The 72089-nt window shown below is 43.5% G+C and overlaps 1 protein-coding gene across 2 annotated transcripts; it reads right to left on the reverse strand.

Annotated features, from left to right (window-relative positions):
- Nucleotides 1-11649: 11649 nt before the first annotated feature.
- Nucleotides 11650-32925, reverse strand: LOC311595095 (histone-lysine N-methyltransferase PRDM9-like). 2 transcript variants are annotated; one of them, XM_084777465.1, is made up of 11 exons: nt 32807-32925; nt 32380-32478; nt 31958-32081; nt 31477-31584; nt 28269-28318; nt 26167-26317; nt 24742-24843; nt 24263-24534; nt 23881-23948; nt 22292-22485; nt 11650-13078 (listed from the first exon to the last, which is right to left on the reverse strand). In XM_084777465.1, the coding sequence occupies exons 2-11, from the start codon at nt 32446-32448 to the stop codon at nt 11676-11678; spliced, it is 2541 nt and encodes an 846-aa protein (XP_084633591.1). In that variant the 5' UTR covers nt 32449-32478; nt 32807-32925; the 3' UTR covers nt 11650-11675. The 2 variants fall into 2 exon arrangements, with proteins under 2 accessions (XP_084633591.1, XP_084633592.1); XM_084777466.1 differs by lacking the exon at nt 11650-13078 and adding an exon at nt 21335-21818.
- Nucleotides 32926-72089: the final 39164 nt, after the last annotated feature.

The raw sequence follows: 72089 nt of genomic DNA on the forward strand, positions 1-72089 counted from the left end.
TTTTAGGAATGCTTTCAGTGTGCCCCAGAAGTTGTGTTGTGTTGTGTTTGACTCTTAATTTAGTTCCAAGAAGTTTATTTTTCTTAATTTCTTCTTTGAACCATTAATCATTCATTAATGAGTTGTTTAATCTCGATAAGATTTTATATTTACTAGAGATGTTTTTGCTGTCAATTTTGTTAGGTTACATGTGGTCAGATAGGGTATAATATTGAAGATGAGTTTTCCTTCTGACCCCAAGCTCCCAGAGTAATCATGCATCAGTCTTAAATATATTTACAAAGATCAAGGCCGTATACCAAGGCTCTTCTCTGATTAGCTCATAATTTTAAATTACCCATTTATGGGGCTAGAGAGATGGCGCAGTGGTTAGGAACACTGGCTGTTCTTCCAGAGGTCCTGAGTTCAATTCCCAGCAACCACATGGTGGCTCACAACCATCTATAATGAGATCTGATGCCCTCTTCTGGCGTGCAGTCAGAGCACTGTATACATAATAAATAAATAAATAAATAAATCTTTTTTTTTTTAATTACCCATTTGTTCTAAAATAAATCCTCCCACGTGGCTGGTTACTGAGTGTGGAGGAATGCTGAGTGGATGTATTAACTGTCAATAAAGTGCTGTTTAGCCAATCAGCTGGGCAGACAGTAAGTGGAAGGCGGGACTTCCTGAAAGGAGGCAAAAGGTTGATGGTTGGCAGAAGAGAGGAGACCATTGACAGAGGTGGACTAAGGGGAGTTAATGGCCTGTTGATCATTATAGTGATAAGTGCTTGGGGTATAAGTATTATATATCAGTTTAGAGTAGTTTGTTTACCATAGTTTAGGAATAAATTTGTATTAGTATAGTTTCTGCCCGGAGCATTGTGCTGACAGCTTTAAAGTATGCTTCAGACTCTGTGTCTTTATTTAGCATCTAAGGCTGAACCGATACTTTTTGTTGTTGTTGTTTTGTTTTGTTTTTTGAGACAGGGTTTCTCTGTGTAGCCTTGGCTGTCCTGGACTCACTTTGTAGACCAGGCTGGCCTCAAACTCACAGCAATCCACCTGCCTCTGCCTCTCCAGTGCTAGGATTAAAGGGGTGTGCCACCACCACCTGGCTTCGATACATTTTTAATGTATCACCTGAGCTCAAGTCCAATGTCTCTGTCTTCTTCACTTGTAGCCAGCAAATCTTCCACCTGGCTCTCTCCCAGAATCCTTTCTTCTACCGGATGTCCCACAGGATGTCTGCCTTTTCCTATAAGCCATTTTCATTGGCAGGCAATGCATTCATACAGCACACAAGACACTCTCTCTACAATATAAGCAATGATTTCCATCTTTTTGAACTTTTAACGATTTGCTTTATATCCCAAGATGTGTTCTGTTTTAGGAAAGCATCTGTGTGCCTCTGAGTAAAAGGCATATTCTTTGGTGTTTAGATAGAATGTTCTGTTGATCTGTGGATCTGTTCAGTCCATTTGGCGTTATGATGTCAATTAATTCTGGTGTTTTCCTCTTTGTCTTTGTCCAGACAGCATGTAAAAAAGTGGGGTTTTGAAATCATTTACTATTAGTTGATTGATATTAATCTGTATTTTAAATTCAGTAGTAAACGTCTTATGAAATTAAGTACCTCTGATTTTGAGATATATATATATATATATATATATATATATATATATATATATATATATATATATTAGAAATGCTTTCTTAGTTAGCTGTTCCCTTTAATCCCAGCACTCGGGAGGCAGAGGCAGGTGGATCACTGAGAGTTGGAGGCCAGCCTGGTCTACAAAGCGAGTCCAAGACAGCCAAGGCTACACAGAGAAACCCTGTCTGGAAAAAAACAAAAAACAAACAAACAAAAAGAATGAAGTGTCTCTGCTTTGATTAGTTTTAGTTTTAAATCTATTTTGTCAGATATTCAGATAGTGGCACCTGCTTACTTCCTGGTCCTATTGGATGGGAACACGTTTGTTTATGTTTTACTCTAAGGCAGTGCCTATCTTTAAAACTAGTATGTGTTTCTGGTAGGCAGTGGATAGATGGGTTGTTTATTGCTCCATTCAGTATCTTTTGATTGGAGAATCCAGGCCATTGATAGTTAAAGTTATTATTAAAATATATGTGGGGATGGAGAGATAGCATAGTCATTAAAAAGGCAAAGCTCACAACCTACAATATAAGAGATAGTGTGTTTTCATCATTGTTTCGTGTATTTTTTGTTTGTTTTTTTCTCAAATTTGATTTTTTTTTTTTTGGTTTTTCGAGACAGGTTTCTCTGTGTAGCCTTGCCTGTCCTAGGCTCACTTTGTAGACCAGGCTGGCCTCAAACTCACAGCGATCCACCTGCCTCTGCCTCCCAAGTGCTGGGAATAAAGGTGTGCGCCAGCACACCCAGCAGCTATTTGGATTTTTCAATCTCGTTTTCATTTCCACTTGTCTCCTCTTCAATATTTTGTTTTTTCTTTTTGGTTTTTCGAGACAGGTGTCTCTGTGTAGCCTTGGCTGTCCTGCACTCCCTTTGTAGACCACACTGGTCTCGAACTCACAGGGATCCGGCTGGCTCTGCCTCCCAAGTGCTGGGATTAAAGGCGTGCGCCACCATGTCCGGCCACTTCAATATTTTGATCTCTTGATTGCATCCACCCTCAGGTCTTGGATTGTCTTTGTCATTTCTTTCCATCAGCCTTGTGTTTGTGTTTTTTTGGGCATCACTCAGGCATTCATTCTCCTTAGCACTTTCTCCTTTGTTTTTTTGAGTTGATTCTTTGTGCCTTAAACAAACAAACAAACAAACAAACAAAAACTCCTTGAATTCTTTGAGGAGGTTTATGTTTGTTCTTTTAACTTCTGTGTCTTGGAATTCATCCAGGTAATTTTCATTGGCAAACATTTTTATAGAACTGGTAAGATTTAGAGAGAAGATGCTGGCTTGGTTTTTCATATTGTTGGTGTTTCTATGGTGATATGTGGGCATGTGGACTTCCTTTGTTAGTTCTAAGTTTGCTGTGGATGGATCAGGCTGGTGGAGACGATGTGAGGGTGGGTTGGGTCAAGGATTATAAATGTTTTGAGTGGAATGCAGTCAGGTGGGCAAAGGGAACATGGCTGGTGCACAGGATGTTCCAATCTGGGAAGTATGGGGCTAGACAGGTCTGAGTGGAAAGGTTGGATATGACATGGAAGAATTCTATGCTTGGTGAATAGATAGGGGGGATCCTGGCCCAAACCTAGGGCTCCTCTGTAATCAAGGCAGGAACGGCTAGACTAGGCTGGTACACTGGTTGTGGAACCCAGGCTAAAACGGATAGATTGTGGGAAGTGGGTGTATGAGGTGATCAGGGGTTCTCACTGGGTTATAGCCTGGAGAATGATGTGGGGTGTTTGGGTATGGAGTCGGACGGTGGAGGCAGGGCACACTGCCTGGTGGCTGGATGCAGCTAAGGTTTGACCTGGAGGATGCCTGGCATTTGGCTGTGGCTCGGAAGGAGATGGTAGGACTGGTGGGACTAGGTCTAGGCTCCGTATGTGGGACTTTGGGGAAACCTAGAGGCCAGCTGCTGCAGACTAGCCTGGAGCCCTGGCTGTGGGACTCAGGCTAGATCTGGTGGGTTGCAGGTGTTGGGGTGGGGATAGGATGATAAGTATGGGGTGGTGGTGGATGGTCACCAGGCTAACCCTGGAGGAGGATGTGGGAAGTCTAGGTATGAAGTTGGTAGATGGAAGCAGCACCTCAATAGTGTTTGTTTGTTTGTTTGTTTGAGTTTTTTGAGACAAGGTTTCTCTGTGTAGCCTTGGCTGTCCTAGACTCACTTTGTAGACCAGGCTGGCCTCGAACTCACAGCAATCTGCCTGCCTCTGCCTCCTGAGTGCTGGGATTAAAGGCGTGCGCCACCACAGCCCAGCCCTAATAGTCTTTTTTAAAGGTGACATTTTTCTACATTTTAATTTGTGTGTATTAATTGTACAAAGTAGTGAGTTTGATTGTGACATTTTCTCATGTGTATGTAAGGTATTTATCTTCCCTTTTACCCACACTTGTCCCTTCTCAGCGATTCCTGGCCTGTTCCATAATAAATCCTTCTTCTACATTCATGCCTTCTGTTTACTTAGATTTGCACACATGACAGGTAACCTACAATACTTGTATTTCTGAGTCGGGATTACTGTGCTAAACATGACACCTAATTGCATCCATTTTCTTGAAAAGGACATGATTCTGTTCTTTTTTTTTTTTTAAGTTTATTTATTTATTAAGTATACAGTGTTCTGCCTGCATGTGTGCCTACACTCCAAAAGAGGGCAGCAGATCTCATTATAGATGGCTGTGAGCCACCATGTGGTTTCTGGGAATTCAACTCAGGACCTCAGAAGGAGCAGTCAGTGCTCTTAACCTCTGAGCCATCTCTCCAGCCCCAAGATTCTGTTCTTAATGGCTAAATAATTCTCTACTATTATCTATCTATCTATTTATCTATCTACCTACCTATCCATCCATCCATCTATCTATCATCTATAACACACACATACACACACACCACACACACACCATACACACACACCACACACACACCATACACACACATACACACACCACACACATACATACATACCACACACACACACCATACACACACACCACACACATACATACATACCACACACCATACACACACATTGCCTCTCAGACTTTCCATGTTATTTTTCTCTCCCTCCTCCAACTCTCATGGGACCAAGCCTTTCATCTTCTGTTTCTAGAAAACCCCCCTAATTACCCTGACCTCCAGTCCTGCCCTAGAGCCTATAACTCTTCTCTGTATCTGATGCTAATTTAATAATCCCACCTCAGTCCTGCCCAGAGCCTGCGGAGGCTCTATGTCCACCTCAGCTCAGTCTTCTAAACCTACTCCTCACAGATCCCCCAATTTGTCCTCTTTGTGGATGGGAGCTCTCTCATAGACAGACCAGGAAGCCAGCAGGCAGCCTATACTATAGTCACCGCCACTGAAACAGTTGCGGCAAACCTCCTCCCAGTAGGGATCTCTTCTCAGAAGGCTGAGCTATCCGGCTTAACTATCGCACTCCAAATAGCCAGAGCTGGATGGGCTAACATCTACACTGATTCTAAGCATGCCTTCTTTTTATAGCTGTTGGCTCTGTTTCTTAACAATTAAACTTTATTATACAACCCAACTAGCTTACACAAGAAGGAAAAAAGGTTAAAGGGACAAAAGAGTGAACCTTCCGGTATCCATTCCACAGGACGGGTCCTTATGTGTTTCTCTGGCCCACGAGCTGGTCTGGACTGGTCGCTGCTCCCCACGTGCTCCCGCCCGGGCTGAACTTGTTGTTCTCTCCTCTCCACCTGCCTGAGTCACATGGAAAGGGTGGTCTCCTTCTCCCGTTGAGGGTCAATTAGGAAAACAATAGCCAAGGTGGGGTTCCCAGGTCGGCTTCCTGAATTCCAAGCCCAAGAAGGCTCCACTCAGTCTATCACAAGGTATTCATGGGGTGCCCCAAGGGTAAAGCCCACCAAGACTGCTTCCACCTGTGACAAACCTTAATCTTTCCCACACATCCCCCTTCTCTTTTGAAAAAAATTAAGAACTATATGCACACATATACATATATACATAATCATCAGGTATCAAGTACATAACAAAGTCCTTTTATACTTGTTAACCTGAGAGAAAATATTCCACTATCCTACCAAAGAAAGTCCTTTTCTTTTATGAGAAATTGCAATTATCAATCTATAAATGTGTTTTTAATTTTTAAACTAAAGCTTCTAGTAACACTGTGGCTATCTAGTCTTCAATCCCATCAGAGACTCAAGAAGGAAAATCTATCTAATAAAAGAAGTGCTGGCAGGCAACTTCCAAGTTGCATAGGACAGGGAGAGCAGTCTGCCTGGATAGTCACCGGATTCTCTCCTTCATTGGGGCAATCAGTCTTTAGCCTTATTGGCCCAAAACATCTAATAAACAGCTTTTTGAAGCAGGAAATCTGACGGTCTGGTCCATCTAGTCTCTTTAAAGCTGGACAGTCAACTTTTTAGCATCACTGTTGATCATTGTAGACAGTCAGCCTGTCATTAGCAGTAGAGATAAGAGCAATTTCTCCTCTGTCCAGTGACCATTCTGTCACCCGCGTCTCTTGAAGCCCCCATCTTCAATGATGCAAAGGAGAAGCGGCCAGGAGCGGATATATCTCTCTGTCAGGAAAGCCCTCATCGTTAAATGTCATATTTTGTGGATCTCTGAAGAGTTTGAAGACCAACTCTATCTATTCTTACAGTTATTAATCTATTCCTTTGAAGATATATACAAGGAATTAAACAAACCTGCTCTATGACAAAGTAAGTTAGTATCTAGTAGGATTTCTACGTAACTAAATACCAACTCTTATCCCTGATTTTCCTGAACAGTTTTTTATAAGACATTAGTGGTACATGAATAATACATTAAATAAACATTGACCAAAATGAACTTAAGTTTCTAACATACAATATACAATATTTTGTCAACATATAACATATAATACATAAGGCAAAAATGAATGGCAATATACAATTTAAGTTCATATCAGTGTGAAGCAAAAGTTGAAGTCTTAAATTTCCATCAATCAAAAGTCTTAAATTTTCATCAATCTACAATACCAATGTAGGATTTTTGAAGTTAGTAGAGTCAATAATCTACCTTTTATTCTACAAATCTGTATCCTCCTTCCTTTCCCCTTTTCCTTAATATTAAAAGGGATAGAAAGTAAGAGAGAAAGAAAGATAGAAGAAAGAAATCCTCAATTGAACTTTATTAATTGTAACTAACCCCGTTAGGCAAAGATGAGCATTGGTAAACCACCAAAAACACACATCCCACCTACTGGGAATGGGGGCGTCATGTTTTCAAAATTACTTTATGCTGTTTAGGAGAAAAATCTTTTTTGGGTACCCTAGAAAAATAATATATTGGCCAAGCGCTGGAAAAGCTAGCTGTTTTTGTCCAGTCTTTTTGGGATCGATCCCTTTGGCTAGCCAATTTATTGTTAATATGTATGCAACTTCTGGAAGAAGCAGTATTGCCAGAGGCAGAAGCTTGATCTTCATAATTGTTCTGTTTTTTGCTCTGAAAGTAAGCAGACTTTTGAAATCATTAATACAGGTATGTTAATACATATATAAATTTTCAAGGAAACATCAGTTGAGGCATCTTGCCCGAGGTGCCAGAGGCATGCTTTTGGGGTTAAATCACCCATGCTGCCTGCTATCTTCAGCATTGACCTGCTTTTTGCAAATACAGGGCTCTACCTGCATATACACCAACAGAACAGAAGAGGGCATTAGTTCTCCAAGCTGTAAGGAACAATGTCAAGTTGTTAAGAACCAGGTAGCTCTTAAGATCCACTTGTTATATGGTCAGATCTAATCTTTATAAGTTTAGTTGGTAGCCATACAGTTTCACTCCCTGTGGAAACATACGCATACCCACGACCCCATCTCAAAACTACTGCAGGTTTCCATTTCATACTTGACAAGTCCTTGTAGAATATTGGTTGTCCCAACTCCTCAGTTTTTTCTATCACCCAATGTCTCTCCGCAGCTGACGTTCCTTCATCATTCACATTAAGAAAATTTAGAGTCAACAAAGCATTATTTAATCAGTCCCTGAGTGTCTTTACCCTTCCCTTTTGTTTAATAAGCATTTCTTTTAAGCTAACATCTACACTGATTCTAAGTATGCCTTCTTTTTATAGCTAATTTTGTTTGTTTGTTTTTTTGAGACAGGGTTTCTCTGTGTAGCCATGGCTGTCCTGGACTCACTTTGTAGACAAGGCTGGCCTTGAGCTCACAAAGATCTGCCTGCCTCTGCTGGGCATGCCTGGCCTTAAGTATCCTTTCTTAATAGCTCATACCCACTCTGCCCTTTGAAGGAAAGTGGCTTTCTCACTACCAAGAGCACACCCATTGGCAATAGACCCCTTATAGCCAAACTTGGAGGCTCTCCAACTCCCAGCAGAGGTTGCTGTAATTCACAGCCAGGGGCAGCAGACCTCCACTGGCCCAGTGGACCTGGGTAGTGCCAGAGCTGACGCAGTAGCCTGGGTTTTGGCTTCCTCAGGACCCACAGGGCACATCCCCTTCCTGACATCCTCCTACAGACCTCAGTACCAGCTGGAGGAAAAAAATAATTTCCATCTGGGCATGGTGGTGCAAGCCTTTAATCCCAAGATTCAGGAGGCAAAGGCAGAGGCAGGTGGATTGCTGTAAGTTTGAGGCTAGCCTGATCTACAAAGGCCTACAAACAGGACAACTATGGCTGTTACACAGAGAAACCTTGTCTTGAAAAAGCAAAAAGCAAAACAACCCATCCACCAAATAATTTCCTTGGCAAAAGGGCCACATAATCTTCTCCAGAATCAGGTACCATCTATCATCCCTGACATCCACCAGAGCCTACACATCAGCCTGAAGGCTCTATTCCAGTTCCTTACCCCCCACCCCAAGACAGGGTTTCTTTGTGAAACCTTAGCTATTCTGAACTCACTTCATAGATCAGGCTGGCCTTGAACTCAGTGATCCGCCTGCCTCTGCGTGCTGGGATTACAGGCGTGCGCCACCATGCCTAGCTATCCTATTCCAATTCTTAGAGTCCCTTTTTGATTCTACTGACCTCTGAGCCCACATTTCACAGGCCCACACTTCCTGCCAGATGTGTGCCAGGACCCACCTGCAGGGGCCTCTCCAGATCCGTCAGCCCCTGCACCAGCTCTGAGGACACCAACTGGCTGAGGACTGGCAGATTGACTTCAGCCACATGCCTGCTCAACAAAAGCTCCGATATCTTGTTGTGGCTTTATTTAAACTACTTCATTTAGGGTTTCTTATGCCTCTACCTCCCTTCCAACCCTCCGATCCTAGGTAGACGAGAAAGGAGGTTAGAAGGGACAGGGAATGTAGACTCTTTAGATTTAGTCCCTCAGGGCAATTCTAATCTTCATAGTCAGGATACCCAGCAGTCCAGCTAACCAGCAAACAGCCAATGCAGCAGCCTTCTTTCTTCTTGGGGCATCTCCTCAAAGTGTCCTTTTCTTTGTCAGATCATCCTTTCCTCTCTCTGGGCTCTGGAATTTATACCCTCTCCAAGTCCTCAGAATTAAACTAACTGCAGCTGGCAAATACCATACCCCTCCCTGAGCTGCACAATACAATTGTCAGCTGTGGACAAACTAAAGACAGCTCCATATCCCATGCTTAGGATTAAAACAAAAACATATTTACATAGCAGAACGGAGTTTTTTTGTTTTTTGTTTTTTGTTTTTTTTAAGGAAACCAAAACTTCCACTACAGTCCCCCCTCACCCATGTTGGCACTTCTACAGGTTGGATCGAGGCATTTCCCACCTCCAGGGAAACGGTGGCCGTAGTGGCTCAGGCGCTCCTTGAACACATAATCAGTTTGGCATGCCGCAGACAGCCAAACAAAGTTCATCGAGATCATGTCAGAAGTTCTCAGTTTCTCCTGGAAACTCCATATCCCCTGCCGCCAACAATTCTCCAGGAAGACAGAGCAAACACACTCACTAAACAGCAGCTCACCAAGCTCTCTCTCACACTTGCTTTATCTTGGCCCTCCCTCCTCCGCATTGCGCTTACCCGCTTCTGAGCCATCCCGTGCTCTCCTACATGTTAAGTCTTTCTGAGCTCCTCCTATATGGGAGGCCGGTCTCCCTCGGTCACCACCTCTCAGCCCAGCCCCCACTGCTGGCCCGGCATCTACCTACATCTCCTTTCCCAGTCCCTTCTCCACTAGAACACTGACAGCTACCTGTCTGCCCCCACACCAGAGTCGGCCCCGTTCTGGGGGTGGGGGCGGGGAGTACCCCTCAAGCAGTTATCCCCCAGGTCTCTAGAGCCTTGCTGGAAAGGGCCCTACACTGTGATTCTTACCACCCCTTCAGCTGCCAGACTGCTGGGATGTCAGTGCTTGAGTCTCCAGGCTCAAGAGGGCACTTACCCAACATGCCTGGACTGGGACGTTCTACTCTCTGCTTCTCCAGGAAACCCGAATGAGGGGCTGGGATGGCCAAACCAGGGTACCTCCCCTCACCAATTGGTGGTAGTCTCCCCTCTTCCAGTGCCTTGCCCTGATAATAGGACCTCTCATTCTCATTTGTCTATTTTTCCTTTATAATTAATGAGCTCTTGACACAGCTCTCTTGGGTTCCACAGCTCTTCTATCTACCTTGTGTGGTCTTGCATTCATAGCTGCAGCCACTTCCTCCACAGTGGTGCACGTGACACACTCAAAGCCCTTGGATCTCTTGGTGTTTGGATGCCTCATTACCACACAGCCAGTGAGTGTCCCCCATTGCTCAAAATGGCTCCTCGGGCTCTGGTCGGTTGTTTCGTAGCTCAGCCCACTGATGAAGAGCTTCCGCAGCTGTTCCATCTCCTTGGGAGACTCTGACTCAGACGTGACAGCAGGGCGATGGGACCCCTCAGCGATGCTACCTTGGACTCGTCAGTCAACCAGTAGAAAGCCTAACTTGGCTTTTTTGTTTGTTTGCTTTGTTTTTTCAAAACAGGGTTTCTCTGTGTAGCCTTGGCTGTCCTGGACTCGATTTGTAGACCAGGCTGGCCTTGAACTCTCAGTTATCCACCTGCCTTGCCTCCCATAGTGCTGATTAAAGGTGTGTGCCACCATGCCCAACCAGACACTTGAATCTAATTTGAATTGGCTTATTTATTGGGGAAGAAGACATATCAGTCATTGGACTTCAGATTTGTATGGAGACAAAATTTATTAGACCAGGAAGTTAAATAAATAAATAAAGTAAAAACTGTCTTTTTGTTTGTTTTCTAGCTCATCTCATGTCATGAAAATGGAATATTTATTTATTTATTTATTTTTGGTTTTTTGAGATAAGGTTTCTCTGTGTAGCCTTGGCTCTCCTAGACTCACTTCATAGACCAACCTGGCCTCAAACTCACAGAGATCTACCTGCCTCTGCCTCTCGCGTGCTGGGATTAAAGGTGTGAGCCACCATGAGCTCCCTGAAAAAAAGTTTTAAAAGGTTTTATTTATTTATTATTTATACAGTACTCTGCCCTCATGTACACCTGCAGGCCAGACCTCATTATAGATGGTTGTGAGCCACCATGTGGTTGCTGGGAATTGATCTCAGGACCTTTGGAAGAGCAGTTAGTGCTCTTAATCTGAGTCATCTCTCCAGCTCCCTCCCTGAAAAATTTTAATGGGACTGTCAGCACACACCTTTCATTTCAGTGCTCAGGAGACAGAAGCAGGCAGATCTGATTTTGAGACCAACCTGGTCAACACAAGTTTCAGGATAGACAGGACTACACAGAATAGTCTTTTTTCATTAAACTGAAAAGAAAAAGTGGGAATTTAATTAATTTTCTGATAATTTTTTGTTGTTTTGTTTTTTGTTTTTTGAGTTTTTCGAGACAGGGTCTCTCTGTGTAGCCTTGGCTGTCCTGGACTCACTTTGTAGACCAGGTTGGCCTCGAACTCACAATGATCCACCTGTCTCTGCCTCCCAAGTGCTGGGATTAAAGGCGTGTACCACCACTGCCCGGCTAATTTTCTGATCATTTTATACTCTTGAATTTAGAAAATCAGCAGACTCCTCAGAAGTTTTAGTAGAACAGGTAGAAAGATGTTTACTGGCTACATTTGTCTTCCTGTGATGGTTGAGGTGTAGTTTTATTGCTATTGGCTTTCTTATCTTTCTTCAAAAGATAGTATTTCTCCCGTGTGTGTATGTGTGTGTGTGTCCTCTGGTGACGGATGAGATTTGGCTTCTGTGTAAAGCCCCGCCCACACTCCCTGCAGACATAGGGCTTCTCCCCTGTGTGTGTCCTCTGGTGACGGATGAGGTGTGGCTTCTGTGTAAAGCCCCGCCCACACTCCCTGCAGACATAGGGCTTCTCCCCTGTGTGTGTCCTCTGGTGAAGGATGAGGTGTGGCTTCTGTGTAAAGCCCCGCCCACACTCCCTGCAGACATAGGGCTTCTCCCCTGTGTGTGTCCCCTGGTGACGGATGAGGTTTGGCTTCATTGTAAAGCCCCGCCCACACTCCCTGCAGACATAGGGCTTCTCCCCTGTGTGTGTCCTCTGGTGAAGGATGAGGCTTGGCTTCACTGTAAAGCCCCGCCCACACTCCCTGCAGACATAGGGCTTCTCCCCTGTGTGTGTCCTCTGGTGAAGGATGAGGTGTGGCTTCCGTGTAAAGCCCCGCCCACACTCCCTGCAGACATAGGGCTTCTCCCCTGTGTGTGTCCTCTGGTGAAGGATGAGGCTTGGCTTCACTGTAAAGCCCCGCCCACACTCCCTGCAGACATAGGGCTTCTCCCCTGTGTGTGTCCTCTGGTGACGGATGAGGTGTGGCTTCCGTGTAAAGCCCCGCCCACATTCCGTGCAGACATAGGGTTTCTCCCCTGTGTGTGTCCTCTGGTGAAGGATGAGGCTTGGCTTCACTGTAAAGCCCCGCCCACACTCCCTGCAGACATAGGGCTTCTCCCCTGTGTGTGTCCTCTGGTGACGGATGAGGTGTGGCTTCCGTGTAAAGCCCCGCCCACATTCCGTGCAGACATAGGGTTTCTCCCCTGTGTGTCTCTTCTGGTGCTTATTGACACTTGACTTATCACTGAAACATTGCCCACATTCTCCTTCAATTCTTGAGATTTCTGATCTAATAAGTGATTTGACTGTGTCTTCTGTGTTTGTTTTCTGGCCTGTTCTGAGCTCTTCCACAGTTCTCTTACTTTCCTCAGATCTCATTTGTCCTTTGAGTGTCCTGGGGAAAGCTGTTGTCCACTTATGCATGGGTTTGGACTTTCCTTTGACTTCTTGATTTCTGGCCTTATCATTTTTGTTGCATGGATCAAAATGTTGCTGTTCCTGAAGCTGATCTGGACAGAGGTGTCCTGGTTTGGGGTTTATCCTTGCAGGCGCTCCTGGTAAGATTTGAGTGGGATGATTCCATTTCACATGTTGACTGAGGAATTTCTGACTTGAGAAGGCCAAAGAGCACAGAAGACAAAGATGGATCTCTGTCCTTAGTTCTGTGAAAAGATGAAGTTTTTGGTTAGAGAGACTATAATAAACTGCCATCTTGGGGGTGGTAGATTACGCCTTTTAATCCCAGCACTCAGCATGTGGGAGGCAGAGGCACATGTTAGTTCAAGGCTAACCAAGACTACACAGAGAAACCCTGTCTTGAAAACAAAAACAAACAACAAACAGAATTGAAACACTGTTTGGGGATTTAACTCAAACACAAGACCCTGGATTCTGTCCTCAGCTCTGAAGGGAGAGGGGAAAGGAAAGGGGGAAGATGGGAAGGGGAGGAGACTGTGGAAGGAGAGGGAAGAACTCACTGCCAGGCATGCACCCAGCAGAGGCAGGAGGACCTCTGTGAGTTCTAGGGTAGCAAGTCCAGGACAGCCAAGGCTACACAGAGAAATCCTTTCTCGAAAAACCAAAAACCAAATCCAAAAATTGTAATAAGGCATCTTGAGGGCTCAGAAACTCCATGCATCCAATCCTGCGGTGACCAGCAGGGTGTCCTGCTGTCTGAGCTCTGCTGAGCTGCTGCCAGCTAGAGTCTGCTTCAGGAGAAAGCCTCCTCCTGTGGTGTAGGCCATAGAGCCAGCAGTCTTGAGGTCCTAGAATCCACTTAAGAGGTTTACTAGGGAGCAGCACTCAGGAGGCAGAGGCAGGTGGATTGCTGTGAGTTCGAGGCCCGCCTGGTCTACAAAGCAGGTTCAGGACAGCCAAGGCTACACAGAGAAACCCTGTTTTGAAAAACCAAAGCAAAACAAACAAACAAACAAACCCACCACCAACAACAACAACAAAAAAAAACAAAACAAAACAAAAAACAAAAAGAGGTTTAAAGGGAGATACAGGAACCGTCTCTGGAGGCACACATGGAGTGAACGAGGAAGAGAAGGAGGGAGGGAGGGAGAGAAATGGGAGGAGTTCCCTTTATAAACTATCTAGCGCATGTGCAGAAAGTGCACAGGTGGCTTAAGGGGCTGAGTCCTGCTGGCGAGGGGGGTGATGTGTAGCCTGTTTTCCCGCCGTCATCAGGACCTTAAGGGGTGACTGTATTATTGCCTGATTACTAACACTAGGTCCTCAACTGAGCGCTAGCTCTCCTGGAGAAGCTGCTGTGTGGTTGGTCCTGCTGCTCCACCATTCTGAAGCAGTCCTTGCGTTCTGGAGGGTGTGAACACATCTTCTGTAGTGATTGTACAAGTGACTGTGTTGGATCAGAGTGTCCGGTGTGTTACACTCCAGCTTGGATCCTAGATAAATACACCAATCCTGTTTATCCTCAAGATAAGCAGACAATTGAGCAGCATGATCCAGCTTTATAGTAAGCTTCAAAATGTGCTACATGATAGCAAACTTTTAGATCCAATAGATGACACATCTAGGACACTATAATTTGGTGATGAAGAAAGGAAGAGTAGCAGGGCATGGTGGCGCACACCTTTAATCCCAGCACTCAGGAGGCAGAAGCAGGCAGATTTCTTGCTGTAAGCTGGAGGCCAGCTTGGTCTACAAAGTGAGTCTAGGAAAGCCAAGGCTACACAGAGAAACCCTGTCTCGAAAAACAAAAAAAGAAAAGAAAGAAAATTTCAATAAAAATGTGGATTAGCCCTGGAAGTAAGAAAGTCAGATATGCTGTGAGTAAAGTGTCAGTACAAACCCAGCCACAAAAGGTAAAGGATGACAAAGCCCAGCAAGCATCAGTGTATACAAGTTTGTTGCTACAGGTACTCATGTTGTTTCTAAGAGGGCTAAAGCAGATTCCAAAACATTGGCATAAAAGCAGCAGAAGAAATCTTTAGCTGAGATCAACCAGGAGTGGAATTTAAGGCCAGGGAAGAAGCTGGTAGATTTGATTCCCAAGAGGAATTGGAGGATCTCCTTCTGCAGCCTTCCACCAGTGAATGGTGAAACAGACTTATTAGCCAGTGGCTCTGCTGTAGAAGATTGACTGAGGTCCCTTTACCATTGGTCAAGCATATAGTATCTCCAGACACTGTGAGTAAGGAGACTCCTGAGAGGAAAGTCTGTGGAAAAGATCTTCAGGTAGTAGGGTTCAATGGAAGGTTGTAGCAGATGTGGGAGCAACATTCTGACAGAGATTTTGTTAGGCCAACATTGCTTGTGTAAGAGTCCAGGTGGCCTGAACTCAGTCATCATAACAGTAACATTGCTAGCTAAGCAATGTAAGATTCCAGGTGGCTAGGACTTAGACATCAATGATAGCGCTGTTAGCTGAGCAAAGCAAGTTAAAAATCTCAGGCTGATAACAAGGACAAGCAAAGCAACAGTAGACTGAGAATGACAAGTTATAATTTCTCCACTAGCCTCCATCTCAACCCTGCCCTCGGAATTTACTGCTTCCATCTCACTCTACTTAAAATTTACTACCTCAGGCCCCCATTCACCTAAAAGGTCACGTATCACTAAAAGGTTAGCCTATCACTTGTTAACTAACCACTGTGTGCTGAGTTCTGCTTCTGTAAAGGGTATTTAAAGCCTCAGTGTTTGCAGGACGAGGTCCTCCATCTCCTCGGAGCTTGGTAGACCCCGATGCATCGGCTCAATAAAATTCCTTTGCTTTTGCATCGACTCTGGACTCTGACTCTCAACTGGGCTTCCAGCAATAGACTCTGACGATCTGAGTCTAGCAATTGCAGAAAACATAATGGTGACTGTTCTTCCCTACCTTCAGACAGACTTGTCACATTCAGGAGAAATAATGACATATCAGATGTCTCTCTTAGCCTTTCACCAGGCACACTCCCATCTCTGCTGAATAATTTAGGTCACAGACAAATGTCAAACCCCTCCACAGTGAAGCTGTCACCCAATATTATGGGTGGGGGTCAGGGGTGGGGGTGTCACAGAGGAGACTGCTTCATATTGCTTCTATTAAGGGCAATATACCCTCTGTTGAGTATTTCTTGCAAAATGCTAATGACCCCAACACCATCATATGAAGTCTGTGGTCCTGGGCACCAGAAGATAGTGGAATTGCTGTCCCAGCGAATGCTTTGGTGAACACCACTGGCTATTGGAAAAATTCACAATTCCATGATGAAAAAGAATATGGGCACGGATATAGCCAGGGTGTTACTGTCCTGTGGTGCCTACAGGAATGCTGTTACCATGTTTTGTGTCTGACCCACGCATTATACAGACTGTCTTAGTCATTATTCTATTGCTGGAAGAAACACCATGACCAAGGTAACTTTGTTGTTGTTTTGGTTTGGTTTTGCTTTGCTTTTTGAGACAGGGTTTCTCTGTGTAGCCTTGGCTGTCTTGGACTTGATTTGTAGACCAGGCTGGCCTTAAACTCACAGCGATCCACCTAGTGCTGAGTGGGATTAAAGGTGTGTGCTACCATGCCTGGCTAACCAAGGCAACTCTTATAAAAGAAAGCATTTAATTGGGGGCTTGCTTACAGTTTCAGAGGTCAGTATATTATCATCATGGCAGGGAGCATGGCAGCAGGCACTGGAGAAGTAGTTGAGAGCTACATCTTGATCAGTAGGCAGAATGAGAGGTACTGGGCCTCACATGGGCTATTGAAACATCAAAGTCCACCCCCCAGTGGCACACTTTCTCTACAAGGCCATACCCCTTGTTACTAAGCATTCAGATAAGAGCCTATGAGGGCCATTCTTAGTCAAAGCACCACATTGACAATTTATGATTATTATTGTTGCTACCAGGAAATGTGTCATTCTCAACTATCAAATGCTTGGTCATGAATGCTGGGCAATGAAAGAATGGGCTGCTGATGCTTACAGACAGTGAACTTTCTTCAGAACAGAACATGCTCAGTAAACTTGAGATAGTTCTTGAATGAGCTTTTTGTTTTGTTTTGTTTTCTGTTCGTTTGTTTTGTTTGTTGTTTTTTTTTTTCCGAGACAAAGTTTCTCTGTGTAGCCTTGGTTATCCTGGACTAACTTTATAGACCAGGCTGGCCTCAAACTCACAGAGATCCACCTGCCTCTGCATCCCAGAGTGCTGGGATTAAAGGTGTGCACTACCACGACCCTGCAAGATAGTTCTTAAGGATAAAAAATGTGCTGTTTGACAGTACAAGAACCCTTGTTATTGTTCCTGATGATGAAGTTCAAGGTACTTAGATGTGTGTCCTTGGGATTCTCAAATGGATGCTGGCTTGTAAAGTTTGTTTGAGTGAAAGTCTAGCTGCAAGGCAAAATTACACAAACAGGAAGAAAAGTACAAAGGTCCTGAAGGTCCACAGAAAAGCAGACTCAACACAGAACAACTTTGGCCAAAGCTGTTTGATGGATACTACTTCTTTGGGGTGGGAGAACTTCAAACATCAAAAGGACCATATCCTTAAGCTCTGCTGCAGCAGGGGCAAGATCCTTGTAGAAAGCCCAAGCCAGACTGACATGACTCAGGACGTCAACACAGTTGAGTGTGGGGGCCAAACCAGATTCTGAACAGCACTTTTGATTTGTTTTGGTTTTTTGAGACAGGGTTTCTCTGTGTAGCCATGGCTGTCCTAGACTTGCTTTGTAGACCAGGCTGGCCTCAAACTCACAATGATCCACTTGCCTCTGCCTCCCGCCGAGTGTTGGGATTAAAGGCATGCGCCACCATGCCCAGCCGGAACAGCACTTTTGTACATAACCCATCATCTATGAAGATGTTTCATTGTTGTCCAAAAAGGGTTCAGCTGGGCAAAGTCTAGATGGCTCCTTCCACCTGACTTACTGGCTGGGATATCAACCTTTGAATTGCTTCCTCTTTCTTGACAATTGTGTGTCATACCACATGAGTATTTTAAGCTGAGCATGCATGGTTTGTTGAATACCCAGCCATTGGAAGATGTTTGACCATTCACAACTGATGCTAGATTAGGAATTCACTTAGGTGCCTAAACTACTTTTAAGATTTGTTGTTCTTGTTCTCTTGAGGGAGGATGGGGCTCAGTGGTAGAGCCTTCATAAATCATACATGAGACACAGGATACCACAGTAGGAACTACAAAGAAGTTTCCATTTCACAAGGGGCCTGTGGTTCTTGATTGGTCATGTGTTTTAGTTAGGGTTACTGTTGCTGTGGTGAAATACCATAACCAAAGCAACTTGGAGGGGAAAGGGTTTATTTCACCTTACACTTCCAGGTAATGTTCCATCACTGAGGGAAGTCAGTGTAGAAACCTAGAGGCAGAGCTGATAGAGGGAGACCATCAGGAGGAGTGCTTGCTGGGGGGCACAGTCTGGTGCTGCTGTGTATTCAAATGCTAAATTCTGTACACTAAGAACTGGTGGCCCCACACGAACTCTGGTGCCCCATATTTAACCACATCTCCTGGATGAGGAGGCCTGGTGGCACTCAGAGGAAGGACAGCAGGCTACCAAGAAGAGACTTGATACCCTATGAGCATATACAGGGGAAGGACGTCCCCCTCAGTCACAGTCATAGGGGAGGGGAGTAAGGGGAAAATGGGAGAGAGGGAGGAATGGGAGGATACAAGGGATGGGATAACCATTGAGATGTAACAAGAATAAATTAATAAAAAATATATATAAAGAACTGGTGGCCCCAAGGCAAGTACACCAGCTTTGGTTGTTCAAACCTTGCTTCTCAATTTAAAACTATTGGTTAAATAAAAATGGCTACCGCCAATTACTGGAGGGAATAGAGGTAGGCGGGTTTTCAGATACAAGCCTGGAGGTCACAGGGTGGGGAAAAGAAGAGAGAAAAGAGAAGGATCTGGAGTGTGGAGGAGGAGAACAGGAGGTCATCATCAGTCTTGAACCAGCAACATGTGCCCGAGTGAAATGCTCCCCCAGGACACTAGACCGCTGGAGTAGAAAAGACACAGGAAGATTCAAACAGCAAGTATTTGGGAAACATAGCTGGGGAAGTAGCCAGTCCAGCTATTAATAAATTGATAAAAACCAAATAAAATAGCCATAGTCTGAGTCTCATTCATTTGTAAGCTAGACAGGGATAAGCTTAATTAATGCCATTTTACAAGTACTCCTTACTGGCTTGCTATCCCTGGCTTTCTCAGCCTGCTTTCTTATAGAACCCAGGACCACTGCTCAGGGGTAGTCCCATTCACAAAGAAGTGGGTCTTCCCACATTAATCACTATTTAAGAAAGGGCCCTATGGGGCTGGAGAGGTGGCTCAGAGGTTAAGAGCACTGCCTGCTCTTCCAGAGATCCTGAGTTCAATTCCCAGCAACCACATGGTGGCTCACAGCCATCTATATAATAAGATCTGGTGCCCTCTTCTGGCGTGCAGGCTCACACGCAGGCAGAACACTGTATTTATAATAAATAAATCTTTAAAAACAAACAAAACAAACAAAAAACAAACTAGCCAGCACATAATATCTTTCAGTTTTATCATCATCTAACAAAGATAATAACTGAGATGTTATCAGAACTACATGTTAAACCTGTAAATGGTCTATCATTAATTTAGCATGGTTTAGTAAACAGATATCATTATATGATTTTCCTCCTTTGTTATAATGATAACATAGCATCTATCTAAATGTGCTACTGTAGGTGAAAGTTCTAGCTGCAGTAATCTACTTCTTACATTATATTTTAGTTTCTTATGTCTTCTTGGCCTTCCTTCATGCTTATTCATTTTTAAAAATTTTGTGTATGCATTAGGAAATCATGATTTGAGCCACTTTTAGTGGCTGAGTCAGCAGTAGGCTCGTGGCACATCCTTTTATTTAGTTCATTTTCTACCCATCTACTATGTATTTCTGTAACTTATTTTAGTGCACCATTTCTTACAAGGTCTTAACAGTTTAGACATTTGTCAAATATCAATTCATTAGATTAGAATCAATTTGTGTGGCCATACACTAAATATAGAGGTGTGAGTGAAAAAAAGCTTCTCTTTGTAATGGGCATTTTGGCTTCTTTGTAAACTCAGTTGTGTTATATAAATATTTTTTATAAATGTATTTGTTTGTAATGTATACAGTGCTCTGCCTGCATGCCAGAGCCAGAAGGGGACGCCAGATCTCACTAAAGATGGTTGGGAGCCACCTTGTGGTTGCTGGGAATTGAACTCAGAACCTTTGGAAGAGCAGCCAGTGCTCTTAACCTCTTAGCCATCTCTCCAGTCCCTATATATTGTTGTTGTTGTTGTTTTGGTTTTGGTTTTTGGAGACAGAGCTTCACTGTGTAGCTTGGCTGTCCTGGACTCACTTGATAGACCAGGCTGGCCTTCGACACACAGGGGTCCGGTTGCCTGCCTCTGCCTCCTGAGTGCTGGGATTAAAGGCATGCGCCACCACCTTTGTGGTGTGATGTAAATGTTTTTGTTCTATTCCCAAGTGTGGAATTTAGTTTGAGCTTTAGCTTGTCCACACCTGTTAATTGCCTCTTGAGGGGCATGACTTTTGCCAGCTGGTAATGCTTTGGGGGTTCAGTGGCTCGGAGGAGACTGCTGGCTGCTTGTGCTGTTGACCGTATAGCCCAAAAGAACTCAATTGACCCTAAACAGCTGGGAGAAGTAAAGGGGCCCTCTCTTCCCACTAAACTTCTTTCTCCTACATAGGGTTGGGAGAGTGGAAGGGAGGTTGAGGCATAAACACCCCAAATAAAGAAGAGTTAAAAGAAAGAGTGCTACACTTCTCAATACTGAATTAGTCATGGCAGAGTAGGGAGGTCACCACATGAGCATGCACAGGCTGGCAGCTCACCCTGTCCGTCCTGCGTATTCTATGGACAGGGTCTCTACTTTTAAATGGTTTTTAGAAAGAGGAGTCGTCAATGAATCTTCTCAAAGGTGTTTATAGCACTATGAATTGTAAAAAGAGGTGCTGAGAAAATCACCAGTTCTGTTGTCAGGAGCAGAACAGGACAGCTTGACAACCACGGGGTAGACAGAATCCCCCAAGTCAGAACACCAGGAGGCTGTGACGCCAGTCATTTTAAGCCATCTCCTCCTCCTCCTCCTCCTCCTCCTCCTCCTCCTCCTCTTCTTTTTTCTTCATTTCCTGAGACAGAGTTTCCCTGTGTAGCCTTGACTGTCCTGGGACTCACTCTGTAGACCAGGCTGGCCTTGAACTCATAGAGATCCGCCTGCCTCTGCCTCCCGAGTGCTGAGACTAAAGGTGTGCGCCACCACACCCAGCTAAAATTTCCTTCTTCTATGTCCTTATATAGACTTCTATCAGAAGATATGGTCCATATTAAAGCTATGTCTTCTCTCAAGATCCAAATTAAAGGCCTGTGTCTTCCAACTTTAAGATCTAGAGTAAAGGTTTGTGACTTTTCAGATCAAAAGCCTGAACTAGAAGTGAATTTACCCACTTCAAACCAAGCAGAAAATCCCATAGGTATGCCATTTATTTCTAGACTATAGTTTGTTCCAGATTTAGTCAAATTAACCAAAACCAGCCATCACAACAGCTCTTGTCTGTGTTTTGTTTTTTGTTTGTTTGTTTTGTTTTTTGAGACAGGGTTTCTCTGTGTAGCCTTGGCTGTCCTGGACTTGCACTGTAGACAAGGCTGGCCTCAAACTCACGGAGATCCACTTGCCTCTGCCTCCCAAGTGCTGGGATTGAAGGTGTACGCCACCACTGCCTGGCTCTTGTTTGTGTTTAACCCACATTTCATTCGGAATCTGAGCTGGAGTGGGTAAGATCTGGAGTTCTGGGGGCTTTTTTTGTTATTTCTTCTACCTCCGAGTTACTGTCTGCTGCACCCAGGGTTTCACTCGTGGTCAGGGTTGTGTCTGTTCCTTGCTGTGAATTCCTGTGAATGCCTTTGAGGTAGCCTGTTTCATATCCTTGCTTCACCACCCCCCTCTCGTTTTCTTCCTTTTCCCTAGTAATATTATGATTTCTGGGTGTTCTAGATGCTAACTTTTATTCAGTTGGTTTATGGTAGGCTTTCCCCTGCCCTTTGGCTTTTCGAGACAAAGTTTCTCTGTGTAGCCTTGGCTGTCCTAGACTCCCTTAGTGGGCCAGCCTGGCCTTGAACACACAGAGACTCGCCTGCCTCTGCTGGGATTACTGGTGTGCACCACCATGCCTGGCTATGGTAGGCTTTTAACACTTGGGGTTGTACTTCCTATAGAAGTGCTTGTAATTTTAATTTTTCCTTAATGGATTTAAACTTCACTTTCATTTACCATAAATCATTAAAATAAAAAAGGCGGTTGAAAATGAAAATTCTCAAGAATTCCCTCTTTTCCTTCTTTTTAAATGAAGCATAGCAGTGCCCACCTCTTCCTGCTGTGAATCCTTTCTTCGCCTTGCTTCGCCACTTAATGCCAAGCTCCTGGCCATACTCATCCCCATACCAGACCAGAAGCTCACAACCTGGCCTGATGACCCGGCAGGTTCGGTAGAAGATCTGCCTTTGATACTGAAAGGCCACCAGGTTCTGCTCATCGTCATCCCGGGCACAGTTCACGTACCTAGAGTGGAGGCAGAAGGAAGGGGCTGTCAGGCCGGCAGCTCCATGTCTGCATCTCGCCCCTTAGTGGTGCCCAGGGCCTGCATGCTCTGATGTCTTCACCTGCCCTCCCACTTTTTGAAGACCCTTCTGTTCTCATCTGCCTCTTTGATAATGTTATGTATCTCCTAGCTCCAAGGCCTGCTCATGTCTCAGAGACCTACCTTCCACCAAGAGCCCAGTTCTCAAAACTCTGCTTCTCTAAACTCTAAATCTTCCCATTTGTACCTCAGAGCTTGGCACTATTCATACAGTCTGCTCCTGGATTAGCACATTTCTTCCTACACCAATCCCAACTTCGTTTGTTTGCTTCTTTGAAAGCTCTCCCCACTACCTGCCCAGGTTACCATAAAAGCTTAGCAAGACAACACAGAAAACAGGGCTGAAGACATAGCTCAGTTGTAAGAGTACCTGTCTGCATACCTGGCCCCAGCACCACATAAAGTTGGGTATGGTGGGTGCATGCCTATAATCAGGAAATGGGGCCAGGAGGATAAGGAATTTAAGTTTTTTTGCTACCTAGTGTGTCTGAGGAGAACCTGTGCTACCTTGTCTTTAAAAAAACACACACAGAAAAAACAGCAATCTATTTATATTTTTTTGTCTTCTAATCAAATAAGACTCCCCCATAGAAAAGGGCTAGAGTGCACAACATCCAAACCCAATATGGATGTCTCTGAAGCTAAGGAGATTTCCTGCATCACAGACTAAAGGTCCTCTGATGTAGGTTATTTGAGTGCTGGGTTATGTCTTTAAAAATAGGAGACTTAGCTGGGCGGTGGTGGCGCACACCTTTAATCCCAGCACTCGGGAGGCAGAGGTGGGCGAATCTCTGTGAGTTCGAGGCCAGCCTGGTCTACAGAAAGAGTCCAGGACAGCCAAGGCTACACAGAGAAATCCTGTCTCAAAAAACCCAAAACTAAAACCAAAACAACAACAACAAAAAAGGAGACTTATAGTGAAACTTTCTTTTAAGATCTGTAACATGCCTTTTATAAGGACACAAGTTGTATGACCTGACCAAGTAATGAAATCTATTTTCTGAACTGGAACACAAAATAAATGCTTCATAAATGTTGAATAATTTGTAAGCTCAGTGTTTTCAATGAGTGAAGGCTCCTTATGGTTTACCTCGGTGTTCTAATCTTGCTGAGCTGATTTGTGCTTTGATAAAAGTTAATGATAACATTAGTAAGTGTTTTCCCTTACTGTTCACAATATTTAAAAAAATGTACTGTGCAGAGAAAAAGAGGAGCAGAGCATTCAGGAACCATTGAAGGAGTCATGATGCGAAAGAAAGGAACAAGTCTTGTGAGTGACAGTCTTTCTGGGAACCCAGAGACCTAATGGCCTTTACCTCATCCAGTTGGCTTGGGACGCATCCTGTCCATCCACATACTCATAGCAGTTTCTCCCCTTGGTGATCTGAGTTTCAGAACAAAGTATGTTAAGGCTCTAGGATGACAATAGTGAGAACGTGTCATTCCGGTCTCCTCAGTGTCCCCTGAGCTCAGGGCTCAGCCACTCTCAGTGACCCTGCATGACTCTCAAGTCATGACGTACACACGCTTTCTTAGTCTCTGTACCACTCTGGTCCTACTCACCTTCAGATCTTGAAGCAGGACCATTCAGCACACAAAATTAGTCATGTTGTCCCATTCCCATATCCTAGTTTGTCACACAAGAAGCACAGAAAGGATGTGGGGAGGCAGGATGAAGGGAAAGGAAGTGTTCCTCACCAGCCAGGAATATCCGCTGTTGGCTGCCTCTTCATCCTCTGTGATCTGGCCTTCATAGGGGCCAAAATGCAGATCCACTGGCAGATCGGACGCTGCATTCCATACTCCAAGTCCAGCCTCAGGGATGCCAGATGGACCGATTCTCAGCCCAGGGGGCAGACTGAGGACTGAGCGGTTAGGATGCCCCCTGTCCACCACACTATCTTTTACAAATACAGGAGGCCCATGTTTGGGACAGCTGTTGATGAAGAAATTCTGGCACTTCTCACAATCTAAGGTAAAAACAGCAAGCATGGGGAAGATATGTAACCACACCCAGAGCTGAAGGTCTGCAGAAGGAGCGCAGCACTCCTGTCAACCCCTCAAAGTCTGCACCCAAAGTCACCGGAGTAGACATAATCTGGGCTCCAGGTGGCCAGATGAGTCATTATACTTAGACAAAGTGGCCTTCTGCATGAGAAGGGCCTGATGACACTTACAGAGATAGTCATCATCCTGGGGCTCGCTGACCTCTTCGTACGCAAGACCCTTTCTCTCTCGCAGACTGTACATCTTCACTTCAGCATTCTTTCTCCTGAGTTCTGGGTTGGAGAACAGAGGTGAGTTGATGTGTGTGAATCTGGAGCACTTATCCTTGTTTACTGGGAAAATCTAAAATTTGGGCTTGGAGAGATGGCCCAGCAGCTAAAGCCCCTGCTGTTCTCCTAGAGGGCCCAGGTTTGGTCCCCAGCGCTCACATGGTGCCTCACAACCATCTCTGACTCCAGTTCTAGGTAATCACACACTCCCTCCCCGTCTCTGCAGTCGTCAGGCATGCACATGGTACACATATGTACACAGAGGCAGACACTCATGTACATATGAAAAGAAATCACTAGAAAGCTAAAATTTACTTAAAGAAAATGTGAAATTTACTGTCATCAGATTATCTTATAAAATTCTTTATACTCTGCTCTTCCCTTAACTTTTTTAGAGAAGCTAAGATTCCGTATTCAATTGATGACAGATGCCCAATCCAGTTTTGTTTTGTTTTTTCAAGACAGGGTTTCTCTGTGTAGCCTTGACTGTCCTGGACCTGCTTTGTAGACCAGGCTGGCCTCGAACTCAGAGGTCTGCCTGCTTCTGCCTCCCAGAGTGCTGGGATTACAGGTGTGCACCACCAAACCCTGCTCCGATTTTAATTTTGGGCTTTTCAGGTTTAATTTCTATTTGCCCACATTTTCTATTTAAAATGGCTCATTTGCATATTGATTCATTTAGAAAATATTTGTTGAGGGCTCATTGCAGTTAGGCATTGAGCAAAGGCCTGTGTAAACAGCACTGGGGGTATTTGGTTCCTATTGCCACAGAGATTTGTTTGGATTGGTTGTTTTATGCTTCACTAGTTCTTTTTTTGCTTGTTTGCTTGCTTGGTTTTTGTTGTTATTTTGGGGTTTTTTGTTTTTGTTTTTTGTTTTTTGAGACAGGGTTTCTCTGTGTAGTCTTGGCTGTCCTGGACTCGTGTTGTAGACCAGGCTGGCTTTGAATTCACAGTGATCCTCCTGTCTCTGCCTCCCAAGTGCTGGGATTAAAGGCGTGTGCCACCATGCTCAGCTTTACTTGCTGTTTTAAAGCAACATAAGGCTACCATATCCTCATTTCCACATACTGACTAATGCTCAGACGCTCACAGAGTTATAAGACTTTCTGAGCCCCAGTACCTTCACGTGAATAACAGCCCAAGCCTATGCCTTTAAAGGCAACGTCTGACAGGCACCTAAGAGCATGCCCATTACCCATGAATGCCACAGCTTAGACAAGACCAAGTTCTGAACTTTGTGAAGTTTACTACACCGACTGTTCTGGACCATTCTTATCAACCTTCTTGGGTAGCCTAGGAGGATTAAAGTTCTCAAATTACTTACTCTTACTCAATTTGTGTCCAGAGGTGTTTCCTTCTTGAGGAGAGGACATTGGTTTCTGGGCATGTTCTGAGCCACTTGTATTCAGCAACTTTTCTATTCCAGACACTTCCTTCACATTAGATTCATTACTTAATGGCAGTCTAGGCATTTCCTTTAATTAGAATCACATATAAAAACATAACAGGCATTTCTATAGTTCTTTAAGGTGGTATTCCATATGTGACTTTAGCTGCTGTGTAAAATCCTTGTGTGGAGTGTCTGAATAAGGAAGAACCTAAGTGGGCTGTGAACGTGGGACAAGAAGCCATATCCTAGCCTCTCTCCCTTTGGGCTTCTTTCAGGCTGGAAGGATGACTATTTGGGGAGGATGGCTGGAAAGTCAACAAAGTTTGCAATGATGAAGGTAAGGCTTACAGAGAGAAGGGGGGCATATCTATAAAGTAGGGAATATTTGGTGAGATGAGAAATATAGAGAACAGTAAAGACACAACACACCTGTAAAAGGAACTAACAGAGCAGAACAGTACCTTTGGGAAGAGAATGAAGAGATGGTGGCAGAAATGTACCTCTACAGCTAACAAAGTGGTACCAAAATTGCAAGTTGGCGTGTTGGGAATTAGGTTGTTTGTTTGAGCCAGGCTCTCATCATGTAGGCTGGCCTCAAACTCACAGAAATCCGCCTGCCTCTGCCTCCCAAGTGCTGGGATTAAAGTCATGTGCCACCATGCCAGACACTAATTGTTCTTAAAAATTTTTTTTTAAATTTAAGTTGTTCAGTTTTTAAAGACTTATTTTCATCTCTCTCTCTCTTTCTCTTGTGTGTGTGTATGTGTGTGTGTGTGTATGTGTGTGTGTGTGTGTGTGTGTATGTGTGTGTGTGTGTGTGTGTGTGTATGTGTGTGTGTATGTGTGTGTGTGTGAGAGAGAGAAGGGGAGGGATGGTGCACAGGGTGTTGTCATAGCCAGACAAGGGCCTTCAATCTCTTAGAATCAGAGTTAAAGGCAGTTTTAAATTGTACAGCTAAAAATCAAATTTAGGACCTCTGGAAGAACAAGAAGTGCTATTAACCACTGATCCCTCTCTCCAGCCTCCCATATAGGCTAATTCTTTTTGTGATACTGAATAGGATATGTACAATTGAATATAATGTTAATGTGACATTCAGAGCTTCTCTCATACTCTTCCCCACAGATGACATTTCAGTGGAATAGCGTGTGCCTACATGAAGTCTTGTATGCTGTTCTCTTCCCAACTCCAGGACTCCCTATAGCACCATGTACCCACGGCTGGCTGGGACTCCTTACAGTTTTCCCTGGGACCCTGCTTCCCCTGGAATCACAGGCAAGCATGGCCATGCCCAATTAAGTCATTTTCTTATATGTGAACCTCTTGCTATAAACCTTGAATCTTGGGGATGAGAGCTACTCTTTCTTACCAGAATGAGATAGAGGGGTCACATCTCCTTTATCTGTGCCACCCAAAGTAAAAAAGCCTGTGTTTGTAAACTATTCTTAGAGTATATATTGGTGTATCTTTCACTTTGACACAGCAAGGAAAAAAAACTGAGATAGGAATGCCCAATGAGTAACGTAAAATGGTTCATGTTATGACTTTACAAATGCCAAGTTTTGCCAGGCAGTGGTGGCATGCGCCTTTAATCCCAGCACTCGGGAGGCAGAGGCAGGCGGATCACTGTAAGTTTGAGGCCAGCCTGGTCTACAAAGCAAGTCTAGGACAGCCAAGGGTACACAGAGAAACCCTGTCTCAAAAAAAAAAAAGCCAAGTTTTAAAGAGCTTATAACTGCTTTAGAGAAATAACATTGGAATTGACTGCACCATTAGTTGCTAGGCTCTTAGGCACTATTGCTGGCTACTTCTATACCCAGTGTCCTTATATACAAAGTGGTTATAATTTACTACCCACCTCATAGGGTTTATTAATATAAGAGTCTTACAGTCTGGAGGCAAGGATGCGAAGTCACTGTGTGAAAGAGACCAGGGAGGTAGTAGTTCCAGGGCACTCCAAGCCTTTTCCTTCTCTTACCTGTGCTTGGATCCTTCAGGAAAGTTCTCTTGCCTGTAGGCTTTGGAAAGCACTTACCTTCTGTTGTTTGCTGTGCTTCACCCGGAAAGGCACCCGAGGAGGACTAACTGAAAAGTGATGGGAAATCAGGGTCTTGGTTGGTACATGCTTTTTACATTGGAATTCTCATCAGGAACAGAGAATTCTGAACAATTTAGTGAAGACTTCAAGGATGGCTCAAGGGTGATTTGAAAATTATTTCTGAAATATTATTAACTCTATTTTCCTGTTGGGGGCATTGGTGGTTTTATTTAAGCTTATTCAAAAATTGACAAAACACATCTCTTTATCTTATGTTCAAAAGATATATATTGGATTTCTTTTCTTTTTTTGATAAATTTTTTTTTTGTTTTTTTTGAGACAAGGTCTCTCTGTGTTAGCCTTGGCTGTCCTAGAGTCACTTTGTAGACCAGGCTGGCCTCGAACTCACAGCGATCCGCCTGCCTCTGCCTCCCAAGTGCTGGGATTACAGGCGTGCTTTTTTGATAAATTTTATTTACTTTATGTGTATGAATACTCTATATGCATGTACACCTACATGCCAGAAGAGGGCACCAGATCTCATTGTAGATGGTTGTGAGCCACCATGTGGTTGCTGAGAATTGAACTCAGGACCGCTAGAAAAGCACTCAGTTCTCTTAACTGCTCAGTCATTTCTCCAGCCTCCAATTGAATTTGTTTTCAAATAAGTAAGTCAATCAGCCTGTGATGAGGGACAAAAAACTGAATAAACCAGGAGCAAGGAGAGATTATGTACACACAAAAAGGTCATTTGTAGCCAGGTGTGGTGATGCATGCCTTTAATCCCAGCACTTGGGAGGCAGAGGCAGGTGGATCTCCGTGAGATCGAGGCCAGCCTGGTCTACAAAGCGAGTCCAGGACAGGAAGACAGCTCCACAGAGAAACCCTGTCTCAAAAAACTTAAAAAAAAAAGGAGTCATTTGTAAAAAAGTAATTTACAGTGTCTTGTTTTTGTTTTTTTCAAGACAGGGCTTCTCTGTGTAGTCCTGGCTGTCCTTGGGCTTGCTTTGTAGACCAGGCTGGCCTCAAACTCACAGCAATCCACCAAAGGCATGTGCCACCATGCCCAGCTCAGTGTTATTCTTTTTTTTTTTTTTTTTTTTTTTTTTTTGGTTTTTTCAGACAAGGTTTCTCTGTGTAGCCTTGACTGTCCTAGACTCACTTTGTAGACCAGGCTGGCCTCGAAGTCACAGTGATCTGCCTGCCTCTGCCTCCCAAGTGCTGGGATTAAAGGCGTGCACCACCACGCCCAGCTCTCAGTGTCATTCTTAATAGTGAAAAATTGGAATTCTTTCCTTTAGGGTCACAACAGGCACGCCAGAATTCCAGTCTTGCTATTTCTGCTTGACATAATAAATATTTGGACACCAAAAATGAAAAACATTACTGAAAGAAATAAAGACTCAAAAAAAAAAAAAGGAAAAAAATGGTCTATGTTCATGGTTATAAGACAATATTATAAAAGTTTATATTACCTCAAATGACACACAGATTAAATGTATTCCCTATCAAAATGTCAATGCCATGTTTTGCTGAATTAAAAAATATCAAGTGTGGTGGTGCACGCCTTTAATTCCAGCACTCGGGAGGCAGAGGCAGGCAGACCACTGTGAGTTTGAGGCCAGCCTGGTCTGCAAAGCAAGTCAAGCATAATCAAGCTACACAGAGAAACCCTGTCTCAAAAACAAAACAAAAACAAAAATATCAAAATTAATATAGGATCTTAAGGGAGTCACAATGGCCAAGACAATTGTGAAAAAGAACAAAGCCGAAGATAACATGTTTAAAGAACTACACCTAAGGCATGGAACTATAAAACCATTAGAAGAAAACTAGACAAAAAAAACTTCATAACATTGGAAACATAATTGATTTCTTTGATATAACACCAAAAACTTAAGGAAAACCACAGAAGTAAAACTGCATTAATCTTAAAATAGCAAAAGAAACAACAGAATGAAAGGAAACCTAGTGAGTGGAAGGAAGGAAGCATCTGCAAAGTGTGTATCTAATAAGGGTTAATATCTAGAACACGTAAAGCATTCCTACAGCTCAACAACCACAGCATCAACACAAACAAAATAAGTAAAACAGGTGATGCCTGGAGAATGTGGCCTCTGCTGTGATTGGTTCTTTCATAAGTAGATTTTTCTCACTTCTACCCATCTCCTCTCTACAGCCATAAACACACAGAGGTTATGTGAATACACAACAAAGAAAGCCACTGTTGACACCTGACCAGGGCAGCACTCCATTTTGGATTTCTAGCCTCCAGAACTATAAGAAATAGACGTCTGCATAAAATAATAAAATATTTTGTTATGACAACTTCAGCTACCTAATTAATACAATGAGCAAAGGACTTGAACACACATTTCTATAAATATTTAAATGGCCAACAAGCACAGGGACGCTGCTCAACACGATTAATCATCAGGGAAATGAAAATTAAAATCCCAGGGACACATCTTTATTCTTTAGGTTGCCTACTTATAAACAAAAAAAAACCCAGCTGTGCAGTGATGGTGCACACCTTTAATCCCAGCACTCGGGAGGCAGAGGCAGGCAGATCGCTGTTTGAGCCCAGCCTGATCTACAAAGGGAGTCCAGGACAGCCAAGGCTACACAGAGAAACTCTGTCTCAAAAAACCAGAACCAAAACCAAAACCAAAACCAAACCAAACAAACAAACAAACAAAAAACTCTCAAGTAATGGCAAGGATAAGACAAACTGGATTGCTTGAATGATCTCCTTTGGTGGGAATATAAGATAGTAAGTCCCTCAAAAATTAAAACACAATTACTTTATGATCTGATTTCTTTATGTACATATAAAAATGAAAAGAAGATCTTGAAGAGATATTTTCACATCCTTGGTCATATTAACATTCATAATAAGTAAGTAGACTGGCGACTAGGTAAGGTGCTTATGCTAACTGTTCCTGGGTGTGATTTCCTCAAGCTCAGATCTGTATACATTTCATACTTATTGTATATAATAAATTTCATATAGTTTTCACATTTCTAAACATACAGAAATAGCTTCTCACTGTATTTTGCCTTGCATCTTGTTTGTTTGCTGACTTTTGAGTCTTAAGGGGGGCGGGATCCAAAATTAAGTTTTCAAATGTTAGTTGAGACATTTCTGAAACCTAAATCTGGCTTGGTTTCAAATGGGTACTTCTAAATCCTCCTAGCCTCTCACCTCGCTGACTAGGTGTCCATTCCTCATCAGAATCGTCACTGTCATCCATCTGGGGCTTGATTGCTTGCCTTTGGTGACACATGAAAGCTGGTCTAGGGGCTTTGAGACCTGAAAAGCAACAAAAAGTTCCTCTTAAAAAGGAAGCAGTGTCACAAGGCCAGGTGTGCTCTGGGAGTAGAGATGGGATCTCTTCAAGGTCAGTGCCTGGCAGTCAGCACTGGACTCTGATATTCTCTCTCTCTCTCTCTCTCTCTCTCTCTCTCTCTCTCTCTCTCTCTCTCTCTCTCTCTGTTTCTCTCCTTGCCTCCCTCCCCTCTTACACACACACACACACACACACACACACACACACACACACACACACACACACATTCTTCTAACCTTGTCTCCATAGGGAACTCTAGAGACCCCTGGGAACAGCATAACATGAGTTGGATACTTGTTTGTTCCTAGGCTGGTGTGACCCAAGACTTGTGGTTACCTATAGAAATCAGCATTTTATAGTTCCTTTTCACATTTCTATAGCGAATTTTCTCCCACTCTCCCATCTCTGCCCATTCTTCTTTGGAGAAGTATATGGAAATGTCTTTAAACTCATCTTTGACCTGGAAAGGGGTTAAAAAAAAATCAAGAAGGAAACAGAACATGCAGGGCCTGTTCAGAATACGGGACCCTGGAGTGGTCTCAGCGACCAAGATTTCCCTCTCATTCCCAGAAGAAGCCTCTTTAAGCAAACACTGGATGTTCATGCCAACAGAACAGTTGCTGATGAGCACTTCCTCTCTCACAGATCAGGCGCCACCATCTTGTCACAGGAAGATCAATAGGGTGGTGTAGGCCAGGAGTCTGTGGTCTTCCAGGCCACCTCACCATGCCCCTGACCCTAGGCCAACCCTGTTATACCTTGGGCTTCCCTGCGTCTCCCTCAGGGCTGTTCTCTTCCAGTTTGTTGGTGTTTATCGTGCAGGACATTTCCCTGGAGAGGCCCCGGGTCCTATGGTCCTGGGGGGAGCAGTAACACAGGAGGGTCATGGGCGAGCAGGGAGGCCCGCCAGCGCATGGGAAGGAGCTGGAGGCTGGGAACCCATGCCGCCAACACCCCAGCCTCTGTGATGCAGTTCGCTCAGGGGTTCTGGACTGATCCCCAAAGCTAGGTGCCCACCCTCCATCTTGGTCAGCGAGGGAAGGAGGAATCTTCCCGCCAAATGGGGTGTTAACACCCACCGCCCACTTGCTTTTCAGTCACGCTGAGGGGATTCGAATCTAATTCAGTGGCTGTGGGGTCACATGGGCTGAGGGGACCTGGGAGGGGGCGTCTCACGGGCTGAACCTAGAAAGTCTCGCTGGCTCTTGAAGGGGGGCGGTAGGCGCTTCGCCTGTCCTCCAAGTCCGCAATCCTGTCACCCTCCACGCGCCACGGCTGCCATCCTCCTCAGAGGAACGCCCGAGGCTGACTGACAGGGAAGGCAGAGGGCGGGGCCCTGCCTGTCAGTCACAGGGTAACCCCGCCCCGGGATTGGGCACCCGTGCACCAATCAGATAGCGCCCAGCGCGCAGGCGCAGTCTCGCCCTCTGGCGGCGTCCGTGTTTTGGCGGGCTAGCTTGCCTGGGCCGCGTGCAGTTAGCAAAAGGCTGTAAAAGCCGTGGAGCGGCAGCGCTTTTGGCGCCGAGGTCGGCTGCGGAGGGGGGAAGGGGGGCTCGGGACGTGGGGAAACCACTGGGACCGGAAGTCCAGCTTTGGCTGGTGCAAAGTGAGCTCAGGTCCAGCCTGGGATAAGTAGCTAGATGTCGGCTCAAATATACAAGCAGAATCAGAACAAATGGGCGTCTCCAGGAATCAGGCTCAAAAAATCTGCCAGGCTATGAGAGGTTTTTGTTTTGTTTGTTTGATAAGCCTCTAATTTAGCAACCACTTAGCAAACCACCGGGCACATAGGTTTACTGAAACGTTCGCGATGTGCTGAGAGAGGGTCTTGACTAATAGAGGTCGTTATTAGTAGAAATTAGTTTATGAGCGGTGGGGGGGATGATGGCTCCGTGGTTAAGAGCACTCGCTGCCCTTGCGGGGCACACATTCTGTCCCGCCCTCACGTAGGGCACCTCACAACCCTCACCTCTACCTCATTAGTTCCAGAGGATCTGATGCCTTTTTCTTGACTTTATAGGTACCCACACTTACGCGGTGCACATACATACACCCAGAACTACCCAACTGCACACAAAATGAATAGAGCTTTTGGTTTTTGGGGGTTTTGTTTTTGTTTTTCGAGACAGGGTTTCTCTGTGTAGCCTTGGCTGTCCTGGACTTGCTTTGTAGACCAGGCTGGCCTCGAACTTACAGAGATCTGCCTCCCTTTGTGTGGGCCACAAAAGAAACTAATTAAAAATTTCTAATGCTAAAACAAAGTATGCCTTGTAATGAGATCTGGTTCCCCCTTCTGGTGTCCAGAAACACATACAGGCAGGACACTGTATACATAATAAATAAATAAAATAAATATTTTTTAAAAGCTGGGTGTGGTAGCACATGCCTTTAAAGAAAAACAAAGATTTATTTATTTATTATTATGTATACAGTGCTCTATCTGCATGTACACCTGCAGGCCAGAAGAGGGCACCAGATCACATTATAGAGGTTGTGAGCCACCATGTGGTTGCTGGGAATTGAACTCAGGACCTCTGGAAGAGCAGTCAGTGCCCTTAACATCTCTGAGCCATCTTTCCAGGCCCCCAAACTGTGCCTTTAATCCCAGCACTTGGGGAGGCAGAGGCAGTGGCAGATGGATCTTAGTGAATTTGAGGCCAGGCTGGTCTACAAATAGAGTTCCAGGACAGCCAAGGCTACACAGAGAAACCTTGTCTCCAAAAACAAAACTACAAACTACCTAATTCTGCTACCTAAGCAACATTAGACATTTTGGGGGGGCATATATATATGAAATTTCATGAAAAGATTTTAAAATATTTGATAGTACTGTGAATGGACCATTTATCTGCTGTCAGGAGTTTGAAATACATAGAGACACTCAGCTTAACTCTATGACTGAATTCCAAGTTTGTGTCTCACCACTTTGTCCGTCTAAAACTTGCAGAGATTGTCTGGGCTAAATCTATTTAAAGAACTGTAACTTTAGATGCAAAATCTAACAAATTAGGAGGCTGGCCACCCACATAATGATGGAGGGAGAAAGTTGATGCCACACAGTTGACCTTTGACCCCCATATAAGCACTGTGGCACGCAGAAGAACACACACACACAGCCACTGACTCTCTAGCAAAACATAGCAGCTCAATCTTGTGCACTGAGAAAAGCAATGGAAGGAAGCAGATTAACAGCTTGTACATGTCTGTTAAACAGCTCAGATATGTAAGAAAACAGTAACTACAATTACAAGGGAATTAGGCAATTTTTTTTTTTTTTGAGACAGGGTTTCTTTGTGTAACAGTCCTGGCTGTCTTGGCCTCACTTTTGTAGACCGGGCTGGCCTCGAACTCACGGCGATCCGCCTGCCTCCCGAGTGCCAGGATTAAAGGCATGTGCCATCACGCCCGGTGGCAAAAATTTTTTAAAAGTTTTATTCATTTATTTATTTTATGTATGGATGCTCTATCTGTATGTATACCCACCTGACAGAGGAGGGCATCAGATTCCAGTATAGATGGCCATGAGCCACCATGTGGTTGCTGGGAATTGAACTGGAGACTTCTGGAAGAGCAGATAGCACTCTAATCCACTGAGCCATCTCTCCAGCCCAGAATTAGTCAATTCTTAAAACACAAGCTCCACAAACCACAAAAGACAGAAATTTGAGGTGGATTTATTGTTAATAAAAGCAAAATTGGGGAACTCTGACTTCCTGCTCTGAGGAGACAAATCTACAGACAAGGCTGTGAAATTCATCTTAAGGGCAGGTAAGCTCAGCTGGTGGCATAAGCCTGTACTACTATTTTGGCAAACTTTTAAAGGCTACTTTATTGGGGTTCTTATACTTCTACAATCCCTTTTCCTCCACAACCCCTTCCAACACCCCAAAGATAAGAAATACTACTCAGGCATGTTAGAGATAAGCCAGACTAACAGTGCTGGAATGTGGGTGTTTGTTTGCCAGGATTGCCAGCCACTGGGCCCACCCCCAAAGAGCATGCTCCAACAGGCAGCTCAAGATTAACAGCCATCATTAAGTTCTGGTCTGCCATTAAGTCCCTTGCACTTTCTCAAGAAAAACAATTCTTCCATGTGGACAAGATGACCCAGGGTAACAACTATTTGAAAAAGTTTAACACTGGTGCACTTAAGAAATAATACAGGCTGGGCATGGTGGCACACGCCTTTAATCCCAGCACTCGGGAGGCAGAGGCGGGTGGATCGCTGTGAGTTCGAGGCCAGCCTGGTCTACAAAGTGAGTCCAGGACAGCCAAGGCTAACACAGAGAGACCCTGTCTCAAAAATAAATAAATAAATAAATAAATAAATAAATAAATATAAATAATACAGGCGATATCTTTGCTGTGTAAAGCTTCCATCTGCCCGAATGGCCTGATTTGAGGTCTCCTGTCTCTGTTCAAACTGCTCAAAGTGTAATCAAGATTTAAGGATGGCAGCATGTGTAAAATGCCTAAGCCTAAGATGGTTTTATGCTAGTGAAACCTTCTGTTCAAGGCCAGATATTCCTTGAGCACTAGGCGCAAGCTGGACAAATGCCATGAAAGAGCTTCCCCTTCATCTCTGAGTGTGCAAAGGCGTTAGAATAGGTGGAGCCATGCTGCGTGACTTGGAATGATGTGGTGTTTCCAAGATGTGCTGAGGAGCCAGTCACAAGGTGGACCCTATATGAGCCCAGCCTATGGCAGGCTGTGATGTGTGACTGGACCAAGCCTAGGCTGTGAGTCTTGATAGTGCAGTGCTAATAATACAAAAACTTCAACGTTGGTGGGGCCCAGGACCTCACTGTTGTGCTCCCAAAACATTCCATCTCAAACACTTGGCTTATTTCCGTTGGCAAAGGAACTCTGCCTGTGGGCATTTTTGTGACTCTAGCTCCCGTGACCCTTGACTTCCTGGCACCACTGCTGAGTTCACACCTGCCTGCCTTGGCACCGCTTGCCAGTGGCTGACACTCTCACGTATCTTCAGGAACCTCTGACACTCCCGTCCTCCTAACCTGCCACAGCTGAAGGACCCCCCCTGAGGATGTGGGTCGAGGTTGCCCCGGAAGTACCCTCACTGCAAAGGGTTTCCCACTGGCAGCCTGTAGCATTTCCTGCCAAACTTTCCCCCACTCTGTGAGGAGGCTGTTTACTTATTATAAACACTGTAATGTTTATAATAGCACAGCATTATAAGGAATGTTTGTGTGAATAAACCGAGCATAAATGAAAGGCAAATCTCAAGGGACATATTGTAATTCTGGATGCCTCACACCAGCTTAGCTCACTACAGGAGTGATCTCTCACTGGAAGGCATATTATTTCTATTACAATACTATGTGTAAAAACTATGCAAATCTATTTTTAAAAACCATTGTGTAAAATAGACCTTGGCCAATTTGAAGTTAAAGTTATCTCTGGGGAGGAAAAGACAGGACATGGATTAGGAAGACCACAGAGAGTCTTCCTGCATTTTCTTATCTCTGACATGCTGTTTGTTTGTTTGTTGTGTGTTTTTAGAGACAGGGTTTCTCTGTGTAGCCCTGGCTGTCCTAGACTCACTTTGTAGACTGGGTTGGCCTGGAACTCACAGAGATCTACCTGCTTCTGCCTCCCAAGTGCTGGGATTACAGGAGTGGGCCACCATGCCCAGCGATTCTGTTTAGTTTTAAATGAGACAAAAGAAGAAAAAAATTATAGGGAAGAGAAGGAGGAAGAAATGGGAAAGAGGAGAAAACAAAAAGGAAAAAGAGCAGAGCGTGGTGGCACATGCCTTTAATCCCAGCACTCAGGAGGCAGAGGCAGGCGGATCCCTGTGAGTTTGAGGACAACCTGGTTTACAAAGCAAGTCCAGGACAGCCAAGGCTACACAGAAAGACCCTGTCTTGAAAAACAAAAAACAAAACAAAACAAAACCAACAAAAAAAAGGAAGTACTGCAAAATGTTCACTGGCCACTCTGAATAGTGACTGTTAAATATAAGAGAGGCAAAATGGGAACAGTTCGTGCTCAAGGAAAGGTAATTAGGTTCTGGTCAACAGGGTTTATCAAAATGAAAGGCTCTAGACCATGCTGGGGTCTCTACGTGGAAAGGATAGCATTAGACAGGAACAATACAACCTATGGAAACATCCAAACAGTGCCATGGTGAAAAGACAAGGCTTCCTTTTAAAGCACATAGCACAGCTTCATTAACAGTGAGGATGAGAGAAATAAAGAAAGTGAGAGAGAGAGAGAGAGAGCTGCTGAGAAGGACGTGGTGTGGGAAAACAAGAGAGCCTTTTCAGAGAACAGCCCTCATGATGGGACCATATCTCCAGAAGTCTCACAGAGGCGTCTCAGGGCCATCTACCCAGCAAAGCAAAGGTCTGACGTTTTATTACCATTGAGGAGTGCTAGGAAGTTTCACCTCAGGTAATTTAGTTCAATCTAGAGTATGTGACAGAGAGCAAGAGTATAGAGGAATGTTAATTCAGAACATGGATTTTTCTGGCAGGAGATCACATCTAAAGATCTTCTAGGTCTGTGTGATCCAGCTGAAATACAAACACGCCTTTAACCCAGGAGACAGAGGTGAGCAGATCTGAGTCCAAGGCCAGCCGGGTGATATAGAGCAAGTTTCAGGTAAAGAAAAGCTTAGGTCCAGGCATGGTGATTCATGCCTTTAATTCCAAACAACGAAGGTAAAGTGAGTTTGTAGAAGGAAGCACCCATGTTTGAAAATGATGTCTAATTGAGTGGCAGAAAAGGTAACAAATCAGAGAAGATTTGACAGAATAGGATTAGCCCAACTCTCACGAGAAGAGAGAGGAAAGAGAAGCTACTTAACCAGATTGTATAAGTCAGCTGGGAGAAGAGTTTGAGCCAGAACAGCTGAGTTGAAGCAGCCAACCGAGAGCTCAGAAAGAACAAGTGAGGGTGAGCTTATTCAGCAGTAAGTCTCAGAGGGTTAAAACATTCTGGGTCTAGGCTAAGATTGTATGGAGGCTAGAAGTTTCCAGAACTTGGCCTAGGCTATCAGATGGAGGCAATAATCCTCCCAGACAACAACTGAAACAGGTGAATAAAAGTTATTTTTTTCATATGGTGCTTAGTGTGGTTGGTCAGAAAACCCAATGTGATTGAAGAAGAAGAAAGCCCACAGACATTGCAGAAGTAGAGGACAAGAGACATCTGACAGAAAGCTCAGAGGAGAAATTCACCTGGGATCATCTCCAGAGGAAGATTCGGTTCTTTGAGTTCAGCTGGAGGCCCGAGAGACTTGGGAGATCTCAGAGCTGTGGGAGCCTCGAGCCCAGAGCAAGGAATGATGCGGGAGCCTCTCAGACAGTGAATCACAGTAAGCCACCCCAAATGACAATTTTAATTATATAGACAGATTTTTTTTTCCTGCCTGCATTAAAAATGGGAAACTCAGCCAGGTGGTGGTGGTGCCTTTAATCCCAGCACTCGGGAAGCAGAAGCAGGTGGATCTCTGTGAGGCAGGTCAGCCTGGTCTACAGAGTGATCCCTAGGACAGCCAGGGCCAGAGAAAGCCTGTCTCAAAGACAAAACAAAACAAACAAACAAAAAGAATTTGATTATGTATGAGGCAACTGACCATTAACTTGTACATCTAATTATCTTTAACAATTTACAATAGGTTGGTACCTTTTTCCCCCGGAATTTGTCCACAGGGCTCTCCTTAAAGGAGCTGAGTTGGCGAGGGGAGGGCATAAGTCAGGCGTGGGTGGTACTTCTTATTTGCACAGATTTCGCAGGGTTACAAGTTCAGTCACAATTAGAAAATACAAATAGAACAGATTTTATTTATTTTTATCATCCCTATTACTTCAATCTAAAGAATGTCTCTTCCAAAGAAAACACATATATTAAATTACATGGCAGCCTGCTTTTAGGCTGATAGTGTTTGCAGTTTGAAAGCACTCTAGACAAATGAAATATCTGAACTGGTCTTTTTTTTTTTTTTTCCTCTCTGAACTGATCTTTTTATGAATAGCAAATACTAATTTCTAACTTCTTTTACTGTATATCATGATCTACACTATAAAATAGGAGAAATTTATTTTAGTCAGTCTATCTTAATTACTGAGCTCTATTCCTCTAGGGGTGTGCCCTGTGTGACTGGATCACTAAACTACATTTTCAGAGTGCTCTAAGCCTATAATAAAGATGCCTTGAATCTGTAACCTGTTGTCTTGGCCAGTGAGAGTCTCTCAATTGTCTCTGTTTACCCTGCACCAATTTCACTGTTCGAGTTTGCTCAGGGGCAGATACTCCAAGAAGATTCCTGGAGTAATGGCCTCACCCAGCTTCATGCTCAACTGTGTTTAATGATCTCCAAGGCATAATGAAGGCTTCCAAATAGGGCCAGATAAACTTAATTTTAGGATTTTCCTAGAAAGACTCAGGAAAGGACATAAAGATGAATCATAATGCAGAAAGTCCCCAAGAATGTAACACACAGAGACCAAAACCCAAAAGTGAGCGAGGGCAGCGATGACATCAATCCACTCAGCTTTGCTGCAACTGTGTCAAGCAGCTGTGCCGGCTTCATGACTCTGCCAGAAGACATGGCATAGCCAGTTCCTCTTTCGAGGCAGGGTTTCTCTGTGTAGCCTTTGCTATCCTAGACTCGCTTTTTTAGACCAGGCTGGCCTCAAACTCACAGCGATCCACCTGCCTCTACCTCCCTAGTGCTGGAATTAAAGTGTATGCCACCATGCCCAGACTCTCTTTCTTTCTTTTCTTCTTTTCTTTTTCACCACCTGGCAACTTAGTAACTTTTATAAGATTAGGACTTTATAACTTTGTGATAAGGAATCCACCAGAGATGACTACTCAGAATTTTTAGCCAGTTGAAATTCTTTATTCCGGCTGGATAAAAATACACTCAGGTAGCTAGGCATGGTGGTGCACACCTTTAATCCCAGCACTCAGGAGGCAGAGGTAGGCTGATCTCTGTGAGTTCGAGGCCAGCCTGGTCTATAAAGCAAGTCCAGGACATTCATGGCTGTTACACAGAGAAACTCTGTCTCAAACAAAAACAAAAACAACCAACGGAACAAAAAAACTACACTCTGGTATTTTTTTTTTTTTTAATGGCAGAGACCACACCCTGGAATCTTTCTCTGTAGCTTTGGGGAAGAGTGAAGGGCACTTCACATAAGAAGTAATTTGAGGACTGGAGAGATGGCTCAGAGGTTAAGAGCACTGGCTGCTCCTCCAGAGGTCCTGAGTTCAATTCCCAGGAACCACATGGTGGCTCACAACCATCTGTAATGAGATCTGGTGCCCTCTTCTGGCCTGCAGGTGTACATGCAGGCAGGATGCTGTATAAGTAGTAAATAAACCTTTAAGAAGCAATTTGACAGAACTTAAGGCAAATTATCTAGGGCATCTTGACTTTGGGTTCCTAGAACAGAGTTGGGTAATTTTCTATAGTATATCTAATTATTGTTAAACCTGAAATGGCCTAAGCAAAAATACAAGCGATAGGAACTTTTCTACTGTCTAATCTGCCATAATTTTATCCCTGTTAAGTTTGAGCCTTAAAATTATAATTTTTGGCCAGGAATGGTGGCAGACACCTTTAAGCCCAGCACTTGGAAGCAGAGGCAGACAGATCACTGAGAGTTCGAGGCTAGCCTGGTCTACAAAATGAGTCCAGGACAGCCAAGGCTACACAGAGAAACTCTGTCTCAAAAAGAAAATTAAGTTTGAATTGAAAATGCTTCATTATCAAAGTAAATCATAAGTACAGTCCACAGAGAGATTGGGATCCTTATATCCTGATCCTTTTACAGTGTACTTTTTACAAAATATCAGTTTTTTACTTTTTTACTTTTTATTTATTTATTTATTTTTGGCTTTCTAGACAAGGTTTCTCAATGTAGTCTTGGCTGTCCTGGACCCACTTTGTAGACCAGGCTGGCCTTGAACTCTCAGTGATCCACCTGCCTCTGCTTCCCCAGTGCTGGGATTAAAGGAGTGTGCCACCACACCCAGTCCAAAATATCACTTTTTTATATGACTTGGTTTTTCCAAACAGCTAAAGCTAAACAAAGTTAGCAATGACAAAAGTGGTTAGATGCACATCTCTAAGTCAGTTTCTCTTAGCTGTGAGGCCTGTATAACCCTATTTCTGAAAAGGAAACTCCATTTTTAAGGGAAAGTGGCCCGGGCATAAACTCCAATTTCAGAAAGCGCACAGAATGTGCTTTGATCAACTCACCTCTGATAATGTTTCGCCATCACCCCTAGCAAAGGACAGCCAATGGGGGCAGCCAGGACACCTGGCCTGAGGAAGATAAGGTTGCTTAGCTACCTAACTCCTGACCAGAATCACTAGCCTCAAGAACACCTATCAGTTTACAGAGCCCCTAGCCCCAGACCAGAGTCCTCACAAATCCTGTACTCCCGTCCTCCTGCCCCTGCTCTGCACCAATAGGACTAAAGATTACCTAACCCACCTTGGGACTCCCCTTTCTGGACTTTAAAAGAGGCCTGCATGTTCCCCTTGGGGTTCTCACCATTTTGTTTGAAAAGTGGACCCCAGCATGTTGGGATAAAGGCTCTTTGCTTTTGCAAACAACTTTCAACTCCTGGTGGTTTTTGAGGTCCTCATGATCTGGGCATAACATTATCCTGAGTAGACCATTATAACTTTAGGAATTTATATACCTTAAGCATCAAATATATGTTGCTCATAGGTCCTATTTTCCTTAAACCTTTGTTCTGTCCTCATTTGTTATTTTTCACTCTTAGGACAAAAACCGTCATACAAAAATATCCGTTCTTATTGAAAATATCTGGGAAGCTTGGTATTGTCTAAGGAAAGTAAAACAAACCACCTTGGAAGCTTCAACTCAGTTTAATGAGAGAGAGAGAGAGAGAGAGAGAGAGAGAGAGAGAGAGAGAGAGAGAGAGAGAGAGAGATATGCAATGATAGGCAGATGGCTCAGTGGGACTGGGAAGTTGCATAGCTGCTACCATGAATTGGTTCATGTTGTGTGGTCACATAAACCAAGATGGAGGTGAAGTCACATGGCAGTTACCTTATTTATAATATTAGCAAAGATGGCAGCTTATCACAGGGTTGTTTCCATTCTGATGAGGTCAACAGCCAAGATGGCAGTTTACTTAAAGTGAGCCCAACAGCTACACCCATTTTTCCTCCTTTTAAAAAAACATCTATTTTTTTGTGAACAGCCGTCTTAGTTGGGGTTTCTATTGCTGCAGTGAAACAACCTGGCCAAAAAGCAAGTTGGCAAAGAAAGGGTTACCTCAGCTTACACTTCTGCCTGCTGCTCAAAATCTCCAAAGGAGGCCAGGGCAGGAACCTAGAGGCAGGTTCTCCTTTCTGTAGAAGGGTAGAAATGAGTGCTCAACACTGAATACGCAGGATGTTGCTTAAAGATAAGTTGGCAACACCTCTATTGGCCAAGGTATGCCCACCAGTGGAGATTCCTTTTTTAAAGATTTTATTTTAATTATGTGAAGGGTGGGTACATGCACTTGAGTGGAGGTGCCTGCAGAGGCTAAGACAGCATCGAATACCCTGGACTGGAGTTACAATAGGCCATGAGCCTCCTAACATGGGTGCAAGGAGCGGAACTGGTCCTTTTCAAAGCTAGCAAGCACTCTTAACTGCTGGGCCATCTCTTAAGGCCCTGCAAATGGAGTTTCTTTACCTGAAACTTTAGTATCAATCCTGAGTTTTGACATCCCCACCAAAGCATCACCATTGTATGTGTCAGCACAGATACAATTAGCTCTCTATACTCTCCAGTCAGCACAGATACAATTAGATCTCTACACTCTCCAGTCAGCACAGATACAATTAGATCTCTACACTCTCTGGCACCGCTCATTGTAGACATGCGAGCACAGTGGGCTGGAGAGACGGCTCAGTGGTTAAGCACTGGCTGCTCTTCAAGAGGAACCATATTTGATTGCCAGCAGGGGCAGGGTAGCTCACAGCCATCTATAACCCCTAGGTCCAGTGCCTCTGATGCCCTCTGCTGGGCTCCCTGGCCACCGGGTATGCATGACACACACAGATATATTTGCAGACTAAACACCCATACACATAAAATAAGATAAATAATTGACTAACGTTTTGAAGACGAGCAAACACAGGCTAGGGATGTAGCTCCACTGTCAGCTCGCTTGCCTGGCTTTCGCGATGCCCTGGATTTGAGGTCCAGCAGCACGTAAATCAGATAATATGCAGCACGCCCGTCATCCCAGCACTTGGGAAGTTGACACAAGAGCAGAAGGTCATGAGTATCCTCAGATCATAGTGAGTTCAAGCCTGGGGTAAATGAAGCCCTGTCTCAAAAATACACAAATAGAATAAACACAAATGTGAGGAAGTTTGTATGTTTTGTTTAACTATGTAAATTTTTTTTTAATGCATAGACTTTCCCATCTTGCTTGCTCCTCTTAGGTGACTGTTCGTGAACTGTGGAGTGAGTACACTGTGAAAAGGGTTCCCAAAGAAGGCTTGCAGTCAGGGTGAAGAAGCCATTGTAAATCCAGGTAAGGAAACTCCACGGAGGCCAGGAAGTTCCCCAGCTGGTGCTGGCAAAGGGACGCAGTGACACCCAAGTCATTCAAGACCTCACTCACCTTACTTTAGCACCGCACAAAGGAAATGGAACTTTGTGTATGTTACCCTGGATTAACTCAGGCTATTTGTACTAACAGAGACTTTGAACATCACAACAGACATTAATCCCAGGGAAGGAAAATTAAAAATTTTTTTGCACATCTGTGTTGGCGGTTAGTTAACAGCCCCTCTATATTTTAGGGGAGGAACAAAATCGAAGGCTGAAAAGATAGCTCAGCGAGGAAAGGCACCTGCCACCAAGCCTGACAACCTGAGCTTGGATCCTTTGGGCAAAGAAAGAATGGCCAGGGCATCTTTTTCACTTAATAAAAATATTCTGGGGGGCTGGAGAGATGGCTCAGTGGTTAAGAGCACTGCCTGCTCTTCCAAAGGACCCGAGTTCAATTCCCAGCACCCACATGGCAGCTCACAACTGTCTGTAACTCCAAGATCTGACACCCTCACACTAATGCACATAAATTAAAACTAAATAAAAATATTTAAAAAAACATTTTGGGTAAAAAAGTAAAAGTCAAAACACAAACCAAATGTGCCTCATCTTGTCCTGTGAAAAAGTTCTGTTCTCTTCTCTGACTGTGTCTTCCATCTCCCCAGGAGATCTCCTGGAACCTGAAGTTAGTGGAGTAATTTATTTCTCTTAATATCCAGACACCAGGGGCTAGAGAGATGGCTCAGCGGTTAAGAGCACTGACTGCTCTTCCAGAGGTCCTGAGTTCAATTCCCAGCAACCACATGGTGGCTCACAGCCATCTATAATGAAATCTGATGCCCTCCTCTGGCCTGCAGATGTACATGCAGGCAGAGCACTGTATAAGTAATAAATAAACAAATATTAAAAAAAAATCCAAACACCAAGCCAGGCATGGCGGCGCACGCCTTTGATCCCAGCACTCTGGAGGCAAAGGTAGGTGGATCTTTGTGAGTTCGAGGACAGACTGCTCTACAAAGTGAGTTCAGAACAGCCAAGGCTACACAGAGAAACCCTGTCTCAAAAAACAACAACAAAAAATCCAAGCACTAGTTTGTTATGAGGGAGTCGGAGTCTATCAAAATAAAAGAATGTCGTGCTCAAAGGCACATTCCTTGATATTCAGTACCATTTTACCAAAGTCAAGGAAAGTTTAACTTTTCTCTTCTTTTACTAAATTTCTCCTTCCCCACAATAAGAATGAATCTCAGTTCCTCACTTCTGTGACTGAGCAAGAAGTGAGTCACAGTGTTGCGTAAATTCAAGCCATCCTGAATAAACACACCAGGAAACGATTGTTTCACGACCACAAGCTGTGAGCGTTCATCCACAGCATTCATCCATCAGAGGGCGCTAGAAGCCAACTTTTAAAAATAACCACTTGTGGTGACTAAATAAAAAGCAATAGGTGTAATCTGATAGGCGTTGGTTGTGGCTAATGTCTAGGTAGGTAATGTAACAGCTGCATCTGAGCGAGAGAAGCCATAGTGTCATTCTGTTTGAAACTACCTTGTTAACCCGGGGCGGTGGCGCACTCCTTTAATCCCAACACTCGGGAGGCAGAGGCAGGCTGATCGCTGTGAGGTCACGGCCAGCCTGGTCTACAAAGTGAGTCCAGGACAGCCAAGGCTACACAGAGAAACTCTGTCTCAAAAAACAAACAACAACAACAACCAAACAAACAAACAAAAAAGAAAGAAAAAGAAATTGCCTTGGTAAATACGATTCTTGCTCCCCTCTCTCTCGCCTCTCTTCTTCCTACTTTCCTTCCTTTTTGCTTTTCTCTTCCTCCTCCTTATTTGTTTTAATTTTATTTATTGTATATGAATACTTTATCATCAGATCACATTACAGACGGCTGTGAGCCACCATGTGGTTGCTGGGAATTGAGCTTAGGACCTCTGGAAGAGCAGACGGCAGTCTTAACCACTGAGCCATCTCTTCAGCCCCTGTTTGTTTGTTTATAGGCAGGTTTTCTCTGCATAGTCCTGGCTGTCCTGGAACTGACTCTGTAGACCAGGCTGCCCTTGAACTCAGAGATCTGCTTGCCTCTGCTGGGATTAAAGGTGTGTGCCACCACTACCCCTTGAAGCTCTTTTCTTTTCTTTCTTTCTTTCTTTCTTTCTTTCTTTCTTTCTTTCTTTCTTTCTTCAGAGCTGAGGACTGAACCCAGGGCCTTGCACAAGTGCACCACCACAGAGCTAAATGCCCAACTCCGAAGCTTTTTTTCTTAATGAGTTACTTTTAATAAACTTCTCTTTGCTTAAAAAAATCAGAAGAGCTTTTGTTATAAGAATCACTGACAGGTGTTGTTTTTCAAAATTGTTGACATTTTACATAAAATTATGGTGTGCTAATCAACTAAGGAATAATTTTAAGGATTTGTGTTTGAAATGAGCTGTAATTATAATACAAAGGAGGTCCTAGAACACTTTTATGAAACTAATTGTTTTCCCAGTGTATTTTTCTCTCTGTCTGTGTCTCTCTGTGTCTGTCTCTGTGTCTGTCTCTGCCTCTCTCTCTCTCTCTCTCTCTCTCTCTCTCTCTCTCTCTCTCTTTCTCTCTGTGTATGTGTGGGAGAGGGAGAGGGAGAGGGAGAGAGAGAGAGCTAGTTTCGGGCACACTTATGCCACAGAACTCACTATGGAGGTCAGAGGCAACCCTCAGAGGGTCTTTCTGTCACCTAGTAGGGTGGGTTTTCAAACTCAGGTTGTCATGACTGTGCACAAAAACTTCATCCCACTGAGCCACTTCACCAGCCCCATGAACAGAGCTTTTAAAATTTTGCTTTTAGGGGCTGGAGAGATGGCTCAGCGGTTAAGAGCACTGGCTGCTCTTCCAAAGGTCCTGAGTTCAATTCCCAGCACCCACATGGTGGCTCACAACCATCTGTAATGGGATATGATTCTTTCTTCTGGTTTGTGTAAAGACAGAGCATTCATATACATAAAAATAAAGAATTAATTTAAAAAAATTTTGCTTTTAAAGGGAAGAGGCAAAATATGATAACAAATTATTATATAATTGGATTTAAATAAAATTCTTTGACATCAAAAGAAAATGCCAGTGGCATTTTTTCATCAGGAAAATGTAGAGGTGGTGATTCTTATGGCAAACATGTGGAGTCTAATTTTATTCGGTTCTCAGTCTCTCATAACTGTATTTCCTTATGTGCATTTGGAGTTACAATAGAGCGTTGTAGCTTGCATTTCTCCTTTCAGCACATAAAATTATAACTTGAACACCACACCTTTTGTAATAGACAGCTAGGGTAATAAAGTCCATAGTCCTAAAGTCTTTCTGTGAAAAAGCCAAGCAGGTGCATGGAACTTAAAATAATAAACAAATTGCTTCGTTTAGAGCAAAGTGTTTTTAACCACTGCAGAACCCTCAAAGCTGGGAAGTCTCAGAAAAGATTCTCTGTTTAATTCCTTTCTCTATGTACTAATTTTTCATTGCTATGATCTGTTACCTCAGCACATGGTGTCTTAAAGCAGCAAAGATGAATCATCTCATAGTTTGTTTGGGGTCAGGTATTTAGGAGTGCCTTGGTGGTGTTTGGTCTCATAAGCATTTGCCAAGCATGCATGGAGCCCTGGATTAGCTCATAACCACACATCTTTGTTAAGATAAAATTATTAACAGTATTCATTTTTATTTTAGGGGGATTTTTTGTGGTTTGTTTTTATTTTTGTGTGTTTTGTTTGTTTGTTTGTCTGTCTTGCTATTTGAGACAGGGTTTCCCTGTGTAGCCTTGGCTGTCCTGGACTCTCTTTTGTAGATCATGCTGGCCTTGAGCTCACAGAGATCCACCTGCCTCTGCCTCCCTGAACGCTGAGATTAAAGAGATGCCCACCACTGCCTGGCTATAACTCAGTATTTATAAGTGAGAAAAATTCACTCTGCTCTTTTTGGTAGTGGGGTTCTAAACTCCAGGCGCTACAGTTTGGATCTCAACTCTTCCCCAGGGACCTGTGTAAAGGCTTGGTCCTACCTAGCCCATAGTATTGCAACTGCAAAGAAGTGAAGCTTTGTGCAAAGAGGTAAAATCTTTGGGATGTCCTTGAAGGAGATATTGGGACCTTAAAGCCTTCCTGTGTCTTGCTTGATTGACCATTATGAAGTAATCGGGCACCTCCACCACCACCACCAGCACCACCACCAGCACCACCACCACCATCACCACCATCACCACCATCACTATCACCACCACCATCACCACCACCACCATCACCACCACTACCACCACCACTATCACCACCACCATCACTACCACCACCACCATCACTACCACCACCACCATCACCACCACCACCACCATCACCACCACCATCACCACCACCACCACCACCACCATCACCACCATCACCACCATCACCACCACCATCACTACCACCACCTGGTGATATACTATGTCTCCACAGGCTCAGTGGAAACAAGACCAAGTAACCACAGATTCAACCTTTGAAAGTGAATAAAAATAAACTTTCTTCCTTTAGGCCAGTTTTCTCGGGCACTCTGTTGTAGCCACAGACAGCTGACATCAGTTATCTAGTTCCAGAGTCCACAATACCACAGCATCCTTTTCTGCCTCCCATTTGTACCCTGTACTTCTCGCGTGCCCCACCCACCCAGTCAGGGAAGGACAAACCACAGCAGCAGCCAGGAAGTGGAGGAGGATCTGAAGTAAGGTTAAAGGAAAGTTAACCACCCCAACCAGCACACAGAATGAATCTCTAAAATGGGGCCAGAGCTTAGAGGGGACAAATAGGTTGAGTTGAAGGAGACAGGATTAGAACATGAGTTTACAATGAACCTTTACCTTTGCTTGCTTCATAATCATTTAAAATGCTGTGGTGACTCTAAAGTCTAGATATCGAATGTGGGGCAGAGCAGCAGGAAAGAGCCATTTTCTGATGCCTGTTGCTGAATCTGACTTTTGCTGTTCCAGCTACATGCTTAGCAATTTGAAATTGACAAAGTTGTTCTTATCTCTCAGCTGTACAGATCAGGAAACTTACCAAAGTGTAGTCAAGGTTAATTTTAGTTATAATTTTACCAAAATGTAAGTCTGAAATGAGCATGGGAAGTCAGTCGTCTCCTGGTAACTATGAAGCAGAAACAGAGAGGAGGGTGCACGTAACGTAGATGAAATGTGGGGTAAAAGTGACTGCCTGGTACAGACGCCTTCAGAGGAACCGAAGGCTAGTGATGACTCAACACAAAAGAGTAAAGCCATAAAACATTTATTTTCATGTTGTCACTGATATTTGGATCTTGGTACTGAATTTTTAGATGTGTCTGCTTCACGTGGTGTGTACACATTGAAGCCAGCAAGGTGGGAAGGGGAATAAGGGAGGGAGGTGTGGGAGGGGACGGGTGGGTGGGCGGGAGGAGGGATGATTAACAGTAAGGATGCTTTAAAAGACCATATGAAAACCTACTACTTAATAAATTTCATAAAGATGTGTAATAAATAGCATGCATAATAAAATATATTTATGATATATTATGCTGATGTGTATTATAATACGTGCATAATAAAACATATTCAGGAGATAATGATATTCCCAAAGGCCATTAGCGGCTAAATAAAAAGTCCAGCGCCAGGGGGGAAAGTAGACTATGCTCCCTTAAACTGTTGGTTAGGGGTGTCCTAGAGAAAACCAAAATAATACAAGGTACGGCCATTGTTCTTGCTAGTCTGCCAGAACTTGCTGTGAAGTTATTGCTGAAGACACCATATGTTTTGGCTATATGACATATAGAAATATTTCCTTTTTTTCCCAGAAACAAGGTTTCTCTGTGTAGCCTTAGCTGTCCTGGACTCACTTTGTAGACCAGGCTGGCCTCGAATTCACGGTGATTCTCCTACCTCTGCCTCCTGAGTGCTGGGATAAAGGTGTGCGCCACCACGCCAGGCTCATTTTTGAAATAGAGGGTGCTGTTTAAGTCAGTAAATCCATTCAGCCTTTTATCCAACTGGCTGTGTTAAAGTGAATCACCCTCGCTGGTGCACTTCATTCCACAAAACCACTTGGTAATCAGTGTTCATGTTATCACCCAGGTTTTTCTCCTTTTCATGCTTGTTTAAGAGGCAAAGCACCCCCTCCCTCTCTCTCCCCCCACCCTTCTTTTGTTTGGTTGGTTTTGTTTGTCTTGGTACTGAAATCAAGCTTTGGCCCTCAGAGATAATCACTCTGCCACCAAGTGACCACACCTGCCCAGAACTTTCTTCTTTTATAAGTTGGTAAGCTGGGGATCACAAACACTTAATGATTTGGGGGGGGGGCGGGGATGGTTGGTTTTTTTAAGTCAAGGATTTTCTGTGTAGCCTTGGCTGTCCTGGACTTGCTCTGTAGACCAGGCTGGCCTCGAACTCACAGCGATCCGCCTGCCTCTGCCTCCCGAGTGCTGGGATTCAAGGCATGCACCACCACCGCCCTGCATGGCTTTTTTTTTTTTTCCAGTGTCAAACAGTGGAATTATGGCAGAAGCAAGGCTGGCTGCTTACTTCCGGGTTCTTACTTCACCTGTAATATAGGTGTTACCACAGTCTATCAAGGGCAGGACTCTGACTCCCGGTAACTAACCAAGTGAATCATATTTATTGTTCTCTGTAACATCAGGTCCTGCAGTGATGCAAACAGTGCCAAGCATGATGTCCAGGAGCTCAGAACCTGGGTGTATTTTGCTAAATCCTCTGGGTCAGCTCCCAATACATTTTCAACTCTTACCATTTTTTAAAGTCAAGATTTTCAGTATCACCATATTTTCAGTCACAATTAGAAATGTGAATGGCACCACAGAATTTGTGGTCAACCTGCTTTCAAAGATGGAGTCAGAACAAAAAAGAGAAAAGAAGGAGGATAGAAAGACAGAATTGCCGCCAGGCACGCTGGCGCACGCCCTTAATCCCAGCACTCAGGAGGCAGAGGCAGGCGGATCGCTGTGAGTTCAAGGACAGCCTGGTCTACAAAGGGAGTCTGGGACAGCTTGAACTGTTACACAGAGAAACCCTGTCTTGAAAAACCAAAAAATAAATAATAATAAAAAAAAACCCAAACAAACAAAGAAAGACAGACTTACTTAGAAAGACATGAGCCAAATGTTTGGCAGCTAAATTGGCTATACCTGACAGGAGGTAAGCAGCAACTGAGCACTCTGTGCTAGCAAGGAGTCAGCAGCCATTTCCTTGGGAAACAACAATGGCATATTAACGATGTGTTAAAAATAGTTCTCAAATTTTGGAGATAAAATCAGAGCATGAGCAGCCAGTTAATAATATCTAATATTGCCTGGCCCTGTGGCCCATGCCTTTAATCCCAGCACTTGGGAGGCAGAGGCAGGCGGGTCACTGGGAGTTTGAGCCCAGCCTGGTCTACAAAGCGAGCCCAGGACAGCCAAGGCTACACAGAGAAACCCTGTCTTGAAAAACAAACAAACAAACAAAACCAAACAAACAACAACAACAAAACAAACAAACAAACCAAACCAAAACAAAACAAAAAACCAAAATTAGACACAAAGCAATACACTAAACAGTGTGTTTCATTTTCGGGATGAAAAACTGAAGGACAAACCCCAGTTACACAGCTAGCAAATGTTGGAATCCAGACGTGACTCCACACTTCATTACTAATGACATGCCTCGGGCGCTCTGCCTGTAGATGACTGATTGCGTTTTATCTCCTGAAAAGCTATAAACTAGAATTTAAAGGTCAAAAAGAGATAAGGAAAGTCTGTGACTGCCTCTTTCCATTTTTACTTCTGAGAATGTAAGCGATGTCTTACGAGGATCAAATGCTTTCATTGCTGTAAGGAATCTGAATTTCTTACGGGGGGGGGGGGGGGGGCGGAAGCACTGGACTTCCCCTAAACCGGTTGTATAAACTGCGCAGGTGCGAGAACACACTGGAGAGCAGGCGATGTTACTGAGGAGTCATTTAAATCACCTCAAATATGAAATGCTTTATTCCGTCCAAAGCCTTCCAGACATTAAGCCAGCGGCCAATGATGTCCAAGCCAGAGCATTTTGAGGACTATTTCCCAGAATGCCATAGGAAGCACAGCTTCGTTAAACTGAACAATTTTTCCCCCAATCACTAGTGAATCCAAGTCTTAGGAAATAAGAAGATCTGGGAGCGCAGCAGAGATTAGGACTGGAGAGATGGTGGTACTCAGAGGTGCAGCAAGGGCAGACTCCATCAGGTGAGCCTGTTTCTCCTACAGCCTTCGGCATAAGGAAGAGCGCTTCCAGAAGTCCTGAGTTCAATTCCCAGCACCACATGGTGGCTCACAGTCATCTCTAGTGAGGCCTGGTGCCCTCTTCTGGTGTGCAGGCCTACAAGCAAGCAGAGCACTGTTTACATAAATAAATAAATAAATCATAAAAAAAAAAAAGCCGGGCGTGGTGGCTCTTGCTTTTAATCCCAGCATTTGGGAGGCAAAGGCAGGGGGGTTGCTGTGAGTTTGAGGCCAGCCTGGTCTACAGAATGAGTCCAGGACAGCCAAGGATACACAAAGAAAAAAAAAAGCAGAAGGTTAAAAAACAACTATTCTAGGTTCCTGCCCATCCCATATACAATGATACCCTGCCTTAAAAAAAAAAAAAGAAAGAAAGAAAGAAAGGAAAGGAAAAGAAAGTCAATAAAGAAAACCTAATTAAATAATTAAAGTTATCCTAAAGATACTGAGTAGACAATGATTTAGTCTGTTAGTAAAATATTAAAATCTGTAAGAAATGAATATGGGGAAAACAAACTAGTTAACAGCTCTGAGTGATAAGAGTGGACACGCTCCATAGCTTACCAGCTGTTTGGGGGATGGGATTTCTATGTTCTTAGAGACATAGCTGTGTCCTTTAGTTTTTAGTGAATATACATGGTTAAATGTGTCTAGGTGAATCTGTTAAATCTTCTTACACTTGAATTAAAATATAATGGATAAATGTAATCGAGTCAAAACCTAAAAGGGCTGGTCTGAAGAGACTCTTTGATCAAAATTGCAATGTTTACATCAAAATAATAACAATGTTAGTAAGTTATAATGAATTGAACATTTTCATTGTCCATGGTGTTAATAATGAGAGAGAAGCCGGGTGTGGTGGTGCATGCCTGTAATCTAAGCACTCGGGAGGCAGAGGCAGGCAGATCGCTGTGAGTTCAAAGCCAGCCTGGTCTACAGAGAGAGTTCCAGGACAGTCAAGGCTACACAGAGAAACCCTGTATCGAAAAGCCAAAAAAAAAAATTTTTTTTAATTAAAATAATGAGAGGGGGGTGAGAGGGAGGGAGGGAGGGAGGGAGGGAGAAGTAAGGGTACTTTGGCAATCTAGTAACGCTTTGTAAATTTACTCTGTCAAGGTTACCAGGAAGATGTCTCACTCCGCAAGTCTTATTATTTTTGGCTAAAGTAGCAAGAATTGTTGTTTATTTTAAATTTAAAGAAAATATTTAATTAATTTATTATTTTTATGTGTATGGGTTTTTCCCTGCATGCATGTCGTATACTATATGCATGTAGTACCCACAGAGGCCAAAAGAGGGCGCGGGATACTCTGAAGTTGGAATTACAGACGCTTTTCAGCCACCATGAGCGCCGGAAATTCAACTGGACCCTGTGGAAGAGCACTTAACCTTTAAGCTATTTCTAGCCCTGTTTTTTTGTTTGTTGTTTTCAATTTTGGGGGAGGGTGCTTTTAGGGATGGAACCTAAGGTGTCACACACGCTAGGTAAATATTCTACCACTGAGTTAAATCCCTAACGCTTAACAATTTGTAATTCTAACTAAAAAGAGTATAGAAGCTATTATTACTACATTCGTAAATACTATCATTTTGAGTCTTTTCAAAAGTAAATATACCCCTTCTCAATATATAGTAAAAGGAAAGTAAAAAATAGGCAATGTAATCTCTTAGTAAATAACTTAAACCTAACTCAAGTGGCCTTAGAGCTCATAGGTAACAGGATCAAGTGAAAAAGTGTGGCCATCATTGAAGATGCAAACTTGGGCAACAACGATGCATATCGGAGTATTTCTATCAGAGTGTGGCTTTAACTGCTGCCAAATGTTTCTCTAAAGTTCTGGCTTGGAAGTTTACTAGTAACAGTAATTTTTTAAAAACTGGTGTTAAAGTGTAAAAGAGTTATAACTAAGAGGCAAGAGGAATCTCTACACACCTTCTTATAGAAGAAAATATAAACCCAGTTAAGAGAGGAGCTAGCAACAAGGACGGTTCTCCAAACGAAGGAAACATAAGTTATTTCTCCTGACTCAATTGTTGTCTCAGAGGCCCACTGCCTCATCTGCTAACCTAGGCCTACTGGAAGCATCTGGCCTCCTTACACTCTCACCTAGGCCTAGACTGTTTTCAGCCTCTGAGGCTTACTGCTGAGTAAGCTCACCCTTGCTTGTTCTCACTGAGCTCTGGGCTGGCTGCTTCAACTCAGCTGTTCTGGCTCAAACTCTTCTCCCAGCTGACTTATACAATCTGGCCTTTCTCTCAGCCTCTGAATTGCTCTGCTTGGCCTCAAACTAATCTTCTGGGTGGTTCTATCTTCACCTGAGTTCTCTCTCTCTGTGCAACCCATCTTTCTATTACTGTCCTGGTAAAACTGCCTGCTCCCTTTCTCTGTAAAACTGCCCCTTAAGTGGCTTCCCTTTCCTCTCTCTTGTGAGAGTTGGCGTATCCTATTCTGTCAAATCTTCTCTGGTTTGTCACCTTTTCTGCCACTCAATTAGATATCACTTTCAGCCATGGGTGCTTCCTTCTACAAACTAACTTCACCTTTGTTTGGGATTAAAGGCATGTGCCACCACGCCTGGACCTAAGCTTTTCTTTACCTGATACTTGTTCTATACCAGGCTGGCCTTGAACTCAGATCTGTTTGCCTCTGTCTCCTGGATGGAAGGCGTGTCTGTATTCCAGCCAGATTACACAAACCTGGAAGATCTTTGGATGTGATCTCTTGCCAGAACAGCCATGTTCTGAATTAACATTCCTCCACAGGAATATTTATTACACCTTTTAAAAATCACCAGTATCATTTAAGAGGAAACCGTTGGGCCAACCCTAAGGACGTGAGGTCAGTCTCTGGGACACACATGGGGAAGGAGAGACCTGATATCAACACAAAATAAATGAGTAAAAGGTACTAATTTTTTTTTTGAGATTTATTTATTTTTCTTTATGTTTACGGGTGTTTTGTCCCAAAAGAGACCAGGAGACACCACCAGATTTCCTTGGAACTGGAGTTAGCCAGTTGTTAGGCACGATGAGGAAGCTGGGGATTAGCTCCTCTTTGCTCTTTGTCGCTGAGCGGCACTCCCCTCCCCCACACCCCCGCTTTTTTTTTTTTTAAACCATTTGCTTGCCCTGGCCATGACAATTTATTGTGAAATAAGAGATCATCCCAAGTCTTGGTAAGATTACATTTTCAGCCAGTTGTTATCAATTGATATTTTAAAACCTTTAAACAATTACAAGATTACAGATGTTGTTTACAATAAAAGCTCGAATGAAACGCGCCATGAAAAGGGACCAGGAAGAGGCACAAGTGATTTAACAGGAAGTTTTCAGACTGTATTTTAGTTTTTTAGATTGGAAAGAGATTTTCTACATTATACCCTTCCAGATCCTTCCAGATCCCACAAGTCCCAGACCACTTCCTCATGAACCCAAATCCACATCCTTTCTTTTTCTCATAAACATACAAACAGGAATCTAAAAAAATAAAATAAAAATAAATGGAGGGGGGAGAGAGAGAGGAGAGAGAGAGAGAACCAAAGGGATTAAAGGCATGTGCCACCAGCCCAGCTACATAGGTGTTTTTAAAGCAGCAATAGTGATGTATTACGTTGGCTTGCTGTACTGGTGTACACCACTGGAGGCACTGTGACGCAGGTAAAAGGCTTAGAGTTTATCTTCACTCTGTAGGCAGAGCGAACCTTTGGAACACTGTCCAGAAACAACTTCTCCCAGCTCCAGCTACCTCCATATAAATCACCAAAGCATTTATTCATCAGTATAATAGCCATTGTGACATGTTTTGTGTGGACATGTGCTTAAGGAAGGTGAGTTTACTACAAATGCTTTTCTTTCTTTTGTTTGTTCGTTTGTTCGTTTGGCTTGTTGGTAGGTTTTTCGAGACAGGGTTTCTCTGTGTAGCCCTGGCTGTCCTGAACTCGCTTTGTAGACCAGGCTGGCCTCGAACTGGCTAGCGATCCACCTGCCTCTGCCTCCTGGAGTGCTGGGATTAAAGGCGTGTGCCACTGCATCCGGCTTAAAAATGCTTTTCAATCTTAACTGGTGCTGAATTCTGTTGCTCTGATGCCACCGGATCTGACTTGTGTGAACATTTTAAAATGAAAATTCCCAATGTTCTATTTTACTAAGAAAAACTCAGGAGCCAGCTGCTGGGGTGAAAACCTGCTAGCTCAGAGAGGCAGAGAGGCTGCTAGCTCCCTGGCCTTCCCGCTCAGTTCATTTCCTGATAGCAAAGGCCCCAAAGGCTCACTAACTCATCTGACAGTCCAAGGCCAAAGGCTTGCTAGCTCAAATATAAAAAAGCCCAAAGGCCAGGGAGCTGAGGAGCTAAAGAGCTTAAAGCTCCTCCTGCTTCTGCAAACTGTCTTAAACACCCTCAACTCAAAGTCCATCCTGTTCTTTAATCCCAGTCAGCTGGTTTCTTGCTCCACCTCTTGACCTGGGGTTAGCTTTATTAAATCCTGTGTACAGAAAGCCCTGGGATTAAAGGTGTGTATTAGGGCTGCATGAACCACATCTTAGTCACCTCTTTACAATAAACAGAGTTCTTGGATTAGAGGTGTGCTACGGATCAATCTCATCAAACAAAAGACAGTTTTTTGTTTGTTTTGTTTTGTTTTGTTTTTTACAGTTGACAATCTCAGAGGTTACAATGGGATCAAATATTCTGCAGCACCTGGGCATTTCTTTTCAAGATTCTGTGGCTTCCAGTGTTTTCTAGTATTAAGCCTCATGCATGGAATGATTTATGCAGGTAAGCAGCATATATTATAGCTTATTTTAATTTTGAAAGACTTGTGTACAATTTAAATACAATACAAACCTATTTTATGTAGTATGCCTACTACTAAAAAGAAAGTCCAACTATCAAATATTTTAACTTAACTGGGAATTTTTTCTCAATGTCATCTTGAAATGTACAATGAATAAATTGTTATATAAGGAAAAAACGAGTCTTTTATCTCTAATCCGAGCACACAGGATGCAGAGACAGGTAGATCAGATTGCTGTGAGTTCAAGACCAGCCTAGTCTACAAAGTGAGTCCAGCATAGCCAAGGCTATACAGAGAAACCCTGTCTTGAAAAACAAAACAATAAAAAAAGAGAAACAAACAAACAAACAAAAAACAAAGATAAGGCCATCTGAAGAAAAGTTAACATACTTCCTTTAAGGCAATATTGAATTCATGCCCATTTATTCTACAAGTGGAGGGTGGTGCTTTGAGATGTGACCATATCATTAAGCTTTAAGAGAAAGAGAAAGTGGCTTTCAGACCACACGAGTACTCCTATTGTATTAAAAGGTTCGCCTACAAAGTAAATTCTAAACATTAACATTTCACTTGGGCATGGTGGTGCATGCCTGTAACCCTGTAGACGGAAGGAGAGTATTAAGAATTGAAAGCCAGCTGGGCTGTGGTGGCGCACTTGGGAGGCAGAGGCAGGCGGATCTGTGTAGGTTAGAGGCCAGCCTGGTCTACAAAGTGAGTCCAGGACAGTCAGGGTTGTTACACAGAGAAACCCTGTCTCAAAAAAAAAAAAAAAAAAAGGCCAGCCTGAGGTAAATTGTGTGAGTTCTAACCTGGGCTACAATACAAGATTCCATGTTGAGAACAAACATGTTCAGTAATGAACTATGAAACAGTATTTCAAGTAACACAGAAGAGTGGATATGTCATCAGTTTGTGCCACTATACAAAATGTCATGAACTAAATGGGGTGTAAACAACACACATTGGTTTATTGGGGCCCCAGAGGCTGGTGAGTAGTGCACTTTGGCTCTTGTGAAGATGATCTTCATTCATGGAAACATCGCCAGCTAGTGGTAGAGACTGGGCATGAGGTCTTTTCTGAGGTGTCTTTGTAAGTGCGCTAATGCCTTTCACCCAGGTCCTCCCCTCATGGTCTGATTACCTCCTGAAAGACCCATTCCATAGCCTCTCTGTGGAAGTTATGATTCCAACATGAATTTTGGGGCCTACGATCATCTGACTGCACCACAGACAAAGCTTTCCAGGATCACCAGCTTTACATTAGCTAACAGCAGTTTGAATATCTGAATTTAAAAAAACAAAAACAAAAACCCTCTTCATTTTAATCAATTTCAGAAGACTGCTTCCTTTTGCCATTGAATGGTGTCAGCTAAATTACTATCAATGCAGATACCTTGTGTTTAACTAGTTTATAATTCTCAGGAATGCCAGGTCCTCGCTTAGCATGTCCACTAAAAAAAAAAAAAAAAAAAAAAATCAAACTGGGTGTAGTAGTGGCCTGGACTATTGAGTGAGTTCCTGGACAGCCAAGGCTACACAGAGAAACTGTATCTTGAAAAACCATAAAAAGAAAAACAAATAAACAAAAACCCCAAATCATCCAGGAAGGCCTTTCTTTTTCCCTGGCTTAGACTGCCTTGCACAGCTACAAAGGGTTGTGTACCTGCCTCAAAGCCTTCCAGACGTATTTATTTCCTTGTTGTAATTAGTGGAGAGTCACTGTTGATAACAGTCACACACTGACTTCGCTTCTGAGCCTTCCTGATCAGCTGACACTTCATTTTCACTACATTACTCTGCCATTCTATAAAGATGCTAGATTAAAAAAAAAAAAAAGACAGGGTTTCTCTGTAGCCCTGGCTGTCCTGGACTTGCTTTGTAGACCAGGCTAGCCTCGAACTCACAGAGGTCTGCCTGCCTCTGCCTTTACCTCCAAGAGTGCTGGAATCACAGACATGTGCCACTACGCCCGGCATATACATCTTTTCTCCTGTATTATGTGTAAGTATGTACACTCTCATCCAAGTAGGAAGAGGGAGAGACTGTTAATATATTTTGTATCATATTTTTTAAGTTATATTTTTATTTCATGTGCTTTGGTGTTTTGCCTGCACGTTTGTGAGGGTATTGGATTTCTTGAAACTGGAATTACAGACAGTTGTGAGCTGCCTTGTGGGTGCTGGGGATTGAACCTAAGTCCTCTGGATGGGTAACCAATGTTTCTAACCACTGAGCCATCTCTCCAGCCCTTTGTATCATATTTTAAATATACACTTATTTATTTACCTTGTATGTATATATAAAAAAGAGAAAACAATGCCAGGATGTGGTATGACATCATGTGAACTCTGGAGGCCAAAGTCAAGAAGTCAAGGTTGGTAGCATCTTTGTCTGCTGCGCCATCTTATCAGCCTCTTTCATGGTTTTTCTAGTTATAAGATTCATATATCTGAAAAAAAATCAGGAAAAAAACCCACTCATTCCTTTGCGATCCAAAGAGTAACAAGATTATGTTGTATACCATCTGAGTTTCTAGTGTTTACTAAGAAGTCACAGTGCAGTATCAGCCCTCAGGAGGCAGAGGGGGAAGGGTCAGTACAGGTCTTAGGCAAGCCTGTCTCATAGCAAAACACCCACAACTATATTTAAAAATAAAATAAAGGTCAAGCATTCTCTCTTTTTCTTCTTCTTTTCCTTTTTTTCTCCGAGACAGGGTTTCTCTATGTAATAGCCCTGGCTGTCCTGGACTCACTCTGTAGGCCAGGCTGGTCTCGAACTCACAAAGATCCACCTGCTCTGTCTCCCAGTGCTGTAATTAAAGGCATGCACCACCATGCCTGGCTTCCTCTCTGCTTCTTGAGTGGGGATGAAGTAGACCAGCTGCCTCCTGTTCCTACTGCCACAATAGATTGTAACCCGGGGGCTAGAGTCCAAAATTAAACCTTGTTTCCTTTCTAAGAAAAAACAGCACACTACATATTTTTTCCTCTATCCCCCTCCCACCCCCACCCCTCTCTCTCTCTCTCTCTCTCTCTCTCTCTCTCGGCATAGTATTGTACGTCTATAATCCCAGCAGTCAGAAATTGAGGCAGGAGGAACATGGATTTAAAGTCTGTCGAATTTAAGGTATCCTATGTAGCCATACATAGAAAGTTATTTCCCCATTATCTGACTTTAAAGGGATCTTAGTAATTAGGATTCTTTATTGGTTGTACAGTTTCCATCTTGTGCTTCCCTTAGAGGTAAGGCAGCATAGAAAACTTCTGAACAACGAAAGCATTGCAAGTTTTCTTTTTTACACGTCAAAGCAAGTTTTGTCAAAATGCCCATTTGCCTCTGAAGGCGAAGACAGAAATATCTAATGGAGTTTTTGGAGCCATCGTAAAAGGTAAACCAGCTGAAGGATGGTTTCTGTGAACTGGTCCATGACAGGCAGGCCTGGGTGCTTTACAAGCTGAGGAAGGACTTTTAAGGATGACAGTCACCCACTGGCAGCACTAAAGCTCTGGAGGACAGGAGAGACCGGTAATGAAATCTCAGTAAGATTGCCTAGAGCCAGCCCGGCTTCACTGCAGAACCAGCCTGGTCATAAAACTCAGTAGAAATAAGACTTACCCTGGGAAATTCCTACCCCATAAACAAGGGCCAGGCCAAGAGTCCGAATCTTTAATAGTGCCCCAAATGTTCACATTTGGGTGACCTTGAACACCAGTTATGACCCCCTGCAGAGGAAGCATTCTTGCTTTGCCAAAACTATCAGCAAGACTTTTTCAAAGATAGAAGGTCTACAGTAAGCCTCGAGGTTGTCCTGACAGAGCATGTGAACCTGGTAGCCTGTGAGAGGGGCACTGTGGCTAAGAATGTAATCCCACTACACCAGAGACCAAGGCAGCAAAGTCATGGGGCAGATTTCTGCACACAGCACAGCCTTTCCTGTGGAGCCTGCTCTGTGTGGTAGAACTTCTTCTCAAAACATCAAGGGGGAAGAGAAAAGAAGAGCCACTGGGGCATGATATGGAAGGAAAGCTAGTTAGAAGATTAATATTGAGGGTTTAGGTGAGCATTTAAGAAAGCCAAAAGGAAAAAGAAAAACAAAGAACAAAACCAAAACCCCTACCACCACCACCTTGTTACCACCTGTGCCCTCAGGAGGTTAAGGCAGGATCCCAAATTCAAAACCAGACTGGGCAATTCAGTGAGGCCCTGGTTTTAAATAAAATTTAAAAGTTCTGAGCATGGTACCAACAAGATGGCTTAGCACCAAACCACCCAAATATGATCCCCAGAACCCATACCCATATGATGGAATTTACTTCTTACTTTGACAAATGTGCCAAAGCACATGTGCCCACACACACACACACACACACACACACACACACACACACACACACAGTGCACAAGACTTTCAAATCTAGTATCCCAGTGTGAGGCAGTTGGGTGTTACAAGCACAGGAGACAAGACTTAACTGGAGCGTAGATACTTCAGGGGGCAGTGACTGTTTAGATTTTATGGGTAAGAAGAATCCAGGATGACTTTCAGAGAAGTGGGTTGGGTGACTGATAAGAGCCTATGGCTTTTGTTAAAATACGCATTTAAGATGATGAGGTTATTGAATGTTCAAGTGTAAAATTCTACCTAAGGAAGAAAAAAAGTCAGACAGTGTAACTTGTGATATGACAGTGACAGAAGTTGAAGGCAGCATCTTGGAAGAAACTCAGAGCCCTGAGAAAGACATCATTTTTCAAACACACCTTTAATCTCAGCTCTTGGTAGGCAAAGGCAGGTCAACCTCAGGCACACAGTGAGCTGTAGACTAGCCTAGCAACAAGGGAAAAACAATAACGAAAGATCAGGCAAAATAAAAGATAGAAGGGGCGTGTGTGGTTGACTTAGAAAACTTGTTACATCGACCGGAAATGAAATGCTATCTTATCTACAGGCTGAAAAAGTAAATCTGTTGACTGAGTGTGACAAGTAGTTCATGACAGGCAGAGGCTTTGAGAACAGGGGAAAGGGTTGAAGCCTCCACTCAGTTGATGAGCATCCACAGACAGCAGCCAAGAACCCAGCCTGCTCAGAAAGCAAGTGTGTTTGGTCGAATCAATCACATAGCTATACAATGTTTCCTCAGGAACTCAACTTCTCAGCTGCAGGAGGATGGGGCGGCTCCACTAAGAACTGAAACTACTGTTACAAACATGATTTAAGCGGAGGACACCAGCACCTGCAGTTGCACAGGGTAAAATGCAGTGTGGAGAGGGAGGAACTGATGGAGAGAGAGGGGAGCGTTCAGAATGCTGGGTCATGGGGTCCAAGTGCAAACAGAGTTCAAATGAGGGCAAGAAGGTCACTAAAAACAAGTACAGAGAAAAGGAGACGTATTGCTTAGACTTCTGAGTCTCCGCAGGTGGAGGAAGCACTAGTTTCCCTCATCGTACTGGCCTGCCCTTCTGTCAGTCTTTCTTGGGGCCTTAGAATGATTTTCTGTGCCTTTCTTTTGCTTTCGTTTTTGTTTTTCAAGACAGGCTTTCTCTGTGTATCCCCAGCTGTCCTGGACTCACTTTGTAGACCAGGCTGGCCTTGAACTAACAGCGATCCACTTGCCTCTGCCTCTGCCTCCCAAATGATGGGATTAAAGGTGCATGCCAACCAGGCCCAACCACATTCTTGGATCTTAACACAATGACCATCACCTCTATAACCATTTCTTGCAAATCCTCTACTGGCCATAGAAATATCTTTAAGAGAGGATCCCCCAAAAGAGACTGAAATTATATCATAGCCTGGGAATATTACCTTTTATCTATTTTTCCTCATAGGTTTAAAAATCAGCCTACTGCCCAGTTGTATTCACTACGAAGTGGTGCGTAAATTACCACCTAGATTTTACTCTGTAGCAGCCAGGTGTTAAAACTCTAAGGCCTGTAATTACCAGTGATAAGAGTGACATTGTGTGCTGTAACTTCCTGCTCCGCTGTGGTACTTTAGTTACTAGGGTAATTACTGTTCATGTGTCATCAGGTGCTTACTCGCTTGTGCTCCGCACTGCCATTTAAATATGCCGTTGTTACTCCAAGAAGCAAGCGTGCCCAGACTAACTGCTTTGTCTTTATCCCCAAACTGACCAGATGACTTGAGCCACCGGGTCTCATTGGAAGAGTCTCAGCTCAGTTTCTGACCAGAATCACTTCTTCCAAATGTGGTGTGAGAAAAACAAAAAAACCAAGTTAATTACTTTGTAGGAAAACACTACAGTGGGATCATGGCAGTCTGTCTATCCATATGTCTGCCGGTCTGTTTGTTTTTTGCTTTATGTCCCGTCCCCCCCAGTCAAGGTCTTGCTATATATTCTGGCTAACCTGGAACTCACTATGCAGACCAGAATTCCCTAGAATTCATGGGGAATTCTTTTGCCTCCTCAGTACTGAGATCACAGATCCACACCACACATGTGCCCCTGACCTCCTTAAAAACAGAATTAGTGCCGGCACGGTGGCACACGCCTTTAATCCCAGTACTCGGGAGGCAGAGGCAGGCGGATCGCTGTGAGTTCAAGGCCAGCCTGGTCTACAAAGTGAGTCCAGGACAGCAAAGACTACACAGAGAAACCCTGTCTTGAACAAACAAAACAGAAATAAAAATAGAATTAGTGTCATGTGATAAAAAAGAAATTAAGGGCTGGAGAGGTGGTTCAGTGGTTAAGAGCACTGCCTGCTCTTCCGAAGGACCCGGGTTCAATTCCCAGCACCCACATGGCAGCTCACATGTCTATAACTACAAGATCTGACACCCTCACACCAATGTGCATAGATTAAAGTTAAATAAAAATATTTTTTAAAAAAGAAATTAAAGCCACTTGCAGATTAGAGACAAGCACTTTAAAAAGAAAAAGAGACCTAAATGCTATATATGTACTAGAAACGTCTAGTGGATTTTTTCCCTGTGTGTACAATGTGTGGTGGAGAAAGACAAAGAACAAATGTAGTAAAAAGCTGCGATAGGTGACTGAGAATTGGAACAGTTCTCTGCTGTGCTCTTATAAACTTTTTTTTTAAAAAATATTTTATTAATTTATTCATATTACATCTCAATGGTTATCCCATCCCTTGTATCCTCCCATTCCTCCCTCCCTCCCGCTTTCCCCTTACTCCCCTCCCCTATGACTGTGACTGAGGGGGACCTCCTCCCCCTGTATATGCTCACAGGGTATCAAGTCTCTTCTTGGCTCTTATAAACCTTATATGAGTGTGAAATTATTTTTATTTTTTGTTTTGTTTTGTTGCTGTTATTTTTTCGAGGCTTCTTTTTTGTTTCTTTTACTGAAAATAGGTTTTTCTTTCTGTTTTTTCTTCCTTTTTTGTTTTTCTGAGACAAGGTTTCTCTGTGTAGCCTGTCCTAGGCTCCCTTTGTAGACCAGGCTGGCTTCAAACTCAGAGATCCACCTGCCTCTGCCTCCCAAATGCTGGGATTAAAGGGGTGCACCACCACCACCACCATGCCTGGCTGAAATAGCTTCTTCTTACACAATATAAGCCAACTTCTCCCAGATTCTTGTCCCGCCCCTCTCATTGAAAGTTATACCTATTTTGTCTTTCCTTAGAAAAGAAACAGGCATCTAAATAATGATGATGATAATGATGATACAGCTAAGATATAAACAAACAGAAGAAAAAGAGCCAAAAAACCCAGCATAACATACACATGTAGATGCAGAAATGCACGTTTGTACACACAGGAGTCTCCATAAAAAACACAAAATTGGAAGCCATCATATATAAATATATATGTAAAAGACATGTAAGGTTTAAAAAATGTCCTGTCAAAACCTATGATACAAAGAACCTCCAAAGATGCCATTTTGTTCATTATCTACTGCTGGGCATGGAATGGGGCGTGGCTTAGGTGGCACAGGGTGTGGCTTAGGTGGCACAGGGCATGGCTTAAGTGGCATGGGGCGTGGCTTGCATGGTTTGTATCTCCAATGAGGCTGTGTAGGGAAGAACTGATTTTTCATTTGTGAGTGGCTGTCAACTGGACACAGCTTCTGGGTTAGGGATGAAGGCTTGTCTTCACGTCTCCTCCCACTGCTCAGTCTCTCTAGGAAGGCAAGAGGCCTTTACAAGAATAGGTTTTATAGCATTCCTGGTACTCTGTACACTAGCAAAGGAGAAAGGTGAACACCAACCCAGATACAAACCAGTCAACCAATAGTGATGACTGCCTGCAAGCTGTGCTACTGCAATAGTGGCACAGAGCCTGTGGAAGTAACCAACTACCATCTGATTGATTTAAGGCTCACTCCATAGAATGGAACCCATTCTTGACGCTGCTCAAGCAGCCAAGAACAGGGGACCAGTTAGTCCAGGGACCTTGAAATGATACTAAATGTGATGTCTTCATCAAATGCCTCCTCTAGGAGCTCAGGGAATCTTGGAGAAGAGGAGCCAGAAAGATTGTTAGGGACAGGGGGATGGAGGACACTAAGGAATCAAGGCCTTCTAAACACAGCAAGACCAGAATGCATGAGCTCACAGAGAATGTGGCAGCATCCACATATAAGTGAATATATACTATATTTGTGTTCTGGGCCTGGGCTACTTCACTCAAGCTAAATTTTTTTCTTAGCTTACCTGGGAATTTTGTGATTTTTTTAAAAACAGCTGAATAATATTCCATTGTTAAAATGTATCATTTAAAATAATCTATTAATCTATTGATGGACATCTAGACTTTTCCTAATTTCTGGTTATTATGAATACAGTAGCGATGAACATGAGTAAGTGTCTTTTTTAGTAGGACATAGAGCCCGTTGGGCGTAGACCAAGAGTGGTAAAGCAGGATCTTGAGGTAGATCGATTCCCAGCGTTCCGAGAAACTACCACACTTACTTCATAGCGGCTGTCCAAGTTTGCACTTCCACCAGCAGTGGATGAGTGTCCCCTTACTCCACGTCCTCGCCAGCATGAGCTGTCACTTGTTTTATTGATCTTGGCCATTTTGACTTGTATACGACAAAATCTTAGAGTAGTTCCAACTTGCATTTCCCTGATGACTAAAGAAGTTAAATATTTATTTAAATGATTCTCAGCCACTTGAGTCTTCTGAGAACTCTCTGTTTAAATCTGTACACTTCCCCCCAACTCGCCCCACCCCTGAGACGGAGTTTCTCTGTGTAGTCTTTACTGTCCTGGAACTCACACTGTAGACCAGTCTGGCCTTGACTCAGAGATCTGTGAAGGAGAGAAACCTGTTCTTTAGGATCCCAAGTGTGGGTTCGAATAGTCTAGTAAGAGAACAGGTGATGTTAATTCACTAGCAGGGCAACCACCTCGTGCCGGAGCTTAATTGCTACCAGATGAAAAAGATCCTGTGAACAGACTCTGGGAGGAGGTATATAAATGAGCCCAGAACTGGCGGCGGCTCGGAATGGAGACTTGGGATAGATTCGGCTGTTCATCGCTGCCCTTCAAGACGCTCCTAGAGAAATCCGGTTGAGGGAAGGCTTCAGAGCTCCGGCTCCTGCTGAGGCTCTGAGGTCTTATTACCCCTGGTTCCAGTGGAAGAAATCTTGCGGCTCCCGATCAGAGATCATTCCTTGGGACTGATATCCTTAAGGTTTTGTTGTTGTGTCAATTAATCTTCATTTCCTACTGTTTTGGTTAATCTGGTTATAATTGACGTAGGCTCGGTCATAAGCTGTTAATAAAATATTTTGGTTAAGAAAATTGAGTCTACAGGTCTGCCTGCCTCTGCCTCGTAAGTGCTGGGATTAAGGGTGTGTGCTACTACTGCCTGGCAGTACACTACTTTTTAATTCGGTTATTTGTTTTCTGGATGTCCAGGTATCTTTTTCTGTGGGCTGTCACTTCATCCAAATGATGATATCTTTTGCCATGCAGAGACTTTTCAGTTTCTTGAAGTCCTGTTTGTTACTTTGTTATTAGTGCCTGTGCTACTGATGTTCTGTTCAGGAAGTATTTTCCTGTGCCAACGAGTTCAAGACTCCGCCCCTCCCCCCAGCACCCCGTCTCCCTAAAACCCCTGACTGCTCTTCTATCAGGTTCTGTGTATCTGGCCTTATGTTGAGGTCTTTGATTCATTTGGAGTTGAATTTTGTGCAAAGAGAAAATTATAGATCTATTTGGATTCTCCTCCATGAGCCATCAGGTTTGACTAACATCGTTTGTTGAAGACACTGTCTTTTTCCCAGTATGTATTTTTGGCTTCTTCATAAAAAAAAAAAATTGGGTAGTCAGACATGTATGAATTTATGTTGGGTCTTCAGTTCGATTCTATTGACTAATATGCCTATTTTTTTGCCAATAACATGCTGATTTTATTACTATATGTCTGTAGTGAAATTTGAGACTGGGGATGGTGATAGCTTCCCACAGATCTTTCCTTATTTACAATTGTTTTAGCTATCCTGGATTTGTGTGTGTGTGTGTGTGTGTGTGTGTGTGTGTGTGTGTTTCATATATGAAGCTGAGTATTATCTTTTCAGGTTATGTGGAGAACTGTATTGGGATTTTGATGAGGATTGCATTGAGTCTACAGATAGCTTTTGGTAGGATGGCCATTTTAACTATATTAGTCCTGCCGATGCATGAGCATGGGAGATCTTCTAAGCTGCTGCTTCTTTTTTTCTTTTTTCTTTGCTTGGTTAGTATAGCCCAAGATATTTTATATTTTTTTAAGGTATTGTGTTTTGTTTTGTTTTAGGTTTTTCAAGACAGGGTTTCTCTGTAGAATAGTCCTGGCTGTCCTGGACTTGCCTTTGTAGACCAGGCTGGCCTCGAACTCACAGCAATACTCCTGCCTCTGCCTCCCGAGTGGTGGGATTAAGAGGCTGGTGTGAAAGGGGTTGTTTCCCTGATTTGTTTCTCAGTCTCCTTGATATTTTTATGTAGAATGGATACCTATTTTTGTGTGTTAATTTTTGGATTTAGCTACTTCACTGAAAGTCTGTATCAGCTGTAAGAGTTCCCAGTGGAATTTTTAGTGTCACTTGTGTTTCCTATCTCGTCATCTGAAAATGAGGATACTTTTATTTCTTCCCCTATTTTTATTACCTTGGTCTCCTTCAGTTGTCTTGTTGCTCTAGCTAACACCTCAAGTATGGACAGAGTGGAGAACCTTGTCTTGGTCCTGATTTTAGTGGAAATTCTTTGTGTTTTTCTCCATTTAGGTTGATGTTGGCTATTGGCTTGCTGCAAACTGCCTTTATTTTTGTTTTTTGGTTTTTTTGTTGTTCTTTGAGATAGGGTTTCTCTTTGTAGCCTTGGCTATCGTGGACTCTCTTTGTAGATCAGGCTGTCCTCGAACTCACAGAGAACCACCTGCCTCTGCCTCCCGAGTGCTAGGATTAAAGGCGTGCTCCACCATGCTCAGCTGTAAACTGCCTTTCTTATGTTGAGGTGCGTCCCTTGTGTCCCTAATCTCTCCAGGACTTTCGTCATGAAGCTGTGTCATAGGCCTTTTCTACATTCAATTAAGTCACCATCGCAGGTTTTTTCCAGTCCGTTTATATGGTATTTAAATTTATCAATTTACATTATGTTCAATCATCCTTGCATCTCTGGTATGAAACCTATATGATTTTTCTTTTTTTTTTAAAGATTTATTTATTATTATGTATATAGCACTCTGCCTGTATGTACATCTGCAGGCCAGAAGAGGGCACTAGATCACATTATAGATGGTTGTGAGCCACCATGTGGTTGCTAGGAATTGAACTCAGGACCTCTGGAAGAGCAGGCAGTGCTCTTAGCCTTGGAGCCATTTCTTCAACCCTCAAACCTACTTTATCTTGCTGCATGACCTTTTCCATGTGTCCTTGGAATACGTTTGTAAGTATTTTTTTTTTACGTTTGTAAGTATTTACTTCTAAGATTTATTTATTTATTATTTATACAGTATTCTGCCAGTATGTGTGCCTGCTTGTCAGAAGAGGGCACCAGATCTGATTATAGATGGTTGTGAGCCACTATGTGGCTGCTGGGAATTGAACTCAGGACCTTTGGAAGAGCAGACAGTGCCCTAGTTGTTTGTATTTATGTTGTTGTATCTGGTTAATTGAAATCAGCCCCGAGTTTGATTATTTTTTGCTGTCTACTCTTTTTGGGTGTTTTCCCGCCCCCCTTTTGTTTATTTGTTTTGTTCTAGAGCTTTCAGGTGTGATGTTGTTACTCGTATGAGATGACTCTTATTGTTTATGCAGTCAGTTAGTTCTGTAAACTTAGCACCTTCATTCTATCCCATAAACTTGGATGCATTATACTTTCATTTTCTTTTTTCTTTTTTTCTTTTTTTATACTTTCATTTCATTCAATTCTAGAAAGCTTTAGATTTCTTTTTAATTTTTGTTCCAACCCATTTTTCATTCAGTAGAGAGTTGTTCAGTTTCCATGAGTTTGTAAGCTTTCTGGTTTTTTTCTTTTCTTTTGTTAGTTATAACCAGCTTTAGTCAATGGTGGGCTAGTAGGTTACTTCAATTTTCTTGTATCTGTTGAGACTTGCTTTGTGTCCAAGTATGCAGCTGTCTTTGAAGAAAGTTCCATGAGGTACTGGAAAGATGTTACTTTGTGTTTGGGTGGAATGCTCTGTATCTGTTTGGTCGGTTTGGTTTATAACATGTATTACTTCCAGTGTCTCACTGTTCACCTCTTCCAGACGACCTGTCCACTGCTGGGAATGGGCTATTGAAGTTTCCGATATTCGTATGTGAGGGTCGATACGTGATATAAGCTATGGTAGTGTTTCTTTCACAAACGTGGGTACCCTTGTCCTTGGGCAGAGCTGTTAAGAATTGAAATGTCAGCTGGGTGTGGTGGCACACACCTTTAATCCCAGAGGCAGGCAGATAGTTGTGAGTTCAAGGCCAGCCTGGTCTACAGAATGAGTCCAGGACAGCTGAGGCTAGAGAAACATTGTCTCGAAAAATAAAATAAAACCAAAAAAAGAATTGAAATGTCATCTTGGTGGATTTTTCCTTTGATGAGTATGTAGTGTCCTTCCCCATCTCTTCTGATTAGTTTTGTTTTGAAGGCCACTTTGTCAGATATTGAAATGGCTACACTGCCAGCTGCGGTGGCATACGCCTGCGATCCCAGCTCAGGGAGGCAGAAGCCGGCAGATCTCCATGAGTTCGAGGCCAGCCTGGTCTACAAAGTGAGTCCAGAACAGCCAAAGCTACACTGTTTGTTTTGAAAAAACAAAAACAAACAGAAAGTGGCTACACTGCCTTGCTTCTTCAGTCCATTTGGCATGTCTTTTTCTATCTTTTTACCCTGAGGGGATGTCTACCCCTAATGTTAAGGTGTGTTTTGGGGGGGTGCGCAGCAGAACATTGAATCCAGTCTGCGCCTTTTTTTTTTTGAGAATTGAAACTGCGGATGTTGAGAGTTATCAATAAGCAATGTTTCTTGATTCTGTTATTTTGTTTTTATGTTGTGGGTTTATTTCCTGGATTTTGATTTTCTGGTCTGGTATTGTTTATTCCTTGTGTTTTTTGGGCATGGTTAGCTTCCTCAGGTTGAAGTTTTCTTTCTAGCACCTTCTCTATAGCTGGGGTTATAGATAAATACTGCTTAAATTTGGTTTTATTATAGAATGTCTTTCTTTCTCCATATACCACAGTCGTACTATGGTTTTGCTGGACTGGCATCTGTGGTCTCTCTGTTTGTTTGTTTGTTTGGTTAATGTATGAGTGCTCTATCTACAGGCCAGAAGAGGGCATCAGGCTCTAGTATGAATGACTGTGACCCACCATGTGGTTGCTGGGAATTGAACTCAGGACCTCTGGAAGAACAGACAGTGCTCTTATCTGCTGAGTCATCTCTCCAGCCCACCTGTGGTCTCTGTAGCAGACTTGCCCAGGCCGTTTGGGCTTTTAGAATTTCCACTGGAAAAAACAGATTTTACACTAATAGGCCTTTGGTTATGTTATTTGATTTTATGCCCTTGTAGCTTTTAATATTCTTTCTTACTTCTGTGCATTTAGTGTTTTGATTAGTATATGCCTTGGGGACTTTCTTTTCTTGTGCAGTCTATTTGGTGTTCTGTGTACTTCTTGCCTCTTGGTAGGCATCTTATTCCTTAGGTTAGGAACATTCTCTTCTATGCTTTTGTTGAAAATATTTTCTGTGCCTTTGACCTGGGCATCTTCTCCTTCCTGTATTCCTAGTATTCATGGATTTGGTCTTTTCATGGTGTCCCAGATTTCCTGGATGTTTTGTGCCTGGGACTTTTTTATATTTGATAGTTTCTTTGAGCAAGGTATCCTGGCTGTTATTGACATTTGCACTGGGATATAAGTATCTGGGTTTAAGATTAATGTAATCCTGGGTGCTGGTATCTGCTGTTGTGTTTGCTCAGCCGGTGTTCTATTGTTTGTATTCTGTTGCCCTCTCTGGTTCTTAGGAGAGCGTGGTGGCTATGGACTGCCTGGTGAGGGATGCTTCTGGAATGTTTCAAGTGTTGCCATTGTATGTGTGTGGGGGGGCATCACGGGGAGGTTGGGGGCTCCTGGTAGAATCTGTTTCTAGGTATTGGAAGCTGACTCCAAGCAAGGGGGTGGATGGGCTAGAAGGGGTGTGGGGTGCTGAGCAGGTCCCCAGGAGGGAGGAAAGCTGCTGTGGCATAAGCGGCTGCATAGTTAGGCAGACAGGAAGGGGAGGCTGCAGAGATCTGCTACAAAGCTGGCACCATGACCAGGGGTGGGGGTGGGGTGGAGGTTGGCAGGATGGGGGGTTGGTGGGGTGGGGGTGGGGTGGAGGTTGGCAGGATGGGGGGTTGGTGGGGTGAGGGTGGGGGTCAGA

Source organism: Acomys minous (genome assembly GCF_964271855.1).
Source record: "Acomys minous genome assembly, chromosome: 3".
NCBI classification, from domain to species: Eukaryota; Metazoa; Chordata; class Mammalia; order Rodentia; family Muridae; genus Acomys; species Acomys minous.

Coding starts and splice junctions, on each gene's coding strand:
- LOC311595095 (XM_084777465.1), bottom strand. CDS start 32,448: ATGTCCTGCACGATAAACACCAACAAACTGGAAGAGAACAGCCCTGAG. Junction 28,319..31,476: donor ATGGACACCTAGTCAGCGAG/GTGAGAGGCTAG, acceptor ATCACTTTTCAG/TTAGTCCTCCTCGGGTGCCT. Junction 23,949..24,262: donor ACAGCGGATATTCCTGGCTG/GTGAGGAACACT, acceptor TCTGAAACTCAG/ATCACCAAGGGGAGAAACTG.